The sequence below is a fragment of the Oncorhynchus keta genome, chromosome 28 (assembly GCF_023373465.1).
Source record: "Oncorhynchus keta strain PuntledgeMale-10-30-2019 chromosome 28, Oket_V2, whole genome shotgun sequence".
NCBI classification, from domain to species: Eukaryota; Metazoa; Chordata; class Actinopteri; order Salmoniformes; family Salmonidae; genus Oncorhynchus; species Oncorhynchus keta.
In genome coordinates, this window is record NC_068448.1 from 61,740,381 (window position 1) to 61,812,469 (window position 72,089).

The 72,089-nt window shown below is 43.1% G+C and overlaps 1 long non-coding RNA gene across 1 annotated transcript; it reads right to left on the reverse strand.

Annotated features, from left to right (window-relative positions):
* Positions 1 to 13,466: 13,466 nt before the first annotated feature.
* Positions 13,467 to 31,398, reverse strand: LOC127912846 (uncharacterized). The gene is made up of 2 exons (XR_008083683.1): positions 31,128 to 31,398; positions 13,467 to 15,006 (listed from the first exon to the last, which is right to left on the reverse strand). It is a non-coding gene; the product is annotated as an uncharacterized LOC127912846 (long non-coding RNA).
* Between the last annotated feature and the right edge of the window lie 40,691 nt (positions 31,399 to 72,089).

Sequence of the window (72,089 nt, forward strand, 5' to 3'; positions counted from 1 at the left end):
GTCTCTGTCTCGTTTTATCTTTCCTCTGTCCCTGTCTCTGTCTCGTTTTGTCTTTCCTCTGTCCCTGTCTCTGTCCCTGTCTCTGTCTTGTTTTGTCTTTCCTCTGTCCCTGTCTCTGTCTCTGTCTTGTTTTATCTTTCCTCTGTCTCTGTCTCGTTTTGTCTTCCCTCTGTCCCTGTCTCTGTCTCGTTTTATCTTTCCTCTGTCTCTGTCTCGTTTTATCTTTCCTCTGTCTCTGTCTCATTTTGTCTTTCCTCTGTCCCTGTCTCTGTCTCGTTTTGTCTTTCCTCTGTCCCTGTCTTTGTCCCTGTCTCTGTCTCGTTTTATCTTTCCTCTGTCCCTGTCTCTGTCTTGTTTTGTCTTTCCTCTGTCCCTGTCTCTGTCTCGTTTTGTCTTTCCTCTGTCCCTGTCTCTGTCTTGTTTTATCTTTCCCCTGTCTCTGTCTCGTTTTGTCTTTCCTCTGTCCCTGTCTCTGTCTCGTTTTATCTTTCCTCTGTCTCTGTCTCTGTCTCGTTTTATCTTTCCTCTGTCCCTGTCTCTGTCTCGTTTTATCTTTCCTCTGTCTCTGTCTCGTTTTATCTTTCCTCTGTCCCTGTCTCTGTCTCGTTTTGTCTTTCCTCTGTCCCTGTCTCTGTCTCGTTTTATCTTTCCTCTGTCCCTGTCTCTGTCTTGTTTTGTCTTTCCCCTGTCCCTGTCTCTGTCTCGTTTTATCTTTCCTCTGTCCCTGTCTCTGTCTCGTTTTATCTTTCCTCTGTCCCTGTCTCTGTCTCGTTTTGTCTTTCCTCTGTCCCTGTCTCTGTCCCTGTCTCTGTCTTGTTTTGTCTTTCCTCTGTCCCTGTCTCTGTCTCTGTCTTGTTTTATATTTCCTCTGTCTCGTTTTGTCTTCCCTCTGTCCCTGTCTCTGTCTCGTTTTATCTTTCCTCTGTCCCTGTCTCTGTCTCGTTTTATCTTTCCTCTGTCCCTGTCTCTGTCTCGTTCTATCTTTCCTCTGTCCCTGTCTCTGTCTCTGTCTCGTTTTATCTTTCCTCTGTCTCTGTCTCGTTTTATCTTTCCTCTGTCTCTGTCTCGTTTTGTCTTCCCTCTGTCCCTGTCTCTGTCTCGTTTTATCTTTCCTCTGTCTCTGTCCCTGTCTCTGTCTTGTTTTGTATTTCCTCTGTCCTTGTCTCTGTCTCGTTTTATCTTTCCTCTGTCTCTGTCTCTGTCTTGTTTTGTATTTCCTCTGTCCCTGTCTCTGTCTCGTTTTATCTTTCCTCTGTCTCTGTCTCTGTCTTGTTTTGTCTTTCCCCTGTCCCTGTCTCTGTCTCGTTTTATCTTTCCTCTGTCCCTGTCTCTGTCTCGTTTTATCTTTCCTCTGTCCCTGTCTCTGTCTCGTTTTGTCTTTCCTCTGTCCCTGTCTCTGTCTTGTTTTGTCTTTCCTCTGTCCCTGTCTCTGTCTCTGTCTTGTTTTATCTTTCCTCTGTCTCTGTCTCGTTTTGTCTTCCCTCTGTCCCTGTCTCTGTCTCGTTTTATCTTTCCTCTGTCCCTGTCTCTGTCTCGTTTTATCTTTCCTCTGTCCCTGTCTCTGTCTCGTTTTATCTTTCCTCTGTCCCTGTCTCTGTCTCGTTTTATCTTTCCTCTGTCCCTGTCTCTGTCTCGTTTTATCTTTCCTCTGTCTCTGTCTCGTTTTATCTTTCCTCTGTCTCTGTCTCGTTTTGTCTTTCCTCTGTCCCTGTCTCTGTCTCGTTTTGTCTTTCCTCTGTCCCTGTCTCTGTCCCTGTCTCTGTCTCGTTTTGTCTTTCCTCTGTCCCTGTCTCTGTCTCGTTTTATCTTTCCTCTGTCCCTGTCTCTGTCTCGTTTTATCTTTCCTCTGTCTCTGTCTCGTTTTATCTTTCCTCTGTCTCTGTCTCGTTTTATCTTTCCTCTGTCTCTGTCTCATTTTGTCTTTCCTCTGTCCCTGTCTCTGTCTCGTTTTGTCTTTCCTCTGTCCCTGTCTCTGTCCCTGTCTCTGTCTCGTTTTATCTTTCCTCTGTCCCTGTCTCTGTCTTGTTTTATCTTTCCTCTGTCTCTGTCTCGTTTTGTCTTCCCTCTGTCCCTGTCTCTGTCTCGTTTTATCTTCCCTCTGTCCCTGTCTCTGTCTCGTTTTATCTTTCCTCTGTCCCTGTCTCTGTCTCGTTTTATCTGTCCTCTGTCCCTGTCTCTGTCTCGTTTTATCTTTCCTCTGTCTCTGTCTCGTTTTGTCTTTCCTCTGTCCCTGTCTCTGTCTCGTTTTGTCTTTCCTCTGTCCCTGTCTCTGTCTCGTTTTGTCTTTCCTCTGTCCCTGTCTCTGTCCCTGTCTCTGTCTCGTTTTATCTTCCCTCTGTCCCTGTCTCTGTCTCGTTTTATCTTTCCTCTGTCCCTGTCTCTGTCTCGTTTTATCTTTCCTCTGTCCCTGTCTCTGTCTCGTTTTATCTTTCCTCTGTCTCTGTCTCGTTTTATCTTTCCTCTGTCTCTGTCTCGTTTTATCTTTCCTCTGTCCCTGTCTCTGTCCCTGTCTCTGTCTCGTTTTGTCTTCCCTCTGTCCCTGTCTCTGTCTCGTTTTATCTTTCCTCTGTCCCTGTCTCTGTCTCGTTTTATCTTTCCTCTGTCCCTGTCTCTGTCTCGTTTTATCTTTCCTCTGTCCCTGTCTCTGTCTCGTTTTATCTTTCCTCTGTCCCTGTCTCTGTCCCTGTCTCTGTCTCGTTTTGTCTTCCCTCTGTCCCTGTCTCTGTCTCGTTTTATCTTTCCTCTGTCCCTGTCTCTGTCTCGTTTTATCTTTCCTCTGTCCCTGTCTCTGTCTCGTTTTATCTTTCCTCTGTCCCTGTCTCTGTCTCGTTTTATCTTTCCTCTGTCTCTGTCTCTGTCTCGTTTTATCTTTCCTCTGTTCCTGTCTCTGTCTCATTTTATCTTTCCTCTGTCTCTGTCTCTGTCTAGTTTTATCTTTCCTCTGTCCCTGTCTCTGTCTCGTTTTATCTTTCCTCTGTCTCTGTCCCTGTCTCTGTCTTGTTTGGTCTTTCCTCTGTCCCTGTCTCTGTCTCGTTTTATCTTTCCTCTGTCTCTGTCTCTGTCTCGTTTTATCTTTCCTCTGTCCCTGTCTCTGTCTCTGTCTCGTTTTATCTTTCCTCTGTCTCTGTCTCGTTTTATCTTTCCTCTGTCCCTGTCTCTGTCTCTGTCTCTGTCTCGTTTGATCTTTCCTCTGTCTCTGTCTCGTTTTATCTTTCCTCTGTCCCTGTCTCTGTCCCTGTCTCTGTCTCGTTTTATCTTTCCTCTGTCTCTGTCTCGTTTTATCTTTCCTCTGTCCCTGTCTCTGTCTCATTTTATCTTTCCTCTGTCTCTGTCTCGTTTTATCTTTCCTCTGTCCCTGTCTCTGTCTCATTTTATCTTTCCTCTGTCTCTGTCTCGTTTTATCTTTCCTCTGTCCCTGTCTACGTCTTGTTTTGTCTTTCCTCTGTCCTTGTCTCTGTCTCGTTTTATATTTCCTCTGTCCCTGTCTCTGTCTCGTTTTGTCTTTCCTCTGTCCCTGTCTCTGTCTCGTTTTATCTTTCCTCTGTCCCTGTCTCTGTCTCATTTTATCTTTCCTCTGTCTCTGTCTCGTTTTATCTTTCCTCTGTCCCTGTCTACGTCTTGTTTTGTCTTTCCTCTGTCCTTGTCTCTGTCTCGTTTTATATTTCCTCTGTCCCTGTCTCTGTCTCGTTTTGTCTTTCCTCTGTCCCTGTCTCTGTCTCGTTTTATCTTTCCTCTGTCCCTGTCTCTGTCTTGTTTTGTCTTTCCTCTTTCTCTGTTTTCATTCCCCGTCTCCTTCTCTGTCTTGTTTTGTCTTTCCTCTGTGTCTGCCCTTGTCTCTATCTCTGTCTCTGTCCCTGTCCCTGTCTCTGTCTCATTTAGTCTTTCCTCTGTCTCTGTCCCTGTCTCTGTCTCGTTTAGTCTTTCCTTTGTCTCTGTCTTTGTCCGTCTCTGTCTCGTTTTGCCTTTCCTCTGTCTCTGTCTAATTTTGTATTTTCTCTGTCTCTGTCTCTGTGTGTTTTGTCTTTCCTCTGTCTAAAGCTTAATTTATACCCACTCCTATTCTCTCTCTCTCCTTTTTCTTTTGTGCCTCTTTCTCTCCACCCCCTCTCTTTCTACATATCATGCTACCTCTGGGCTCCAGCTCATCTCTCCTTTTCTCTCACTCTTTCTGTCATCTCTCCCTCACTCACTCACTTCCTTTCCACCCCTCCCTAATTTCAAGGTGAAAACTAAAATATGCAAATATAAAACCAGCTGTTACATAACCAGCTGTTGAATCAAAATATTAGTAAATTAACAATTTCATGACAACAGTATTCCATCCAAACATTAACTATTGAAGTGTTCACATTTCACTAAAAACAGGCCACCCTTGGGTCATGGTACTTTGCGCCACATATTTACCTACATTCTGCCTGAAGTCATCTTTGATAGGTGTTGATCTCTCCATCATAATGCCTTCGTTGGAAGAATAGGGTTTGGAAGAGTGTGAATGAATTATACATTATTCATGTTCTACCAAAAGAGTGATTTGAATATGTAGCCAGCCGCAATATTGGGAAACATTACCTGTGACTACTGCACAGCGAGACAAAGCACTCACACACAATTTAACATTGTTTCATTGATTTTATGGCAAAAGGATTAGAACAAAACGTTCTGTTAACTCTATCTATTTTTCCATATCTTAAATAAATTGTAGGTACAAATGTAGGATCTTAATTTGACCAGTATTGTCGTAGCAAAAATAATCCTGCAGAAACAGGACTAGAACATTTAGTCCATGCTGTTGCTTAACTGTGGTTATGTTATTAACTGGGCAAAAGTACACTACACGAAGAGTGAAATGCTGTTAATATGTGTGTTTGTGCAATTTATGTAAATCACAAAGCTCATCAACAGTTCTCAGCAACGAAAGAAGGATTCAATTCAGATCCTACGCCTGTAACAAGTCAATGGCGTCCTTATGTAAGGAGTATGTCGTGGAGTTCACAATGTAGCAGACTGAGGATTCAAATGTGTGAGATTGTGGATGATGATGGTGCAGGGAAGGAGAAAGACAAAGAAAGGCAGAGAAAAAAGCTCATTCTCTTGCCTCCATCCCAAAATGATTTATAAGTCAGCGAGAGGATTGCATGTAATGATCCAGCATGTTGATTAAGCTTTTGTATGGTGGCGCATGTTGGAGAAAGATTGTAGGGAGACCCGAAATAGACAGCAATGCAGATCAATTAGTTTCCTAACTTCTGCCTTATGCAGTCAGTCACCCGTTCTACCAGCCCCCCCACCACCACCTCTGCGCTATCTTCCAATTTATATCACAACTAACACCCCTTTATGCAGAACACGCTGTACAATGCCACAAAAATATTTTATCTCCAGAAACATGCCAAAATAAACATCAAATGCATATTTTTGATACTTTAAAAACTTGTCAAACTTCTTTAACACAGTGGTGCGTTTTGAAAGATACGAAGACACCACTCATAAGAGAGAATGAGAGAAAGAAAGAGTGTTTAAGAAAGCGGTAGCGAGAAAGACAGACAGAGAGAGAGAACGAGGAACAAGAGCGAAGGGAGATGTGTGTTTTGACACACCCTCCATCAGATTTCAATATAACTCAGATGTGACGGCCAGCCGGTGGGTCAGCCAGGGAGAGAGAATATCAATATTTAAGTGGGTACTTGGTCAGGAGGTGGTGTAGCTACAAAATGAGCAATTACTTTTCTCCTCATGGGATGTGGCTCTGTTTATGACGAGGAGGTCAGAGGTCACCGGATCTCTTCAGGGCAGCCAGCTGCCATGTGATATCCTTCTTTATTGATTTACACACTTACTCACCTCTATGATATTTGAAGAAAATCATACATACAGGATATAGCTAGGTATTCTCCTGTACAATATCCACATAACCAGAGCCATTGACATTACATGAACTGTATATGGCTATAGATGGATAGTAAAACTGCACAATTGAATAGTTAGTATATTTATATTCACAGGTCCACATTACCTTGTTGATGGAAGGAAGATGTCCCATAACCTACAAAGCTGTCCCATAACCTAACCACCCCATCTCTCCTCCATCCCCTCCTTCCCATCAAACCCATGATACCCCCGCCCCCCACCAATAACTTCAGGTGTTCTATACCTAGAAGAGGTATAGAAGAGGGCACGGAGCCCTAAGCTTTCCCTATCAGTCCCAAAGTTAGTTGCCATCGTGTTTTCCTGTACGTCAACGTGTGTTTTCTGCCCGGCATTGATCCATCCACTCATTTAATCAGAAGAAAATCTTGTTTTCAATAATTAGCAGACAGACAAAAAGGGGAGGAAGCTCATTTCCTTCCGAGACCTCGAACGGCATCCACAGATCAATGTAATGTAATGCAATCAATGTGTAATGCCATGGCTTGATTTTAAAGCATTCTGTAGAATTAAAAACACACATCAAATCAAACACTCATGTTGTCTCTCTCTCTAAATCAATATGTAGATTGCTATCTTATCATGTAGTGCACAAAGAGACGCAATGACCATTATATTGTAATTATGAGTGATGGACTGCTAACATTTACAGAATGGCCCTTTTTCATTGAACTTCCTGCCTCTCAAGATTTAATACGCCTTAAACCTACATTTAGGAATTCTAATCATGTTCTAATGAGACCTCAGACGAAGTCTAAATAATAACAATTAGTCCATAAATAACGGCACTTCCTCATACAATGCATGTATACTGTACGTTTTACGGGAGTAACTGCATGATCACCATAATGAGTAGTAAATTATGAGTCTTTTACATGATGAGGAGGTGAGCCATGGCCCAGTGGTGGGTAACTCGGTATCAGGATCATTGGTATGAACTGAACTGAAATTTCTCACCTCTATCAGACACTAGTCATACGGAAGGCGCAATCCATTCTGAGGACTCCCAGCACCCCTTGTTTGATGAATTTCTGTAAGAAGAAGTCAAACTCTCCTTCTTACCAGCTGCTATCAGCTTTCTCAATAAGCTCCAGTAGTACTGTTAGCTGTGTACATATTGCTGTAAATATTGTTTGGGTTTGTGTATATTTATTGTCATCTGTTCAATGTGTTTTTACTATGTGCTGCCAAATGAATTTCCTGCCGGGGATAATAAAGGGAAAGGGAGATACCTAGTCAGTTGTGCAACTGAATGCATTCAACTGAAATGTAACTTCGACATTTAACCCAACCCCTCTGAATCAGAGAGGTGCCTTAATCGACATCCACATCTTCGGCTCCTGGGGAATAGTGGGTTAACTGCCTTGCTCAGGGGCAGAACGACAGATTTGTACCTTGTCAGCTCAGTGGTTCGATCCAGTAACCTTTCAGTTACTGGCCCAACACTTTAAACACTAGGACACCCATCACCCCTAATAAAGACTCTACTCTACTCACGTTGCCTGAGACACGAGGACTAGTTTTGACTCCCATAACTGTTACATATTGTAGGCTTTAGCTCAATGGGCTAATACAGTCTCGACTCACACTGATGACCCAGTGTCGATACCCGGTCAGGACAATGACATACTGTAACAGCACAGCAGTTGATACTTCCATTTCAGTAATCCCCTTCCATTTAATAGTGGATTTGGTTTAACAATGTCTCTAAAAACAGAATCATTGGAAATGAACACAGCCAATGCTGCCAAATGCTTAGAAAACCCTTGGACTCTGACATATCCTGAGTACTAATACATCTTTAGAATGTGGGAGAGTAAATATCTAGCTCTAGTACTCCTAAAACCCCAGGACTCTGACATATCCTGAGTAATAATACATCTTTAGAATGTGGGAGAGTAAATATCTAGCTCTGGTACTCCTAAAACCCCAGGACTCTGACATATCCTGAGTACTAATACATCTTTAGAATGTGGGAGAGTAAATATCTAGCTCTGGTACTCCTAAAACCCCAGGACTCTGACATATCCTGAGTACTAATACATCTTTAGAATGTGGGAGAGTAAATATCTAGCTCTGGTACTCCTAAAACCCCAGGACTCTGACATATCCTGAGTACTAATACATATTTAGAATGTGGGAGAGTAAATATCTAGCTCTGGTACTCCTAAAACCCCAGGACTCTGACATATCCTGAGTACTAATACATCTTTAGAATGTGGGAGAGTAAATATCTAGCTCTGGTACTCCTAAAACCCCAGGACTCTGACATATCCTGAGTACTAATACATCTTTAGAATGTGGGAGAGTAAATATCTAGCTCCAGTAGTCCTAAAACCCCAGGACTCTGACATATCCTGAGTACTAATACATCTTTAGAATGTGGGAGAGTAAATATCTAGCTCTGGTACTCCTAAAACCCCAGGACTCTGACATATCCTGAGTACTAATACATCTTTAGAATGTGGGAGAGTAAATATCTAGCTCTAGTACTCCTAAAACCCCAGGACTCTGACATATCCTGAGTACTAATACATCTTTAGAATGTGGGAGAGTAAATATCTAGCTCCAGTAGTCCTAAAACCCCAGGACTCTGACATATCCTGAGTACTAATACATCTTTAGAATGTGGGAGAGTAAATATCTAGCTCTGGTACTCCTAAAACCCCAGGACTCTGACATATTCTGAGTACTAATACATCTTTAGAATGTGGGAGAGTAAATATCTAGCTCTGGTACTCCTAAAACCCCAGGACTCTGACATATCCTGAGTACTAATACATCTTTAGAATGTGGGAGAGTAAATATCTAGCTCTGGTACTCCTAAAACCCCAGGACTCTGACATATCCTGAGTACTAATACATCTTTAGAATGTGGGAGAGTAAATATCTAGCTCCAGTAGTCCTAAAACCCCAGGACTCTGACATATCCTGAGTACTAATACATCTTTAGAATGTGGGAGAGTAAATATCTAGCTCTGGTACTCCTAAAACCCCAGGACTCTGACATATCCTGAGTACTAATACATCTTTAGAATGTGGGAGAGTAAATATCTAGCTCTGGTACTCCTAAAACCCCAGGACTCTGACATATCCTGAGTACTAATACATCTTTAGAATGTGGGAGAGTAAATATCTAGCTCTGGTACTCCTAAAACCCCAGGACTCTGACATATCCTGAGTACTAATACATCTTTAGAATGTGGGAGAGTAAATATCTAGCTCTGGTACTCCTAAAACCCCAGGACTCTGACATATCCTGAGTACTAATACATCTTTAGAATGTGGGAGAGTAAATATCTAGCTCTGGTACTCCTAAAACCCCAGGACTCTGACATATCCTGAGTACTAATACATCTTTAGAATGTGGGAGAGTAAATATCTAGCTCTGGTACTCCTAAAACCCCAGGACTCTGACATATCCTGAGTACTAATACATCTTTAGAATGTGGGAGAGTAAATATCTAGCTCTGGTACTCCTAAAACCCCAGGACTCTGACATATCCTGAGTACTAATACATATTTAGAATGTGGGAGAGTAAATATCCAGCTCCAGTACTCCTAAAACCCCAGGACTCTGACATATCCTGAGTACTAATACATCTTTAGAATGTGGGAGAGTAAATATCTAGCTCTGGTACTCCTAAAACCCCAGGACTCTGACATATCCTGAGTACTAATACATCTTTAGAATGTGGGAGAGTAAATATCTAGCTCCAGTACTCCTAAAACCCCAGGACTCTGACATATCCTGAGTACTAATACATCTTTAGAATGTGGGAGAGTAAATATTTAGCTCTGGTACTCCTAAAACCCCAGGACTCTGACATATCCTGAGTACTAATACATCTTTAGAATGTGGGAGAGTAAATATCTAGCTCTGGTACTCCTAAAACCCCAGGACTCTGACATATCCTGAGTACTAATACATCTTTAGAATGTGGGAGAGTAAATATCTAGCTCTGGTACTCCTAAAACCCCAGGACTCTGACATATCCTGAGTACTAATACATCTTTAGAATGTGGGAGAGTAAATATCTAGCTCTGGTACTCCTAAAACCCCAGGACTCTGACATATCCTGAGTACTAATACATCTTTAGAATGTGGGAGAGTAAATATCTAGCTCTGGTACTCCTAAAACCCCAGGACTCTGACATATCCTGAGTACTAATACATCTTTAGAATGTGGGAGAGTAAATATCTAGCTCTGGTACTCCTAAAACCCCAGGACTCTGACATATCCTGAGTACTAATACATATTTAGAATGTGGGAGAGTAAATATCCAGCTCCAGTACTCCTAAAACCCCAGGACTCTGACATATCCTGAGTACTAATACATCTTTAGAATGTGGGAGAGTAAATATCTAGCTCTGGTACTCCTAAAACCCCAGGACTCTGACATATCCTGAGTACTAATACATCTTTAGAATGTGGGAGAGTAAATATCTAGCTCCAGTACTCCTAAAACCCCAGGACTCTGACATATCCTGAGTACTAATACATCTTTAGAATGTGGGAGAGTAAATATTTAGCTCTGGTACTCCTAAAACCCCAGGACTCTGACATATCCTGAGTACTAATACATCTTTAGAATGTGGGAGAGTAAATATCTAGCTCTGGTACTCCTAAAACCCCAGGACTCTGACATATCCTGAGTACTAATACATCTTTAGAATGTGGGAGAGTAAATATCTAGCTCTGGTACTCCTAAAACCCCAGGACTCTGACATATCCTGAGTACTAATACATCTTTAGAATGTGGGAGAGTAAATATCTAGCTCTGGTACTCCTAAAACCCCAGGACTCTGACATATCCTGAGTACTGATACATATTTAGAATGTGGGAGAGTAAATATCTAGCTCCAGTACTCCTAAAACCCCAGGACTCTGACATATCCTGAGTACTAATACATCTTTAGAATGTGGGAGAGTAAATATCTAGCTCTGGTACTCCTAAAACCCCAGGACTCTGACATATCCTGAGTACTAATACATCTTTAGAATGTGGGAGAGTAAATATCTAGCTCTGGTACTCCTAAAACCCCAGGACTCTGACATATCCTGAGTACTAATACATCTTTAGAATGTGGGAGAGTAAATATCTAGCTCTGGTACTCCTAAAACCCCAGGACTCTGACATATCCTGAGTCCTAATACATATTTAGAATGTGGGAGAGTAAATATCTAGCTCCAGTACTCCTAAAACCCCAGGACTCTGACATATCCTGAGTACTAATACATCTTTAGAATGTGGGAGAGTAAATATTTAGCTCTGGTACTCCTAAAACCCCAGGACTCTGACATATCCTGAGTACTAATACATCTTTAGAATGTGGGAGAGTAAATATCTAGCTCTGGTACTCCTAAAACCCCAGGACTCTGACATATCCTGAGTACTAATACATCTTTAGAATGTGGGAGAGTAAATATCTAGCTCTGGTACTCCTAAAACCCCAGGACTCTGACAGGCTTGGCACACCAGTAAGGACAACCAGCGGTGATATGATAACTAATTAAAAGCAGAAAAGGTGAATATGATTTTGGGGGATCTGTCAGTAATTGGACACATGAAAGACGCCGGAGGGGTGCACCGAGACACTGCCGCCCCTCTTTATTAGGATCTAATGTGTGTGTGTGTGTGTGTGTGTGCGTGCGTGCGCGCGTGTGTGTTGTTCTTCTCCTTTGGTTGAATTCAGAAGAACAACTCACACAGAGATAGAGCAAGTTTCATAGAGGTTGAACTCACTGTGAGAGAGACTGTATTATGACTAGAGCTGGAGAGACAAGACATGAGAGACAGAAAAGGGGAAATAGTCTGAAACCAAAGAAGAAAGGGAGAAGAGAAAAGTACCATGTCATTTTTCCTGAGTGGCTAGTCTGTCATTAGTAACTTTTTTAGTCCTGGAAGTTGGACTACTTTGGAACCTTTGACGGTGGTTTTCTGTTCTTCTTGATCAATGTGAACACAAACTTCTTGTTGGAGCTAAGTCTATTCTTGTCTTATAATAGCATTCCCTTGCCGGCTTTCTTGCCAGGTCTCTCTCGAAAAGGAGCTTTTCAACCTCAACATATGCTTTTTTTGGAACTCTGCCCATGCAGTATTTACAAGAAATACTAAACAAACAGATTAACCGGATGTTTAAAAACAGACAAGTAGGCCGGTTAAGCAGTTTACGGTTAAGAAGGAATAGCACAGTCAGGAAGAAAGTATTTTCCCTTTTATTTCTTAAAGCCACAATTATTAGCCAGATAATGGTCAGGTGTGACTTGTTTCAGGAAACTAGGTGTATGTCGCACATCATTACTTCACAGGAGAGGGATTTTAAAAAATCTAAATGCATTTTTTTGGCAGAAATGCCTTCTGGAACATGTGAACTTTCATGTGCCTTAATAATAAACTTGTATTCCATCTGTAAATACTAATACATTTGTTAATTTACGAGCATTTTTGGTTTAGCCACACAAAAAGACAGGAACCTTCCTGCAAGCATGACTGGCTGAGATAATGTATTGACTGGACATGTCGAGAGATTAGATCAGATTGGTCTGCCATGTAGCATGATTCTGTTGTCACGACTTCTGCCGAAGTCGTTGCCTCTCCTTGTTCGGGCGGTGCTCGGCGTTCGACGTCACCGGTCTTCTAGTCATCATTGATCCATTTTTCATTTTCCATTGGATTTGTCTTGTCTTCCCACACACCTGTTTTCAATCCCATTCATTACCTGTTGTGTATTTAACCCTCTATTTCCCCTCATGTCTTTGTCAGAGATTGTTTATTGTCAGTGTAGTGTTGTTTGTTGTATAGGTGCGCGACGGGTCTTCGTACCCATATTTTGTTTATGTTCTTTTCCTGTTTAGTGTTATGGAGCATGTTACTAGGACATTATTAAAGACTCCATTTTTTACACTCCGTTTGACTCTCCTGCGCCTGACTTCCCTGCCACCTATACACATATGCCTGACATCCGTCTGTAACATGAGCTGCACAGTATGTGTAAAGAGAACACCTGTTTCTGGATTACATCATCAAACTAAGGGCAACCAGAGAAGGAAAAGCGTTCATCCATGTATGTGGGTAAGAGTCTAGCTAGTAAAATGTTCAGTTATTATACGTTTCTAATTTTGTCAAAGTCATTTTCATTGCAAGTTAAAGCATACTGTTAGCTAGCTAGCTAACATGATATGTATGATCTGTGTTGTAATATTATTTGTATCTCAGAAAGCGATTTGCATTGCTAGTTATAGCGTAATGTTAGCTTGCTAACAAGCATTGAACCAAGTTGGTTAAATTGAGTTACCTGCCAATTCATGCATGGTAGTAATGTTATGAGTTGGTATTATGGTTCATTGTTTGGCTAGCTAGTAGTACCAGTCAAATGTTTGTACCCACCTACTCATTGTCACGTTCTGACCTTTATTTCTGTTTTTGTCATTATTTAGTATGGTCAGGGCGTGAGTTGGGGTGGGCAGTCTATGTTAGTTTTTCTTGTTACGGTAAATGAGTGATGAGGTGTGGAGTCAGGCGCAGAGAGCAAAAGATGTGGGAAAAAAACACGCTTTAATGTCCCGGAAACATAACATGAACAAAAGTGGAAACACAAATGAACAGAAATATAAACGGACAGCGTGAAACCCAAATGCAAACAAAAATACACTCAAACAACAAAACAGACGAACAAGCCCGCACGAAACAGAAGCGGGCTGAACAGACTATATAAAACCCTACCCTAACAACCAAACAAGAAACAGGTGCTACCAATTAGACAGAACTAAAGGAACACAGAACAACGGATCGGCGATAGCTAGTAGACCGGCGACGACGACCGCCGAGCGTTCGGTAGTATTCGTGACATTTCTATGATTTTGGGATTTCTATGTTTCGGCCTAGTATGGTTCTCAATCAGAGGCAGGTGTCATTAGTTGTCTCTGATTGAGAATCATACTTAGGTAGCCTGGGTTTCACTGTTTGTTTGTGGGTGATTGTCTATGTTAGTTGCTTGTGTCAGCACAGGTCTCATTTATAGCTTCACGGTCGTTATTTATTGTTTTTGTATAGTTTGTATTCAGTGTTCAGTGCTTTATTTTATTAAATACTCATCATGGACACATACCACGCTGCATTTTGGTCCTCCGATCCTTCTCGCCTCTCCACTTCAGATGAAGAGGAGGACGACCGTGACACTCATTCAAGTTTTTTTTTACTATTTTCTACATTGTAGAGTAATAGTGAAGACATCACAACATTGAAATAACACATATGGAATCATGTAGTAACCAAGAAAGTGTTAAAGAAATCAAAATAGATTTTAGATTCTTCAATGAAGCCACCCTTTGCCTTGATGACAGCTTTGCACACTCTTGGCATTCTCTCAACCAGCTTGGCATTCTCTCAACTACTACCAGGTAGTCACATGGTAACAGGTGTGTCTTGTTAAAAGTTAATTTGTGGAATTTATTTTCTTCTTATTGCGTTTGAGCCAATCCATTGTGTTGTGACAAGTTAGGGGTTGTATACAGACGATAGTACTATTTGGTAAAATACCAAATCCATATTATGGCAAGAATCAATCACATTTATTTATAAAGCCCTTCTTACATCATCTGACGTCACAAAGTGCTGTACAGAAACCCAGCTTAAAACCCCAAACAGAAAGCAATGCAGGTGTAGAAACACGGTGGCTAGGATAAAACTCCCTAGAAAGGCCAGAACCTAGGACAAAACCTAGAGAAGAACCAGGCTATGAGGGGTGGCCAGTCCTCTTCTGGCTGTGCTGGGTGGAGATTATAATAGAACATGGCCACGATGTTCAAATGTTCATAGTTGACCAGCAGGGTCAAATAATAATATTCACAGTGGTTGACGAGGGTGCAAAAGGTCAGCACCTCAGGAGTAAATGTCAGTTGGCTTTTCATAGCCGATCATTCAGAGTATCTCTACCGCTCCTGCTGTCTCTAGAGAGTTGAAAACAGCAGGTCTGGGACAGGTAGCACGTCCGGTGAACAGGTCAGGGTTTCATAGCAGCAGGCAGAACAGTTGAAACTGGAGCAGCAGCACGGCCAGGTGGACTGGGGCATGGTCCTAGAGTTCAGGTCCTCAGAGAGAAAGAAAGAGAAAGAAAGGGAGAAAAATAGAGCGAGAGAGAGAATTAGAGAGAGCACACTTAAATTCACACAGGACACCGGATAAGACAGGAGAAATACTCCAGATATAATAGACTGACCCTAGCCCACCGACACAGCTCGACTAAGGAAGTACAGCTCGAATAAGCAAAGATAAATGACAGTCCATCGTTACTTTAAGACTTGAAGGTCAGTCAATCCAGAAAATGTCAAGAACTTTGAAAGTCACAAAAACCATCAAATCAAATCAAAGTTTATTTGTCACGTGTGCCGAATACAACAGGTGTAGAAATGCTTAAATCATGCGCCATGATGAAACTGGCTCTGGTGAGGACCACCACAGGAAAGGAAGACCCAGTGTTACCTCTGCTGCAGAGGACAAGTTCATTACAGTTACCAGCCTCAGAAATTTCAGCCCAAATAAATGCTTCACAGAGTTCAAGTAACAGACACATCTCAACATCAACTGTTCAGAGGAGACTGCATGAATCAGACCTTCATGGTCAAATTTCTGCAAAGAGACACTACTAAAGGACACCAATAACAAGAAGATACTTGCTTGGGCCAAGAAACACAAGCAATGGACATTAGACCGGTGGAGTTCAAATTGGAGATTTTTGGTTCCAACCGCCGTGTCTTTGTGAGACGCAGAGTATGGAGGAGTGGGTGTGATGGTGTGGGGGTGCTTTGATGGTGACACTGTCGGTGAATGATTTCGAATTCAAGGCACACGTAACCAGCATGGCTACCACAGCATTCTGCAGCGATACGCCATCCCATCTAATTTGCGCTTAGTGGGACTACCATTTGTTTTTCAACAAATTATATACCATTTTGTAGCTCTGAGTCTCTACTTTTATCCAATGTAAAAAACACAATTTCAAATGTTGTTACATAGGACCGAATCCAGGTGGTCGGTCACATTTGACACAAAATACCCAAGTGAAACAGGCCCACTGGGCTTAAAATGGACCTTCCCATCTGACATTTGCCCAAAATGCAGATGGCCAGTCCGCCCCTGCCTGTATAGACATCTGTCTAGCTGCAGTAGTTTGAAGTCTTGTGACACTGCAGGGAATGAGGGCATTGGATAAAGCTCTTACTGTGTACAGGGATAGGGCTTAAAGACAAGTGCCCTGACAGAAAGGCTTTGTCTCACAGGGAGATCGTGCATTAAAAGTTGTCTTTGTTCGATTTTTTAAGGCACACCTATAGGGATATGATAAATGAAATCATCTACCTCACTCTGTTATTGTATTCACAGTAGCGGCATACTCCTCAGATATACTGCACATGTAACTCCATATATCATCCATAGATTGTCAGTTTACAGTGGCACGACCTCTCAACTCTGTAACACTTTTTGTGCATGTGGAGAAGGAAAAGAAAAAAGTTGAACAGTTGACATAAAACATCAGCCTCATAGCAGATGTTTCCTACAACGTGTTGCCATGTAGCGCCGTCGTCTTGTCATGGCAGCTTAGAATTACGTGTGTGACGTGTGTATGTGTGTGTCATGCCCGTGCCCTTATTATATGCCTTCCGTACAGTCATCTCACATGTGGCAGTGTTTCCCTATCCAGGATGTCATGATGCTCACTATTGCCTGTCATGATAGATATCCCTGTTGACACAAGCTGTTATGTCTGCTCTAACAGGAGCACGTATGTTCATGACAACATGGCTCTTGAGACGAGAGAGCTTGTCAAATCTGCTCTTCTCCTTGCTTCAGTGGGTTAGGTGTGTGTGTGTGTGTGTGTGTGTGTGTGTGTGTGTGTGTGTGTGTGTGTGTGTGTGTGTGTGTGTGTGTGTGTGTGTGTGTGTGTGTGTGTGTGTGTGTGTGTGTGTGTGTGTGTGAGAGAGAGAGTGCATTGGGCAAATGCATAGAATTCATGGAAGGTTATCTTTGAGATTATCAAGGTTATGCGTCTCAGAGTGCGTCCATTATACACAGTGAGCGTGTAACCTCCAGCTTGCTAATTATATCAAAACAACCGCATTGTAACTTTGATTAACATTCAACAGTGCTAGTGGAAGATTTGTGTGTTGCGGAGCTGCGAAGAGTCTGTAGTATAAAAACTCTGCCGGCCTAATTAGATGTTGTGCTTGAAATAATTAAGTGAGGAGAGAGCAGTATTTAAAGAGGCATGGCAGTTATTGGAGGGTTGAAAAGGCCATATTTACCCTGCTCCTCCCCCTGCTTATGTGACTGGCATCACTGATGATGTTTTGTCAACACTGGTCTAGACAGCTGTCAATCAAAATACAGAAAAACAAATACAAACCCAGAAAGCTCCACAGAGAGATTATTTGAGGAACTGACATAGGGTGGGCTCCTCACCCCCAAATAAAACTAATGTGAAACTCATTTAAAATGAATTTAAATGTCTTATCTGTGATCTGTTGTGAGTTATGACTAAGATCACGCCGCGTTAGCATGAAAACAATGTTGCCTAGAACCAAGCAAGGCCAAACTCTAAATAAATCTTGCCTCTTTCAACCAAACAAGATCATTTTTGCTTTAATTGTTCGCTCAACCCATTAAGGCTAATTGTTCTCTAGCTTTAATGATTTCTAGAAAAATGCCCTAAAGTCAAATTAGGGCATCACATTTTTTGTCTGGTCTTTTATGTTCTTTTCTTTTGTCACCGAGCCACAGAGAGCAAGTTTACAAACTTGTTGAGGATTCATTTAGGCCCTAATTGCCCCCGCAGGAGACTGGTGTCAGCTTGGATCTAGTCAACCTCCTGCATAATGAGTAAAAATGATGGATCCTGCAAAGGTCACACTATAATCCTCCCTTACAGAAACAAATGGAATTAATGAAAGCACTCTGTCTCTCTCTCTGTCTCTCTCTCTCTCTCTCTCTCTCTCTGTCTCTGTCTCTGTCTCTGTCTCTGTCTCTGTCTCTGTCTCTGTCTCTGTCTCTGTCTCTGCTCTCTGTCTCTCTGTCTCTCTGTCTCTCTGTCTCTCTGTCTCTCTGTCTCTCTGTCTCTCTGTCTCTCTGTCTGTCTGTCTGTCTGTCTCTCTGTCTCTCTGTCTCTCTGTCTCTCTGTCTCTCTGTCTCTCTGTCTCTCTGTCTCTCTCTCTCTCTCTCTCTCTCTCTCTCTCTGCCTCTCAATTCAATTCAAAGTGGCTTTTTGGCATGGGAAATGTGTTTACTCTCTCCCTCTGTCCATCTCTCTCTTCCTCTTTCTCTCTCTCAATTCAAAGGGCTTTATTGGCATGGGAAACGTATGTTTACATTGCCAATACAAGTGAAATAGATAAAGAAAAGTGAAAAACCTTCAGAAAGGAACAGTGAACATTAAACTCTGATGGCTATGTACAGTGTTGTAACAATGTGCAAATAGTTAAAGTACAAAAGGTCAAATAAATAAACAGATAAATATAGGCTGTATTTCTTCTTCACTGGTTGACCTTGTGGCAACAGGTCACAAAACTTGCTGTGGTATTTCACCAAATAGATATGAGAGTTTATCAAAATTGGATTTGTTTTAAAAGTATTTATGGGTCTGTGTAATCTGAGAGAAATACTGAATGTGTCTCAAATATGGTCATACATTTGGCAGGTTAGGAAGTGCCTCTCTCTCTCCCTCTCTTTTTCCCCTTTCTCTCTATACATCCACTGGTGTGTATCTCATCACGGACTCCCAGTAAAGTAGTTGGGTATCACAGATGACTTGCCACATTTATTAGTAATTCCAGCAGTGTTGCCATTTTAGTCCCCCATCTGTGAGTTTCATAAATTCCTTAATAAACCAAGACTTTGCAGTGGAGGCAAAATGGAAATGAATGGTATTTTACATGCAGGGAAGCAAAAGAGAACAATAACAGTGTACTATTAAATTGAATATATAATCAAACTAGTTTATGGAGAAATATAATATGTCTCTGTGTGTGTAGTTTAACATAAGCACACCAATACCACAGAGTTATCACAGCATGACTATGGGAGACGAAACTCATGTCATGTTCTTTTTTGAAAGTCTTTATTAAAAATCAAATCAAATGTTATTTGTCACATGCGCTGAATACAGCAGGTGTAGAACTTACAGTGAAATGCTGACTTACAAGCCCTTAACCAACAATGCAGTTTTAAGAAAATACCTAAAAAAAAAGTAACAAATTAAAGTAACAAATAATGACAGAGCAGCAGCAAGATAGAAATAGAGAGGCGTTATACCGGAGGTACAGGTACAGAGTCAATGTGGAGGCTTTATACCGGAGGCACAGGTACAGAGTCAATGTGGAGGCTTTATACAGGAGGCACAGGTACAGAGTCAATGTGGAGGCTTTATACAGGAGGTACAGGTACAGAGTCAATGTGGAGGCTTTATACCGGAGGTACAGGTACAGAGTCAATGTGGAGGCTTTATACCGGAGGTACAGGTACAGAGTCAATGTGGAGGCTTTATACAGGAGGTACAGGTACAGAGTCAATGTGGAGGCTTTATACAGGAGGTACAGGTACAGAGTCAATGTGGAGGCTTTATACAGGAGGTGCACGTACAGAGTCAATGTGGAGGCTTTATACAGGAGGTACAGGTACAGAGTCAATGTGGAGGCTTTATACAGGAGGTACAGGTACAGAGTCAATGTGGAGGCTTTATACAGGAGGTACAGGTACAGAGTCAATGTGGAGGCTTTATACAGGAGGTACAGGTACAGAGTCAATGTGCACCGGTTAGTCGGGGTAATTAAGGTAATATGTACATGTAGGTAGATTTATTAAAGTGACTATGAATAGATAATATCAGAGAGTTGCAGCAGCAAGAGGGGGCGGGGGCACTTATATCGTGTGAAAAACAAAACTTCAAAGAAAGTGACATGGGCACACCAAGGGTTGAGGTAGTATCCTGTGCTTATTGAATTTTCCACACCCCAGTAAGATGGAAATCAACACTGGGTTAACCCTTGTTTTTCATAGCATGGGGTACCTCTCTCCCCACTGACTGGAATATTGTCTCCCCACTGATCGAAATACTATCTCCACACCAAGAAAGAGAGAGGAAGGCAACCTTAGGGCCCTGTCACCATCCCACACTGCTCTCTGGCTGACAGCCAGATACTGGGAAGATTTCTCAATGGACTTCCTTTTGTCGTACATACACAGCAATTATTTTATTGTAGGAGAGGATTATAGAAACCATGAAACAAACAACAAAACAACATGTAGGTTTCCCATTCAGCGTCTGTTGATTTCTGTTGGGAGGAAAAAATAGAAAAACTCCAACCAAAGATTTGAATCATGAGGGAGATATTTAAGGATTTAACCTGGGGGCTTAGGGTGTTGTGTTCTACATTACTGAGTTGCTGTGTGTGTCTATGGAACCATGCTAACATTATCCCTGTGAGTGATTCTCCATAGCACCTCTATATTGTTATTGGCAGATGCTACATTTTTTTTTTTACTTGTATGTGTGTGTGTGTGTGTGTGTGTGTGTGTGTGTGTGTGTGTGTGTGTGTGTGTGTGTGTGTGTGTGTGCCCATGTGTGTGTGCCTGTGTATGTGTGTACCAGTGCGCCTGTGTGTGTGTGTCTGCTCATCCGTGTTCGTATGTATGTATGTATGTATGCATGCATGCATGCGTGCATGCGTGTGTGTGCATGTGCGTATGTATGTATCTATGAATGTGTGTTTGTATGTGGGTGTATGCTGTTGGCTTGGTTCCTGGTCCTTTCCCAGTATGGTACCAAGAAGACATAAGTCACTTACATCTGCCTAGAGTTCTGTGTCTCTGTGTATCTAACGAAAGATAAACACACAAGATGTTTAGTTTAAATCAACATTATATCAATGCTCCCATCCCTTATTACAGTACTGTACGACAGTAGAGAGAAGAGCGACCAGGCAGATTGCTGGTATTACAGGAGAGGCTATACAGAAACGCCTGGTGCACAAAATTGATGACGTATGCTACACAGCCAGAGTTGAGTGGGGAGGAACGGATTCGGTTCATTCAGTTCAGTCAATTGTCCTGATGAGCCCTTCCCAGCTAGGACTTGGGAGAGTGTTCAGAATCATTCAGTTTTCATCGGTGTAAGTGTTCCAAAAAAAACAAGTACTACTCGGTGAAGCAACTGCTGCCCAGTGGGAAGCAACCAATGATGTATATAAATCCTGGATTGCTGATGCTATGTGATGGCCAATGAGAGGCTTTGAAGCCACCTGTCGGCCATATTGGCACTCTCCAGAATAAGCAAGAATACCATAGGAAGTATTTAAATTCAATGTTTCAGGGACAAAATAACATGTATTTAAGTATTTGTTGTTGTTGTAGTGGGAACAGTAACAATACTACTTTCAAAAAATTATACTTTAAGGAAAATAGTTTTACATATTTGTTATTTTTTATGTTTAGCTCACATAATATAATACAGAAATATGCATTAAGGTGTCTGTAATAGAATAGATGGTGACATCCAGATGGTGACCAATACTGCAAGTTATTTCTCCTTCTCCCATCTAAATAAACATCACTTAATTTAAAAAAGTTGAACTACTCCATGCTGCTGTTATTGCCAGATAGCCAGCACAAACTAGAGCATGCTCATCAGGACGACTGACTGGAATGGAATGGAATCAATGGAACGATATCAAACACATCAAGCATATGGAAATCATGTGTTTGACTCCGTTCCATTGATTCCATTCCAGCCATTACAATGAGCCTGTCCTCCTACTGCTCCTCCCACCAGCCTCACCTGCTCTGTGCTCTAATAGTAGCTCCTACACACAGACAGGCAACCTGCCATAACAGGACTTATGGGACAAGTATTAGTGTGGAAGGAGACATGAACAAATGTAAAGTAAAGTGTGATGAACACTTCAGATTGAGGTTTTAAAGGTGTGCTTTGTTAGTGATTTTCCACTGAGGCTTTGTTGACGTACAGTATGAACAATCAATATCACCAATGATTTTTTTTTAAAACAGGAATTACTCATTATAGCAAAAAAAAAAGAAAGATTCTTAGATATTCAGCAAATTGACAGGGACAAAGACCCCAACTCACTTATGAACTCATTCAACTAATTTATTGAAGATGCATTGGAATTTGGGAACCTGTCAAAACTCAGTGTTGGAACTCATGTTTTCTCTCTGAGAGGTGTAAAGCCAGAACAAAAGTCAATATAACAGCTTACCCAACATTACATTTTACACTTTGACACACACGGACAAGAATCCTGACACTTTGAGATAAAAAAAAATACAAAAACAAGAGCCTGACTGTCTTGTGTTTATATATTTAACAATGGTGCTAAGTGGTTTAGCTGTACCTGTAGAACAACCATGGCTGCTTATGTTCTAACGAGGCCACATGTTTATCCCTGCCTGCCGGCAAGTGTGAATATGAAGCACCTCTAAAAAGAACAGCCCCGCTCTCCACGTTGACGACACCACAACGTGATAGAAACTTCTATTTGCACATTTCAAATCATGGGTGTATGGGAAAATGAAATAGACATGGCAAGTCTTGTGATGAGACCCAGAGTGTGCTGTATGTGTGATTATTCAATGAGATCCACCATCTCAACCCAACAATACACACTCTGCGTTGACAATGAGAGTCAATGCAACAGTGTTGCTTCCGTCCCTCTCCTTGCCCCAACCTGGGCTCGAACCATTGTCCTTCTGAACATATCAACAACTGCCTCCCATGAAGCGTTGTTACCTATCACTCCACAAAAGCCACGGCCCTTGCAGTGAAATGTTTACAGTGAAATGCTTACAGTGAAATGTTTACAGTGAAATGTTTACAGTGAAATGTTTACAGTGAAATGTTTACAGTGAAATGCTTACAGTGAAATGTTTACAGTGAAATGTTTACAGTGAAATGTTTACAGTGCCTTGCCAAAGTCTTCACCCCCCTTGCCGTTTTCCCTATTTTGTTGCATTACAACCTATTATTTGCATTTCAGGGAAAGTACATACACAAGATAGTCCAAATTGGTGAAGTGAACTGAAAATAATGAATAGTAACTGAATAGTTATGCACGCTCAAGTTTTCAGTTTTCTTGTTCTATTTCTTATTCGTTTCACAATAAAAAATATTTTATATCTTCAAAGTAGTGGCATGCTATGTAAATCAAATGATACAAAGCCCCCCCCCCCCCAAAAAAAACTATTTTAATTCCAGGTTGTAAGGCAGCAAACTAGGAGAAATGCCAAGGGGGTGAATACTTACGCAAGCCACTGTACTGACAAGCCCTTAACCAACAATGCAGATTTAAGAAAAATAAGTAAAAAATAAGAAATGAAATGAAATAGCTATATGGCTATATACAGGGGGTACCGGTACAGAGTCAATATAACGGGGGCACTGTTTAGTCAAGGTAATTGAGGTAATATGTACATGTAGGTAGAGTTGAACAACTAGTTCAAGGTCTCAGAGCGAGTGAAGTCACCGATTGAAAATTCACTGCAATCAACAGAAAATATTGTAGGATCCAGGATCCTCTCATTCTCTCATTCTTACATGCATTGATATATTATATTATGGGTATATTATGATATCAAAAGTGTTTGCCAACAATTTCATAACTTTTGTTTTGGCACTAATATATGTTTAGCTAACTAAATTCATAATCTTTTTCTGAGTTGACAAAAGCCATCTCTCACTAATTAGTCGTATTATCCCTAAACGTGACATATTGGTTCTGGTAATATGCACGTTTCCCATCACAGTGTTGTCTCATTGTAGCCACATTTCCTACATGTGTTGCAGCAGATAATTACGGATAGTCCATGTAACCTTTGCTAAACTCCAATGTGTCGAGTAATGATGATGTTGAGGCATTAACCTCTGCTGATAGGCAGTCCAGATGGCTTGGCTGGCCTGCCCTTTGAAAGCCTTGCTACTCTCAGCAAGGTATGTGTGTGTGTGTGTGTGTGTGTGTGTGTGTGTGTGTGTGTCTGAAATGTCTAAATATTATATGTACTGTATAATTAAACGTACCATATACAGTTGAAGTCGGAAGGTACATACACTTATGTTGGAGTCATTAAAACTAGTTTTTCAACCACTCCACAAATGTCTTGTTAACAAACTATAGTTTTGGCATCTACTTTGTGCATGACACAAGTAATTCTTCCAACAATTGTTTTCAGACAGATTACTTATAATTCACTGTATCACAATTCCAGTGGGTCAGAAGTTTACACACACTAAGTTGACTGTGCCATGAAACAACTTGGAAAATTCCAGAAAATGATGTCATGGCTTTAGAAGCTTCTGATAGGCTAATGGACATCATTTGAGTCAATAGGATGTGTACCTGTAGATGTATGTCAAAGCCTACCTTCAAATGCAGTGCCTCTTTGCTTGACATCATGGGAAAATCAAAAGAAATCAGCCAAGACATCAGAAAAAAATGTAGACCTCCACAAGTCTGGTTCATCCTTTCCAAATGCCTGAAGGTACCACGTTCATCTGTATAAACAATAGTATGCAAGTATAAACACCATGGGACCACGCAGCCGTCATACCACTCAGGAAGGAGACGCATTCTGTCTCCTAGAGAGGAACGTACTTTGGTGCGAAAAGTGAAAATCAATCCCAGAACAACAGCGAAGGACCTTGTGAAGATGCTGGAGGAAACAGGTACAAAAGTATCTATATCCACAGTAAAACAAGTCCTATATCAACTTAACCTGAAAGGCCGCTCAGCAAGGATGAAGCCACTGCTCCAAAACCGCCATAAAAAAGCCAGACTACGGTTTGCAACTGCACATGGGGACAAAGATTGTACTTTTTGGAGAAATGTCCTCTGGTCTGATGTCACAAAAATAGAACTGTTTGGCCATAATGACCATCGTTATGTTTGGAGGAAAAAGGGGGATGCTTGCAAGCCAAAGAACACCATCCCAACCGTGAAGCACGAGGGTGGTAGCATCATGTTGTGGGGGTGCTTTTGCTGCAGGAGAGACTCATGCACTTCACAAAATAGATGGCATCATGAGGGAGGACAATTATGTGGATATATTGAAGCAACATCTCAAGACATCAGTCAGGAAGTTAAAGAATGGTCGCAAATGGGTCTTCCAAGTGGACAATGACCCCAAGCATAATTCCAAAGTTGTGGCAAAATGGCTTAAGGACAATAAAGTCAAAGTATTGGAGTGGCCATCACAAAGCCCTGACCTCAATCCCATAGAAAATGTGTTGGCAGAACTGAAAAAGCGTGTGCGAGCAAGGAGGCCTACAAACCTAACTCAGTTACACCAACTCTGTCAGGAGGAATGGGCCGAAATTCACCCAACTTATTGTTGGAAGCTTGTGGAAGGCTACCCGAAACGTTTGACCAAAGTTAAACAATTTAATTTCAATGCTACCAAATACTAATTGAGTGTATGTAAACTTCTGACCCACTGGGAATGTGATGAAAGAAATCAAAGCTGAAATAATAAATTATTCTCTGCTTTTATTCTGACATTTCACATTCTCAAATAAAGTGATCCTAACTGACATAAGACAGGGTTTTTTTCTAGGATTACATTTCAGGAATTGTGAAAAACTGAGTTCAAATGTCTTTGGCTAAGGTGTATGTAATCTTCCAACTTCAACTGTACATATACTGCCCAAAAAAGGAAATTATAGAAGGAATAGCGACAGTCATTTGGGATAGCGCTCCAGTAATTTACCTTGATAGAACTCAATGCTTTAAAGTCACAGTCAAACATAAATGATTTATACAACTGATGCTACTGAGGTGCAAAGAGCCAGAACACTTTTGTCTTTTAATAATTCAAGTGTAGAAGAGAAAATCTGCCAGCAGTTTGTTAACATTCAACTAGCACAGTGCTGGTGAATCCATTTTTTTCAGCCCCTGCTAGAAGACTATGGGCACAACATTCTTTAGGGCTGCTGAATGTATCATTACTATTTTCATGAATGTGGTTTGTATTTGTATGCTGGATCCCCATTAGCTGGGGTCCAGCAAAATTAAGGCAGCTGTATACCATTTTAAATACTTTAAATACCATCACAACAGGCCACTACTCTATTACTGTCACGCCCTGACCGTAGATATCTATGTTTTTCTATATATTTTGGTTAGGTAAGGGTGTGACTAGGGTGGGTACTCTAGTTTTTGTATGTCTAAGGTTTTTTGTATGTCTATGTTGGCCTGATATGGTTCCCAATCAGAGACAGCTGTTTATCGTTGTCTCTGATTGGGGATCATATTTAGGTAGCCATTTTCCTCATTTGTGTTGTGGGAACTTGACTATGTTTAGTTGCCTGTCTGCACTAAGTTGTATAGCTTCATGTGTAGTTTGTTGTTTTTGTTAAGTGTTTCGTTCATTATAAGAGAATGTACGCATACCACGCTACGCCTTGGTCTCACTCATACGCCGATCGTGACAACTACCACATACACTACCATTCAAAAGTTTGGGGTCACTGAGAAATGTCCTTGTTTTTGAAAGAAAAGCAATTTTTTCCCCCATTAAAATAACATTAAATTGATCAGAAATACAGTGTAGACATTTTTAATGCTGTAAATTACTATTGTAGCTGGAAATGGCTGATTTTTCATGGAATATCTACGTAGGCCCATTATCAGCAACCATTACTCCTGTGTTCCAATGGCACGTTGTGTTAGCTAATCCAAGTTTATCATTTTAAAAGGCTAATTGATCATTAGAAAACCCTTTTGCAATTATGTTAGCACACCAGAAAACTGTTGTTCTGATTAAAGAAGCAATATAACTGGCCTTCTTTAGACTAGTTGAGTATCTGGAGCATCAACATTTGTGGGTTCGATTAGAAGCTCAAAATGGCCAGAAACAAAGCCATTTCTTCTGAAACTCGTCGGTCTATTCTTGTTATTGGAAAATAAGGCTATTCCATGCGAGAAATTGCCAAGAAACTGAAGATCTCGTACAACGCTGTGTACTACCCCCTTCACAGAACAGTGCAAACTGTCCCTAACCAGAATAGAAAGAGGAGTGGGTGGTCCCTGTACAGAACTAAGCAAGAGAACAAGTACATTAGAATGTCTAGTTTGAGAAACAGACTTCTCACAAGTCCTCAAATGGCAGCTTCATTAAATAGTACCCGCAAAACACCAGTCTCAACGTCAACAGTGAAGAGGCGACTCCAGGATGCTGGCCTTCTAGGCAGAGTTCCTCTGTCCAGTGTCTGTGTTCTTTTCCCCATATTAATATTTTATTTTTATTGGCCAGTCTGAGATATGGCTTTTTCTTTGCAGCTCTGCCTAGAAGGCCAGCAGGGGTCTAGTGGCGATCCGCCTGTCTCAGATACCTGGAGGTGGTCTTGAGAATAGTGGACCGGGCTCTCTTCCAGGTTGTGCTGGCCTATTCCTTTTGCTCAGGCAAGAGCAGGGGCTGATATCCCATGGAACACTCGAAAGGCGAGAGACCAGAGGCCAAACAGGGAAGGGTGTTGCGGGCATATTCCACCCACACAAGTTGCTGGTTCCTGGTTGGCGGAGACGAGGCAACGAGTCACCATCTCCAGGTCCTGATTGCTGATTGGCTCGCTCTGACTGGCCGTTGGACTGGGGGTGAAAACCGGAAGACAGGCTGGCACGATGACCCAATGAGGGTTCAGAACACCTTCCAGAACCGGGATGAGAATGGAGGGCCGTGATTGGAGACCATGTCCACCTGAAATCCATGGATCCAGAAGAAGTGCTGCACCATGATCTGGGCCGTCACCTTGGCTGAAGTTAACTTGGAAAACCTATCCACCACCATAAGGATAGTGATGCTGCCATCAGATGGAGGGAGACCAGTGACGAAGTCCAGGGATATATGAGACCAGGGGCGGTGAGGAACAAGGAATTGAGGTTGAAGGAGGCCAGCCGAGCTTGCCACTGTGTCTTATTCCACACAGTGCAGGCGGAGATGAACGCGAAGGTGGTCTCCTGACATGGTGGTCCTGACATCCTTTTGGTCCTGGGCAGAATGCTGGAACAGGATGGCCCCAACTCTGACGTCCGAGGTGACGACCTCCACCACAAACTGACAGGACGGGTCCGGATGGACTAAGATGGGAGCTGTGGTTAACCGATGCATGAGGTTCGAGAACGCCTGATCAGCTGCTGGAGACCACGTGAACAGAACCTTGGGAGAGGTGAGTGCTGAGAGGGGGGAAGCCAGGGTGCTGTAACACCAGATGAAGCGATGGTAGAAATGAGCAAACCCCAGGAAACGGTTCAACTGCACTCTGGATGTGGGTTGAGGCCAATCCACCACAGGTCTCATCTTGTCAGAGTCAATCTCATTATTCCCAGCAGCAATGACGTACCCTAGGAAGAAGATGGTGGAGTGATGGAATTTACATTCACATGCTCTGGCGGGGGAGGCAGATGAACTATACACCCTGCAGCAAGAGAAATGTAGTGTGGGGGACTCTGCCAATAAATCACCCATCCAGCACTCAGACGTCCATGGGAATGGAGAGGGGTTGTGTGGGGATTCCCAGTTCCAACACCAGGGTAGCCGCCATAAATCTCTCGTCAGCCCCAAAGTTAATGAGCACCCAGAGAGATTTGGATTGGTCACCCCAACAACAGGATAGCATCGAGGGGGGTACGAGAAATGGAAGATAGGAAACTTCCCGTACGGCTCACCAGCGTACTCGAACCTACTTGATGAGCCTGGTATTTTAATGGGCAGGTAGATAAGAAATGTCTCGTAGCCCCACAATACAGACAGCTCTTGGTGTTAAGTCTGCGTAAGCGCTCAGCAGGAGGCAATCTAGCCCTGCCCAGTTGCATGGGCTCCAAAGGAAACAATTCAACAGCCCTTTGTGATTTCTGATAGAACTCGGGTGACATCAGATCCACTCGGAAATGTGGTCTTCGGGGATTTCCCCGGATACCGCGGAGGCGAGGTGGAAATTGAGGATGAGCGAGGGTAACAGGGAACAGACTCCTTCTCCATCCTACGTTCCCGTTCCCGCACATCGATCCGGATGGTCAAGGCTATGAGGGAGTTGAGGTCCATAGACAGCTCCCGGGCTGTGAGCTTGACCTGCAAAGTGCAGGTCATTGACAGGCAGGGGTTTGTGATTAGGTCAGAGTCAGGCAGGTACAGGACATCAGGCAGACTGGGGGTCAGGGCAGGCAGAATAGTCAGACAGGGAATAGTCAGACAGGGAAAACTAGGAACCAGAACTTGAGAAAAAGGAAGACGGGAAAGCACGCTGGTAAGACCTGACAAGAGAAGACAAACTGGCAACAGACAAACAGAGAGACAAAGGACTGTGAGACATACGTTTAATTCTGGACAAAGTGGGATGTATATGGAGGGTACAGGGGCAACAGTAGACGAACAGCAGAGGGGCTAAGGACTTTAGAGATGGGGAAAGGACCAATAAAACGTGGGGAAAGTTTGCTGGACTCCACTCGGAGGGGCAGATCCCGAGTGGACAGCCATACCCACTGCCCAAGACGGTAGCGGGGAGCTTGTCATCTGTATCTGAAGGTGTTCTTGAGAAGAGTGGCCTGGGGCTCGTCCTAGTATGGCGACAGCAACGGACGAACACCTGGACAGAAAGTGTGCTGACCTGATTGGCTCGCTCCTACTGGACGTTGGACTGGGGATGAAATCCAGAGGATAGACTGGCCGACGACCCAATGAGGGTGCAGAATGCCGTCCAGAGCTGGGACTGGGGACCGTGATCAGAGACCATGTCGACCGGCAGTCAATGGATCCGGAAGATGTGCTTCACCATGAGCTTGGCCGTCTCTCAGCATGTCCAGCCCACTCATTATCTCAGCTAATCATGGCTAGCGGGAAGATTGCTGTCTTTTTCTGTTTGCTACACTGACTTGGCTCGTAATTTAACAATTGTATTTGTATTTACAGATGGCATACAAGTTTGTTATTAAGGCACATAAAAGTTGACATGTTCGAGAAGGCTTTTCTGACAAAAATGCATTTTGATAAATAAAAACAAGTTTACTTTCAAACGGATCTCTTGTGAAGTAATGAACCGTGACATACAGTGTGCCTAGTTTCCTGAAACGGGTGACAAATGTGATATAACATTTTTAATTTGTTTAAAAAATATATATTTTAGAATAACGCTGTAACGTAACAAAATATGGAAAAAGTGAAGGGATCTCAATATTTTCCGAATGCAATGTGAATTAGGTTACTTGCAATATGACTGCCTGAATAAAATAAAACAGAATAGAACAGAATAAAATAGAATGTTCTATTTTATTCTGTTCTATACTCTATCTAGTACAGTATGGTGTCTAGACAGATGGACAGAGATAATCTTCACAGACTTATAACCTTTGTATCATTCAGGGATATATCAAACATGTTCCCACAGAACAGCATAAATGGAGAGAAATCTGGTGAGCTCATTGGGGTTTTAACTTGTCAGACGATTCCTGGTCCAACCCCAACAGGGGAACTGGCTACTGGCATTTTCCCTGCAATTTGTTATAAGAGAGTGAGTTTACATTTTGATTTAATAAGGCCCATAGGCATGGCCCCAAACAAGAATCAATCATCAGCAAGGAGCAAATGATGTGCTGGCCAGGGGAGAAGAGAGAGCCAGAGGACTGGCTCTGGATTAGTAAAGCTAGAATATACACACAAAACACACACACACACACGCACGCACGCACGCACGCGCGCCACTTGTCTGAAGGAGTACACGCTCATCTAGCCCAGAACCAAAGCACGTTCCCACCTGCAGGATTCCTAAAATAACATAGAGCAAGACATTCCAGCTAAATAAAATATGGCACAGGACTTTTATTGAACTGAATGAATTCAAATGTGTTTAAACTGCTGGATGGAATGCAGGATCTGACTGCGGAAAACTTCAGGTACCAGTCTGGGGCCCATTGTTTTTACCAGCCAAGTGATATGGTTGGCTGAAATCAACTGGCCTTGTAAAACTGCCCCCTGAATGTACTGATGTGATGAATATTCATAATTTATTATTTCCATACACAATGTAGTAATACGTGTTGTTTTAATGTTGAAACTTAGAAGGATATTCCTTTGAAAATATAAGCAATAGAGGAGTTTCCCCCTTTCCCTCTATAAAAATGTACACTGGTAAATATTAAAACACAACATACCTGTGTATCCAAGGCTCCTATCGGTTATGCATCTCAGACAAAACACAGAAGTAGCAGTACTACCAGCACACCGCATTCTGCAGATGGAGGCAAAACGGTAATGATATCCAAGGTACGTCGGTGACATTTACAGGGTGAGATATTTTCTCAAGACCATCCCCGTCTGGTAACACAGCACATCAAGAAGACATAATAAGGTACTTTTCCAATACGTAGCATGTCATGTTTTTTTCCTGAGTGTGAAAGGATCAAGGTAGAACACATCCTCTTCAGCAGCAAGAGAGAGAGAGAGAAGAACCCTCTTGGAAATAAATTGTTATATTTTCTTTTTCAGGTGAAGGGGCCAGGGACATGGGCGGTTCACAGAGAACACCACACACGCGTAACACACACACATACACACATGGCCGTGCTGAGATAATGTGGCCCTGACCCTGACCTTGTCTAATGCTACTCCGTCATATTTACCCAATGATGTTTTGAGTGGCTCGGCCGCTCGCGATAGAGGAGATTAAATAGATTGGCAACAACAAAGCCGTCAGGCCTCAAGGGAGTGATCCTGCTCTAGCTTATCCCTACTGTAGCACAGCCTGCCTGAAACATAACACAGGGCAGACAAGCGGAAGATTTCATAAATGACATAAGAGTTTTCACTCGTAGCACAGAAAAGGGCAGAGTTTCATTTACAGGGCTGGTGTCATTCTACACTATCAAGTCTAATATTGAATTTTTATATTTACACGGTGGTTGTGCCCTCTTCCTCCCTGCCCCCTTTTCCTCCCTCTCTGCCATCCCTCTCTCCCTCCCTGCCCATCCCTCCCTCCCTCCCTGCCCACCGACCCTGATTTCTTGGGGTTCTGCAAAAAATGCAGGAATGTATGAATGTGAATGAAGTATCTCAAAATATTTTCGTCTCCATCTTTGACATTCCCCCTATTTCTGAGATAAGGAGGCGGAGGAGTAAAGGAGGGATGGACGGAAAGGAGCCTGTCAAGATTCAGACCCAGTCCTTCACAGGCCTCTTGTGGTCTGTACTCCTCTGTCAGTACGGTCGTCGAGGGACTGGATGAAAATGACTCTTTGTCTTGTCAGGGCTGGTAATACAGTGCTAGACAGGCCTGGGATAAATACCTGGGTGACAAATAAATGTGTTGTAAAGGAGGCATTAATCGCAGGCTTTGTGAGACGTGTGCTCTTATGACAAAGGAGGGAGTCATTTGTCAGTCTGTTCCCCAGATGGCCCCACGAAACTCTTGATGAATTACTCCCACCTCGCTTTAACCGGCTTTCGGAGGCATCGCCTGCACATGCTCCCTTTATCTACAAGCCGCTTGGCACCCAATCCACATGAGTGGTCTCACTGCACACATATGCAGGAATGCTTATACACACATGAATGTATGCAACACACACGCACACACACACGTTCCGCAGCAGACTGCAGCACAGCGTTTGCTATTAATGACCTTCAAAATGTTGTCCATAATTCATAGAGCCAATGCCCTGGCAAGTGTTCTGGCACTAATAAGTAATTAAGGGTTAAGTGACAGGCCCTGTGATTGGCCGGCCACGCTGAGGTGTAAATGTTTCATGTTCCACTCATGTCCAGCGCGTTACATTGTTTAAAGCCGTGACTACCTGCATCTGCTATGTGCCATGATTTCATTACCAGCGGGCCACACTGGGAACTTGCTATTCAGGCCCTCACTCCTGCTCTCTCTGTCTCTCTACTGAAGCCGAACTGCGCTTATACGTTCCTCACACAAATATACCCAAATTACCCCATGCATTTTGTGTAAAGCACGTGTCAAACTCATTCCACAGAGGGCCGAGTGGCTGCAGGTTTTCAATCCCCCCTTGTAATTGATTGTTGAATTAAGGTCAATAATTAGTAAGGAACTCCCCTCACCTGGTTGTCTAGGTCTTAATTGAAAGGAAAAAACTAAAACCCGCAGACAATCAGCCCTCCACCCCTGGTGCAAAGGACATCATGCTGTTTGCTTAGCAAGTACCACTTCCTCCTGACTCAACTTACACTGAGGCTCAAACTCAGAACTTCTGCCTTGCTAGCACAAGTGTCGGCCCTCCGAGACCGCTCTCCGTGACTGCCCTCCTAAAGTGTCTAACCAGTCGGCACCACAGGAAAAGCCAGCACGTTGCTGGCACAAGTGGGGATACTACATAAGCATGCATTATACTTATATGATGACAATAAAGTGGTACACCAATAGGTTTATATAGTATAGCCAGGTAGTAGGAATTACTGACAGAGAAACACACACACACACACACACACACACACACACACACACACACACACACACACACACACACACACACACACACACACACACACACACACACACACACACACACACACACACACACACACACACACAGAGAGCAGAGAGTTGCCACTTTATATGTTATTTAATACTTATATTCTGCATGTGGCCTAAGGCAAAGGATTCCCCTGAAAGCTAAAAAGTATTATTAAAATGTTAATTAATTATGCATGGTATTCAATATGTATCGCAGGCTTTGTTTATTCGATTAGAGTAGACTTATATATATTTCTCTTTCCAAATGATTTAAGATCTAAATTAAAGTATTCCCCGACTGCTATGTAGAGGTGCCTGATTCCATTTTCCCAGACCCTGGCGCACACACATCCTGTGACCTCATCACCTCTAACAGTGAAACAATTAATTCCCTTGATTTCCTCCCGGCACCGTTAGTCCCTCCCCATCACATCGAACCACAATCCTGTTTTACAGTGAAGCTCTATGACTGTTCTTCTCACAGTGTGACTGATGATCCTGTATCACACCTATACCTGACAGAAAAAACACGATAGCCAATACATTGTTTTATACAAACAAAAAATTCTCCATCAGACAGAGCGATAAGCCCTTTAAATGCTGGCTTGGGATAGCAGCCTAGTCTGCTCAAAGACATGGTGCGTCTGTGCTCTTGGTTGGCAGGGATTAAAGAGCATAATAGATGTCTGTGTAAGGGCACTGCGAAGGCGTTGCTTCTACTCAGCGTTGCCTCTTCCAAACCCAGTACGGCCTGGGGCCTGGAAACGTCCTTAGCACAGATTGCAGCAGAAAATAATAGTAGTTTTAGCTGGTGGGGGGGGGGGGTTAATAGCCTCTTAAAGCTGAATAGCTTCTATACATTTCAGTGGAGGATAGCCTCCATAAATTTCAGTGGTAGGGCTGCACTGGGACATGTACATTCCATCTTTACTCATTATCTCATCTAGAATAACTATTGTCCTTGAAACTGGACCCAGCTAGCACATTTGGTTCCTTGGAAGATGTGGGAACATACAGTACCAGTCAAAAGTTTGGACACACCTACTCATTCATGTAACGCCGTTCTTCGTTTGTAGAAAGAGAGTCGGACCGAAATGCAGCGTGGTTGTCACTCATGTTCTTTAATGAAGAGAATGACGATACATGAAATAACTATAGAAATACAAAAACAACAAACGGAACGTGAAACCTAATTACAGCCTATCTGGTGAACAAACACAGAGACAGGAACAATCACCCACGAAATACAAAGTGAAACCCAGGCTACCTAAATACGGTTCCCCATCAGAGACAACAAGAATCACCTGACTCTGATTGAGAACCGCCTCAGGCAGCCAAGCCTATACTAGACACACCCCTAATTAACCACAATCCCAATGCCTACAAAAACCCCAATACGACAATACAATAACCCCATGTCACACCCTGGCCTGAACAAATAATTAAAGAAAACACAAAATACTAAGACCAAGGCATGACAGAACCCCCCCCCCCCCTCAAAACCATAGGGAGGGTCCGGGTGGGCGTTTGTCCAAGGTGGCGGTTCCGGCTCGGGACGTGGACCCCACTCCATTAATGTCCTAGTTCCTCCCCTTCGCGTCCTGGGATAATCCACCCTCGCCGCCGACCATGGCCTAATAGTCCTCACCCAGAACCCCACTGAACTGAGGAGCAGCTCGTGACTGAGGGGCAGCTCGGGAATGAGGCAGCTCGGGACTGAGGGGCAGCTCGGGACTGAGGGGCAGCTCGGGACTGAGGGGCAGCTCGGGACTGAGGGAAGCCCAGTACTGAGAGAAAGCCCAGTACTGAGAGGAAGCCCAGTACTGAGAGGAAGCCCAGTACTGAGATGAAGCTCAGGCAGGTAGTAGGCTCCGGTAGATCCTGGCTGGCTGGCGGATCTGGAAGATTCTGGTTGACTAGCAGATCTGGAAGATTCTGGTTGACTGGCAGATCTAGCTGCTCTATGCAGACTGGCAGATCTGGAAGAATCTGGTTGACTGGCAGATCTAGAAGATCATGGCTGACTGGCAGATCTAGCTGCTCTATGCAGACTGACAGCTCCTTGCAGACTGACAGCTCCTTGCAGACTGACAGCTCCTTGCAGACTGACAGCTCTAGCTGCTCCATGCAGGCTGACAGCTCCTTGCAGACTGACAGCTCCTTGCAGACTGACAGCTCTTTGCAGACTGACAGTTCTGGCTGCTTCTTGCAGACTGACAGCTCTGGCTGCTTCATACAGACTGACAGCTCTGGCTGCTTCATGCAGACTGACAGCTCTGACTGCTCCATGCAGGCTGACAGCACCCTGCAGACTGGCAGCTCCTTGCAGACTGACAGCTCCTTGCAGACTGACAGCTCCTTGCAGACTGGCAGCTCTTTGCAGACTGACATCTCTGGCTGCTTCATGCAGACTGACAGCTCTGGCTGCTTCATGCAGACTGACAGCTCAGGCTGCTCCGAACAGGCAGGAGGCACCGGCAGCGCTGTAGAGGAGGAAGGCTCTGATAGCGCTGAACAGGCGGGAGACTCCGACAGCACAGGAGAGGCGCACTGTAGGCCTGATGCATGGTGCTGGCACTGGTGATACTGGAGCGAGGACACGCACAGGAAGCCTGGTGCGGGAAGCTGCTACCGGAGGACTGGTGTGTGGAGGTGGCTCTGGATAGACCGGACCGTGCAGGCGCACTGGAGCTCTTGAGCACCGCACCGAGCCTGCCCAACCTTACCTGGCTCGATGCCCACTCTAGCCCGGCCAATACAAAGGGCTGGTATGAACCGCACCGGGCTATGCACCCGCACTGGAAACACAGTGCGCATAACACGGTGCCTGCCCGGTCTCTCTAGCCCCCCGGTAAGCACAGGGAGTTTGCGCAGGTCTCCTACCTGGCATAGCCATACTCCCTGTAAGCCCCCCCCCAATAATTTTTTTGGGCTGACTCTCAGGCTTCCATCCGCGTCGCCGTGCTGCCTCCTCACACCAGCGCCTCTCCGCTTTTTCCGCCTCCAGTTCTTCCTTGGGACGGCGATATTCTCCAGGCTGAGCCCAGGGTCCTTTTCCGTCTAATATCTCCTCCCAAGTCCAGAAGTCCTCTGATCGCTGCTCCTCACGATTAACAGGGAGAGTTGGCTCAGGTCTGACACCTGACTCTTTCACTCTCACCCTGAGCCCTCCCCCAATACATTTTTGGGGGTGACTTTCGGGTTTCTTTCTGCGCCGCCGTGTCTTTCTCTTCGACTCCATTCTCCTATAGCCCTCTTCGCACTACACCAGCGAATCCCAGGCGGGCTCCGGCACTCTCTCTGGGTCGACCACCCACCTGTCTATTTCTTCCCACGTAGAATACTCCATACCTCTGCTGTCCATAATGTCTCCCCATGTCCATTCTCCGAATAATTCATCCTCCTTTCGCTGCTCTCGCTGTCGCTGCCTGTTACCACGCCACTCGGTCCGTGTGTGGTGGGTGATTCTGTAATGGCGTTCTTCGTTTGTAGAAAGAGAGTCAGACCGAAATGCAGCGTGGTTGTTACTCATGTTCTTTAATGAAGAGAATGACGATACATGAAATAACTATAGAAATACAAAAATAACAAACGGAACGTGAAACCTAATTACAGCCTATCTGGTGAACACACACAGAGATAGGAACAATCACCCATGAAATACAAAGTGAAACCCAGGCTACCTAAATACGGTTCCCCATCAGAGACAACAAGAATCACCTGACTCTGATTGAGAACCGCCTCAGGCAGCCAAGCCTATACTAGACACACCCCTAATCAACCACAATCCCAATGCCTACAAAAACCCCAATACGACAATACAATAACCCCATGTCACACCCTGGCCTGGACAAATAATTAAATTAAACACAAAATACTAAGACCAAGGCGTGACAATTCAAGGGTTTTTATTTATTTTTTTACTATTTTCTAAATTGTAGAATAATAGTAAAGACATCAAAACTATGAAATAGCACATATGGAATAATGTAGTAACCAACAAAGTGTTAAACAAATGTAAAAATATGTTATATTGGAGATTCTTCAAAGCAGCCACCCTTTGCCTTGATCACAGCTTTGCACACTCTTGGCATTCTCTCAACCAGCTTCACCTGGAGTGCTTTTCCAACAGTCTTGAATGAATTCCCACATATGCTGAGCACTTGTTGGCTGCCTTTCCTTCACTCTGCGGTCCAACTCATCCCAAACCATTTCAACTGGGTTGAGGTTGGGTGATTGTGGAGACCAGGTCATCTGATGCAGCACTTCATAACTCTTCTTCTTGGTAAAATAGCCCTTACACAGCCTGGAGGTGTGGTGGGTCATTGTCCTGTTGGAAAACAAATGATAGTCCCACAAAGTGCAAACCAGATGGGATGGCGTATCGCTGCAGAATGCTGTGGTAGCCATGTTGGTTTAGTGTGCCTTGAATTGTAAATAAATCACTGACAGTGTCACCAGCAAAGCACCACCACACCGTCTCACCTCCTCCATTTTTCACGTTGAGAACCACACATGCGGAGATCATCCGTTCACCTACTCTGCATCTCACAAATACACGGTGGTTGGAACCAAAAATCAAAGTGCCTTGATATATGTTTTACAGGTTCTTGAAATACTTTGCAAATGCAACTTTTTTCCATGTGAAAATTGAAATGGTCTATTCATTCATTTTTAGTAGACACTTATTCAGATCAACTTTCCGTAGGGAGTGCATACATTTTCATACTTTCTCATACTGGTCCCCCTGTGGGAATCAAACCCACAACCCTAGCATTGCAAGTGCCTTGCTCTAGCCACTGAGCCACATTAGCACAGCCTCACAACCACTTGATGTCTCAATGTACTCAAATACTATATTGTGCATTGTTTTTCTTCATGGTGATGGAACATCCACAGGTACAAACCTAGATGACCAGCCCATGTACAATTCAGTAATGTACATTTACTTTAAGGATGGTAAATAAATACTGCACAAAAAGTGGTTGTTTTCCATGTTATTTGATCAAGAAACATATTTAATTTGAAGTGGATGTTTCGTGTCTTTGCCAATAACTTTGCAGCTTTTGATGTAAACATTTGAGGAAAGAGTTTTGTTCTTCGTGGATTCCATTAAAATGACCAACACAGAGAAAGGGACAGGGCAACGACTCTTAGACTTTCAACTTCTGAATCCTGCAAGATACTGTTCTTAACTATACAACTACATTTCTTGCCAAAGCAGAGATGCTGAAAAAAGCATTTAATTTTTGCCCTCATTACAGATGTGTATATCGGTCAGCTATAGCAAGGCCCAGTGCGATTTTGGGACAAGGAGTGAATGGGAGTCTATTGAGCACTAGCTCAAAAACCCAACATCGGAAACAAGAAGTACAACACTACAAATCTTTAACGAGATGTGAGATAATTAACTTACAATCTGTAATATTGTATAGCTTTGGAAAAGTGACATTACGTACTTTCGAGGAAAATAGGCAAGTTTCTCGACCTATACACGGACTTTGAGAAGGGATTGCACGATTGACTATTAGCTTAGCAACCACGTGACGCAGCTTGACAACGGGAACGCGATTGGTCGACAGTATGCTGGGTGGGGCGTTATATGCTTCTTCATTTATTGTATTCCTGTCTCATAATATCTCTGGCAACTGCACCATATGCAATGCAACCTGGACTAAAGAGGCAGACAAATAGGAAAAATGTGCTCGACCCTCCATTAAATTACACATTTCTCAAGGTAGGAATATCGCAAAAATATGATCAATGGCTCATTGGAGAGAAGACATCCTCCCGAGTTATGACATCAGCCAGTATTGAAATCTGACATGTATAATATATGTTTTCACCATCTAAAAGTCCTATTCTAATGTAACTACATCAGTGTAGTGCGAGACTTTATGATGGTGCTACATCATACTGGCTGGATTTCTGCCTGCTTAAATGCCAATAACTCAGATACACATGAAAACATGAAATGACCGAGGGAATTAATAGAACATCATTCAGAGATGCACAAAAACAATATCACATTCAAAATGGATGAACCTTTCCTTTAACATGTTTGACTACAAAAGATGGTCGGAAGTCATTGTCTATTTATTTTGTTTCCCTGTCTTAAAAAAAGCTAATTCCAAAAGGCAACAGTTTTTCAGAGGGAATAAGGGAAGGCTTTATTGATTTTGCTTTGTCTTATTAGTGAACTAATTAGCAATGTGACATATTGTTGTTCATGCTGTTGACACATCGTTACCTAAGAGCCCTTTTGTTTACCATGTAGTTGCTACTGTATGATAACTATGGGGGGTTGTATTTACTGTGGTATTAGCTGTTAGTGTGTAGGGTAGGCCCTGGTCAGTGACCCTAAACAGCACTAAACCACATTGAGACAGATGGGCCTATTAAAACACTTCAAAGTGACACCAATTAGATTTAAATGTGCTGGATAAATATTCACCACCAGGTCTCTTCTTCCTTCCTTTAACTGGTCTGGACATGGAGGGAGAGGAGGGAGAGGAATGTAGGAGAAAGGAACACAAACAGGACGAAGAAGAGGATTAAAATAATAATATAATTATGGTTCTCACTGATTCTGTTCCTTCTGTAGTACCAGACGGGGCCTAAAATTAACACCCACCACCTGCCAAATGTGGGTAGATTTTGGCGTTTGCGGGTAAGATGTTTATTTCACTAGCCACGTATGTGGGTGGTCAGAGTTCCACAGTGCGAGCATTTCACTAGCCACGTATGTGGGTGGTCAGAGTTCCACAGTGCGAGCATTTCACTAGCCACGTATGTGGGTGGTCAGAGTTCCACAGTGCGAGCATTTCACTAGCCACGTATGTGGGTGGTCAGAGTTCCACAGTGCGAGCATTTCACTAGCCACGTATGTGGGTGGTCAGAGTTCCACAGTGCGAGCATTTCAATAGCCACGTATGTGGGTGGTCAGAGTTCCACAGTGCGAGCATTTCACTAGCCACGTATGTGGGTGGTCAGAGTTCCACAGTGCGAGCATTTCACTCGCATTTGTGAATGAAAATAGTGAAGCATGATCACATTGAGAGTCAAATAAATCCTGTAGTAGCTGTTTAATAGCTGGTCAATTAATCGCAAGTCAAAGAGCTATGAATCCTATATAGCTTAGAAGGTTGGTGGCACCTTAATTGGGAGGAAAAGGCTTGTGGTAATGGCTGGAGCGGAATAGGTGGAATGGTATCAAATACATCAAACACATGGTTTCAAGGTGTTTGATGTTATTCCGTTTGCTTCGTTCCAGGCATTATTATGAGTCATCCTCCACTCAGTAGCCTCCGCTGCATAGCCTATCCCACCTTGCACTGCAACACTGCCTGGCTGGGGGCTGTGGCATGTGAAGAGCTGAGTGAAAGATTCATTTTTAGAAGTGCTGTGCACGGGCATAAAAGTTGCTCTAATTGACTTCTAATGAAAGTCTACTGAAGTGAGACTTTGTCCTTGTGTTTCTTGGCTATTTACATAGTTTTGTTCACAAGCTAGGTTGTTTTTCTATGTTGGAGTTTCAACTGTTTGGGAAGAGAAGACAACACTTCTACTAGTCAGACTCAATCTCACCGGCACAAACATGACTGGAGTTGCGTTACCAGGGTAACCCCCTGTCCTCCCTTAAAGGGGCAGGTGAAAATGTTTGTCTTATCTGTGATATTTTGGTTAAAAGTCTAATTTGACAAAACATGTAATTAAACATTACTTCTTACTAGTAAGACATTTATTGTTTTAAAAACATTACAAAACATACTCATCCGTTTTTTTGTGTTTGTTGGTGTAATTTTAGTGGAAAAATAAATTATTTGTCTGGTAAACAATCAGATTTTTAAAAAATCTACATGCCACAGAGGCTGGTAGACCAAAAAGTACATTTTAGTCCCTGGAACTAGAGGAACGGTCCTGGGCAGACACACACACAAACAAACACACCTCCAACCAACCACCTACCTTCTCATCATCAAATAAACAGCAAGTAAGAAATGAGTCCTTTTTTGACCGCCTGTGTCGCGCACTTGTTTGCGTGTGTGTTTGTTGTGTTGCGTCATCTGTGTTAATATTTAATCCCAAAGAACATCTAGAACATGGAAGTTATGTGGACTACAGCAGCGCCCCTTGAATAATTAACACGCTTAAAATCTCAACCCATTCTGCATCATCCCCCCACCTTTATTAAAGTGACTGGTTTGGCCTGTGGAGCGTGTCGTCCCCCCTGATCTACTTAGACAAGGTACAACCATTAGACTTCTCTTGGATCGCTCCATTCTATCCAATAGAATGTTTGTTTTTTACGCTGTTGAATGTGAGAAAATGAACCAGTACCCATTGGAAGTGCATTCACCCTTGGCTAAGTTCCAATATGTCTTCAATGTAGACGGAGTAAGTGTTCCACAGAGATGCTGGCTCATGTTGACTCCAAAGCTTCCAACAGTTGTGTCAAGTTGTCTGGATGTCCTTTGGGTGTTGGACCATTCTTGATACACACAGAAAACTGTTGAGCGTGAAAAACCCAGCAGCGTTGCAGTTCTTGAAACGCCTGGCACCTACTACCATACCCTGTTCAAAGTCCCTTCAATATTTCTGTCTTTCCCATTCACCCTCTGAATGGCACACATACACAATCAATGTCTCAATTGTCTCGAAGCTGAAAAATCCTTATTTAACCTCTCTCTCCTCCCCTTCAACTACACTGATTGAAGTGAATTTAACAAGTTACATCAATAAGGAAACATAGCTTTCACCTGGTTTCACCTGGTCAGTCTATGTCATGGAAACAGCAGGTATTCTTAATTGTATGTATACTCATTGTATATACAGAGCCTTCAGAATGTATTCAGACCCATTGACTTGTTAAGTTATAGCCTTATTCCAAAATTGATTTTTTTTAAATCATCCTCATCAATCGACACACGATACCCCATAATGACAAAGCGAAAACAGGTTTTTGGAAATTGTTGCTAATTTCAAAAAAAAAAATTAAAACAATATCTTATTTACTTACAGTACGTATTCAGACCCTTTGCTATGAGACTCGAAATTGAGCTCAGGTGCATCCTGTTTCCAATGATCATGCTTGAGATGTTTCAACAACTTGATTGGAGTCCACCTGTTGTGAATGAAATTGATTGGACATGATTTGGAAAGGCACACACCTGTCTATATTAGGTCCCACAGTTGAAAGTGCATGTTAGAGCAAAAACCAAGCCATAAGGTTAAAGGAATTGTCCCAGAGCCCAGACTTGAACCCAAATGAACATCTCTGGAGAGACCTGAAAATAGCTGTGCAACAACGCTCCCATCCAACCTGACAGATCTTGAGAGGATCTGCAGAGAAGCTCCCCAAGTACAGGTGTGCCAAGCTTGTAGCGTCATACCCAAGAAGACTTGAGGCTGTAATCGCTGCCAAAGGTGCTGAGTAAAGTACTGAGTAAAGGGTCTAAATAATTATGGAAAAGTTTTTTTCCTTTCTTTTTTTCTTCTTTTCTTTGGAAACATTTCTAAAAACCTGTTTTGGATTTGTCATAATTGGTTATCGTGTGTAGATTCATGAGGGGGAAAAAACTATTTAATCAAATTTACAATAAGGTTGTAACGTAACAACATTTTGAAAAAGTCAAGGGGTCTGAATACTTTCCGAATGCACTGTATATTGAAGCTACCTGCCTACTTGAATGCTTTATACTAAGTTACCAGACAAGCCATATAAAACTGAATGACAGCAGAACAAGTGGATATAGATTATACATTTTGAGGGAGACAATATACAGTGCTTTCAAAAGGTATTCAGACCCCATGACTTTTTCCACATTTTGTTACGTTACAGCCTTATTCTAAAATATATATATTTTTAAATAATCCTCCTAAATCTACACACAATACATCATACTGACAAAACAAAAAGTGATTTGTAGAAATTTCAGCGAAGGTATTCAAAATAAAAAACAGAAATATTTATTTTTTATTTTTTTATTTTATTTCACCTTTATTTAACCAGGTAGGCTAGTTGAGAACAAGTTCTCATTTGCAACTGCGACCTGGCCAAGATAAAGCATAGCAGTGTGAACAGACAACACAGAGTTACACATGGAGTAAACAATTTAGCAAGTCAATAACACAGTAGAAAAAAATGGGCAGTCTATATACAATGTGTGCAAAAGGCATGAGGAGGTAGGCGAATAATACAATTTTGCAGATTAACACTGGTGATAAATGATCAGATGGGCATGTACAGGTAGAGATGTTGGTGTGCAAAAGAGCAGAAAAGTAAATAAATAAAAACAGTATAAAAACAGTATGGGAATGAGGTAGGTGAAAAGGGTGAGCTATTTACCAATAGACTATGTACAGCTGCAGCGATCGGTTAGCTGCTCGGATAGCTGATGTTTGAAGTTGGTGAGGGAGATAAAAGTCTCCAACTTCAGCGATTTTTGCAATTCGTTCCAGTCACAGGCAGCAGAGTACTGGAACGAAAGGCGGCCAAATGAGGTGTTGGCTTTAGGGATGATCAGTGAGATACACCTGCTGGAGCGCGTGCTACGGATGGGTGTTGCCATCGTGACCAGTGAACTGAGATAAGGCGGAGCTTTACCTAGCATGGACTTGTAGATGACCTGGAGCCAGTGGGTCTGGCGACGAATATGTAGTGAGGGCCAGCCGACTAGAGCATACAAGTCGCAGTGGTGGGTGGTATAAGGTGCTTTAGTGACAAAACGGATGGCACTGTGATAGACTGCATCCAGTTTGCTGAGTAGAGTGTTGGAAGCCATTTTGTAGATGACATCGCCGAAGTCGAGGATCGGTAGGATAGTCAGTTTTACTAGGTAAGCTTGGCAGCGTGAGTGAAGGAGGCTTTGTTGCGGAATAGAAAGCCGACTCTGGATTTGATTTTTGATTGGAGATGTTTGATGTGAGTCTGGAAGGAGAGTTTGCAGTCTAGCCAGACACCTAGGTACTTATAGATGTCCACATATTCAAGGTTGGAACCATCCAGGGTGGTGATGCTAGTCGGGCATGCGGGTGCAGGCAGCGATCGGTTGAAAAGCATGCATTTGGTTTTACTCGCGTTTAGGAGCAGTTGGAGGCCACGGAAGGAGTGCTGTATGGCATTGAAGCTCGTTTGGAGGTTGGATAGCACAGTGTCCAATGACGGGCCGAAAGTATATAGAATGGTGTCGTCTGCGTAGAGGTGGATCAGGGAATCGCCCGCAGCAAGAGCAACATCATTGATATATACAGAGAAAAGAGTCGGCCCGAGAATTGAACCCTGTGGCACCCCCATAGAGACTGCCAGAGGACCGGACAGCATGCCCTCCGATTTGACACACTGAACTCTGTCTGCAAAGTAATTGGTGAACCAGGCAAGGCAGTCATCCGAAAAACCGAGGCTGTTGAGTCTGCCGATAAGAATTTGGTGATTGACAGAGTCGAAAGCCTTGGCGAGGTCGATGAAGACGGCTGCACAGTACTGTCTTTTATCGATGGCGGTTATGATATCATTTAGTACCTTGAGTGTGGCTGAGGTGCACCCGTGACCGGCTCGGAAACCAGATTGCACAGCGGAGAAGGTACGGTGGGATTCGAGATGGTCAGTGACCTGTTTGTTGACTTGGCTTTCAAAGACCTTAGATAGGCAGGGCAGGATGGATATAGGTCTATAGCAGTTTGGGTCCAGGGTGTCTCCCCTTTGAAGAGGGGGATGACTGCGGCAGCTTTCAATCCTTGGGGATCTCAGACGATATGAAAGAGAGGTTGAACAGGCTGGTAATAGGGGTTGCGACAATGGCGGCAGATAGTTTCAGAAATAGCGGGTCCAGATTATCAAGCCCAGCTGATTTGTACGGGTCCAGGTTTTGCAGCTCTTTCAGAACATCTGCTATCTGGATTTGGGTAAAGGAGAACCTGGAGAGGCTTGGGTGAGGAACTACGGGGGGCGGAGCTGTTGGCCGAGGTTGGAGTAGCCAGGCGGAAGGCATGGCCAGCCGTTGAGAAGTGCTTATTGAAGTTTTCGATAATCATGGATTTATCGGTGGAGACCGTGTTTCCTAGCCTCAGTGCAGTGGGCAGCTGGGAGGAGGTGCTCTTGTTCTCCATGGACTTCACAGTGTCCCAGAACTTTTTGGAGTTGGAGTTACAGGATGCAAACTTCTGCCTGAAGAAGCTGGCCTTAGCTTTCCTGACTGACTGCGTGTATTGGTTCCTGACTTCCTGAACAGTTGCATATCACGGGGGCTATTCGATGCTATTGCAGTCCGCCACAGGATGTTTTTGTGCTGGTCGAGGGCAGTCAGGTCTGGAGTGAACCAAGGGCTGTATCTGTTCTTGGTTCTGCATTTTTTGAACGGAGCATGCTTATCTAAAATGGTGAGGAAGTTACTTTTAAAGAATGACCAGGCATCCTCAACTGACGGGATGAGGTCAATGTCCTTCCAGGATACACGGGCCAGGTCGATTAGAAAGGCCTGCTCACAGAAGTGTTTTAGGGAGCGTTTGACAGTGATGAGGGGTGGTCGTTTGACTGCGGCTCCGTGGCGGATACAGGCGATGAGGCAGTGATCGCTGAGATCCTGGTTGAAGACAGCGGAGGTATATTTGGAGGGCCAGTTGGTCAGGATGACGTCTATGAGGGTGCCCTTGTTTACAGAGTTAGGGTTGTACCTGGTGGGTTCCTTGATGATTTGAGTGAGATTGAGGGCATCTAGCTTAGATTGTAGGACTGCCGGGGTGTTAAGCATATCCCAGTTTAGGTCACCTAACAGAACAAACTCTGAAGCTAGATGAGGGGCGATCAATTCACAAATGGTGTCCAGGGCGCAGCTGGGAGCTGACGGGGGTCGGTAGCAGGCGGCAACAGTGATAGACTTGTTTCTGGAGAGAGTAATTTTCAAAATTAGTAGTTCAAACTGTTTGGGTATGGACCTGGAAAGTATGACATTACTTTGCAGGCTATCTCTGCAGTAGACTGCGACTCCGCCCCCTTTGGCAGTTCTATCTTGACGGAAGATGTTATAGTTGGGTATGGAAATCTCTGAATTTTTGGTGGCCTTCCTGAGCCAGGATTCAGACACGGCAAGGACATCAGGGTTAGCAGAGTGTGCTAAAGCAGTGAGTAAAACAAACTTAGGGAGGAGGCTTCTGATGTTGACATGCATAAAACCAAGACTTTTCGATCACAGAAGTCAACAAATGAGGGTACCTGGGGGCATGCAGGGCCTGGGTTTACCTCCACATCACCCGCGGAACAGAGAAGGAGTAGTATGAGGGTGCGGCTAAAGGCTATCAAAACTGGTCGCCTAGAGCGTTGGGGGCAGAGGATAAGAGGAGCAGGTTTCTGGGCATGGTAGAATATATTCAGGGCATAATGCGCAGACAGGGGTATGGTGGGGTGCGGGTACAGCGGAGGTAAGCCCAGGCACTGGGTGATGATGAGAGAGGTTGTATCTCTGGACATGCTGGTTGTAATGGGTGAGGTCACCGCATGTGTGGGGGTGGGACAAAGGAGGTAACAGGGGTATGCAGAGTGGATCTAGGGGCTCCATTGTGAACTAAAACAATGATAACTAACCTGAACAACAGTATACAAGGCATATTGACATTTGGGAGAGACATACAGCGAGGCATACAGTAATCACAGGTGTTGAATTGGGAAAGCTAGCTAAAAACAGTAGGCGAGGCTAATCAGCTAGCACAACAAACAGCAGGTAAAATGGCGTTGACTAGGCAACTGGGCCGACAGATAAACAAACAAGCAGAATGGGGTACCGTGATTAATGGACAGTCCAGCGTGCGTCAGCTATGTAGCCAAGAAATCAGTGTCCAGGGGGCAGCGGTGGATGGGCAGGGAAGCTGGGCTGGCGAGTGTTATCCAGGTTTTTTTTTATATATATATATATTTTTTTTTTTTTTTTTTTTTTTAAACTAACAATGACTAAATAGCTTGTAGCTAGTTAGCTGGTTAGCGTCTGGAGGTTCTTGAGTGTGTCATAAAAATAAATCAAAATTAAAAGTGATAGCGAATCCGTATCACAGTGGGTGAGGCAGGTTTCCGGAAGGTATAAACAAATAAAAATCAAAGAGAGAGAAAGTAAATGGGTTCAGAAGTGTTTGGGATGAGGTGAGTCAGATGGTTAGCAGGCCTGTGCTAACAAGCTAACAGTTCGTAGGCCCGGGCTAGACAAGCTAGCCGTTAGCAGGCCGAATAGCAAGTAGGAGATAGCGAGGGCTAGAGAGCTAACCTTTGGGGGACACATTTACATAAGTATTCAGACCCTTTACTCTGTATTTTCTTGAAGCACCTTTGGCAGCAATTACAGGTAAGACACAACCAGCTTGGCACACCTGTATTTGGGGAGTTTCTCCTATTCTTATCTGCAGATCCTCTCAAGCTCTGTCAGGTTGGATGGGTAGCGTCGCTTTACAGCTGTTTTCAGGTCTCTCCAGTGATGTTCGATTGGGTTCAAGTCCGAGCTCTGGCTGGGCCACTCAAGGACATTCAGAGACTTGTCCCGAAGCCACTCCTGTGTTGTCTTGGCTGTGTGTTTAGGGTCGTTGTCCTCTTCAAATGTAAACCTTTGCCCCAGTCTGAGGTCCTGAGCACTATGGAGCAGGTTTTCATCTGTACTTTGCTCCGTACATCTCTCCCTTGATCATGACTAGTCTCTAAGTCCCTGCCTCTGAAAAACATCCCCACAGCATGATGCTGCTACCACCATCCTCCACCGTTGGGCTGGTGCCAGGTCTCCTTCAGACATGATGCTTGGCATTCAGGCTAAAGAGTTCAATCTTGGTTTCATCAGACTTGAGAATCATGTTTCTCCTGGTCTGAGAGTATTTAGGTGCCTTTTGGAAAACCCCATGTGGGCTTTCATGAGCCTTTTACTGAGGAGTGGCTTCTGTCTGGCCACTCATCAGTAAAGGTCAGATTAGTGGAGTGCTGCAGAGATGGTTGTCTTTCTGGAATGTTCTCAAATCTCCACAGAGGAACTCCAAAGCTCTGTCAGAGTGACCATCGGGTTCTTGGTCACCTCCCTAACCATGGGCCTTCTCCCCCGATTGCTCAGTTTGGCCAGGCTGCCAGCTCTAGGAAGAGTCTTGGTGATTCCAAACTTCTTCCATTTAAGAATTATTGAGGCCACTATGTTCTTGGGGACCTTTAATGCTGCAGAATTCGTTGGTTTCCTCAGATCTGTGCCTCGACACAATCCTGTCTCGGAGGTCTACGGCCAATTGCTTCGACCTCATGGCTTGGTTTTGGCTCTGACATGCACTGTCAACTGTGGGACCTTATATAGACAGGTGTGCCTTTCCAAATCATGTCCTATCAATTGAATTTACCACAGGTGGACTCCAATCAAGTTGTAGAAACATCTCAATGATGATCAATGGAAACAGGATGCATCGGAGCTCAATTTCAAGTCTCATAGCAAAGGGTCTGAATACTTATGTAAATAAGGTATCTGTTTTTTATTTTTAATAAATGCGAGAAAAAAAATGTTAAAACCTGTTTTCGCTTTGTCATTATGGAGTATTTTGTGTAGATTGAGGTATTGTTTTTAGTTAATCCATTTTAGAATAAGGCTTTAATGTAACAAAATGTATAAAGTAAAGGGGTCTGAATACTTTCCAAATGCACTGTATATACCTCTGAAATGACATGGTTTGTAAAGATACAGGAACAGTTCTATGACATTGCTATGGATGGACAAAATCCAGAGGAAAGAGGCACCTTTCCATTCCAAAATGCTTAACAGTACGTTAACAGGGGGCAGTGACACTCCCTCCGCCCTGACCTATACTAATCCTCTCTACTGATTCCAATCACCCTTCATTCTCAATGTATTCTGTCCTTTAACAAATCCCCTCTCGGAATCTTTACCAATCAATCAACCGGGTACTTTTCAAAATGTCTTAAGATAGAACACCGATTTGATTGGCATGTATGATTTGGATTTGATGGACATGTCATGTTCATGTAGGAGGCAAAGTGGAGAAACGGTTCACCTATGAACAAGACCACTTTTGGCTTCTGTTCTCTGAAATACAAAAACAATGTTCTACTTTTACATTCAATCACTCAGACAAAGTGGCCCTACCATTAAGAACTCCTTCTTTCATTCTATTGTTTTTTTTCTGGAGTCTCCCTCGATCTCTCTCTCTCTCTCTCTTTTACAGTTTATTTCTTTCTTTCTCTCCCACTCCCTCTAGATTGCCAGTGCCTCTCCTACGCCAGTATGGGGGATAAGGACGGCAGTGGGTTTTTAGGCGCCCAGGCATCATGCTAATCATGGCTGGGAAAGATGGCGGGCGGATAGGGAGGGGGAGAAATGTGATTCAGACCTAATCTGGTGACTTCCTGTGGAAGCTAAGCGGTGAGTTATTGTGCCCTGAGGGCAGATTTGGCTTCCAGTTCTCTCCTTCTCCTTTGTCTTCATCACAGTCTGCTGGGACCTCTCTTTCTCTCAGGGTGTGTGTGTGTGTGTGTGTGTGTGTGTATGTGTGTGTGTGTGTGTGTGAGAGAGAGAGAGCGAGAGAGAGAGAGAATGCGAATGAGAAAGGGAGTGTATGTGTGTCCAATCCTCTCTCTCTTCTTTTTCTTGTCCTTCCCAACAGCTACTTTTTGAAGACATATTTCTTTGAAATGGCTGCATGCACAAGTGGACATGAGGTCAGTTGAAGAACACACGACTGGGGACAAACTGACACGAGGCAGCGCCCTACTGTCAGCTAAGATCTGCCAAATTGTCCACCCCTGGGATTTCAGTTGGTCCGTTAAGCGACATATTTGAATCACACTTTAACTGTTGTTTTCTAGGAATAACTCAAAAGAAAAACTAAATTATTATTTTCCCAGATTGAGAGCCAGATTTCAATAAAGGATCATCACATCCTCTTAATACTGAAACACATTATGGACAACTGATGGGTCTCCAAGGGACCATGCTTCATGACAACAGCACTTGAAGAACCCTGATTCAGATTTGGTATTGCTTATTTCTATATCTCACAATTTGTCAGATAACCTCTGCTGTGTCTGGTTTGATTTTAAACAACCCTTCACAGCTTGATTTTGGCAAAAGTGACTAGATTCCTTGAGGCAGTTATCATGTTAAAACTTCCTGTAATCATGTTAGTGTCCTACAATCAGCTGGAAAGTGTCTTCCCTGACATTTTCAAACTCTCCCTGACACAGTCTGTAGTACCTACATGTTTCAAGCAGACCCCCATATTCCCTGTGCCCAAGAACACCAAGGTAACCTGCCTAAATGACTATTGCCGCGTAATGGAGCACTCACATCTGTAGCCATGAAATGCTTTGAAAAGCGTCGCACATCAACACCATCATTCCGGACACCCTGTATCCACTCCAATTCGCATACCGCCCCAACAGATCCACAGATGATGCAATCTCTATTGCACTCCACACTCCCTTTTCCCACCTGGACAAAAGGAACACCTACGTGAGAATGCTGTTCATAGACTACAGCCCAGCGTTCAACACTATAGTGCCCTCCAAGCTCATCACCAAGCTACGGACCCTGGGACTGAACACCTCCCTCTGCAACTGGATCCTGGACTTCCTGACGGGCCTCCCCCAGGTGGTGAGGGTAGGCAACACATCTGCTAGACTGACCCTTAACACGGGGCCCCCTCAGGGCCAGGGGTGTGTGCTTAGTCCCCTCCGGTAAGATTTAGCATGGGCCCTCATATCCTCAAAAAGTTATACAGCTGCACCATTGAGAGCATCTTGACTGGCTGCATCACCGCTTGGTATTGTAACTGCTTGGCATCCGACAGCAAGGCGCTACAGAGGGTAGTGCGTACGACCCAGTACATCACTGGGGCCAAGCTCCCTGCCATCCAGGACCTCTATACCACGCGGTGTCAGAGGAAGGCCCTTTTTATTTATTTTTTAAGACACCAGCCCCCAAAGTCATAGACTGTTTTCTCTGCTACCGCATGACAAGCAGTACCGATGCATGTTTTACTTTTCTCTTGTTTCTCTATTATCTTTCTCTCTGCATTGTTGGGAATTGCCCAAAAGTAAGCATTTCACTGCTCGTCTTTTGTTTACGAAGCATGTGACAAATAACCATTAATACACATTTATTTGATAGGCATCACAGACCTGATTGGGTTGAGAACACTGGGTATGGAATGAGATTGGTTTAGCTTTACTGTGGAGAAATGTTTAGGACCATTTATCCTGGTTCTAATGTAGAAAAATAATACTTTCTACACAAACAATTGTCTTTCGACACAATGCTCTTTTGGTTCACAAACAACCAACTTATTCCAAGTTTCATGCATAATGTCCCTATTCCCAGGCTAAGAAATCTTGGGCCTTCAAACTGCATCCAAACTCAAGGAGCCACAATCAAAAGGATCTTTTCATTCTATAACCTCTCTGTTTGTCCTGACTTTATCTCCAGACACCAGCCTTCAATATAGACCGGGACCTTCTCTGCCAATAGTCTCCCAATCCAAGCCAAAACATCAACAGAAGGTAAAATTGGGTGGAAATGTATTACGGTGAAGTGGCTCCTAGGACACCAAAAAAAATGATCCATCTCATTTTCCTCTGGAGGCCCTCTATATGAATGTCCTCAATGATGCAGAGAGCAGATTCCCTCCTCTCAATCCCCTTCTGTGAATACACTGTGGAGCTACCATAATAGGAGGGTAGGGAACGCAGCCCATCAAATCCTCTGGTAGTGAATTGATAAGGAAGGAAGGTGTGTGTGTGTGTGTGTGTGTGTGTGTGTGTGTGTGTGTGTGTGTGTGTGTGTGTGTGTGTGTGTGTGTGTGTGTGTGTGTGTGTGTGTGTGTGTGTGTGTGTGTGTGTGGAGGGGGGTAGGGGTGTGTGTGTGTGTCGAGAGAGGAGGGCTTCAGCCTGTGTTTTTTAGGGTAGATTCATCTGATGTGTCTGAGACATGGATGGGGAAATGAAGGAAGAAGGGATGAGGAAAAGATACTCGTCCTATCTTTGAGAAATGATCACAATATGAAAAGTGCAAAAATGTCTCTGCTTCGCCCTCTGCCTCCCCCACTCTCACTCTCCCCCCCTCTCCCCCTCTCTGTCTCTCTCTCTCTCCCATCTCTCTCCTTCTTAGTTCATTAATTCTATTTAACCAGGATGGATCACTCTTTAAGAGAAAACATCACTATACTGTGAGTTCTGTTGGATCAATAAAACACTTGACATTGTCAAATCCCAACTCACCAATCCCACACATACACATCATTGATTTGACAAAAGATATGTTATGTGTTGGATGGAGAAAATGGACTGCTACAAATGACTCAGAACTACATAAGTGTTTCTGTTGCTGAAAAATATTAACCTTCATTTTACTCAGACGTAATGGGTCATTCAGTGAGGTAGTCACAGTTTAATCTCTCGACTAGAACAAAATTACCAGGGCTTGAGGGCTGAAGTACCATTGGTTTTCCATTCTACCTGGTAATTGATCAATTTAGCATAATTGATTGGCCAGAGAGGTAATTGATTACCCACTTAGTGACCCAGGTCTGAATCAGCCTCTGAGGAGAGAATGATGGAAGTGTTGAATTGTCCAGCTGTAGAGGTCCTACTGGACAAATCAGGAAATATTGTTACCATTTAGAAAATGCATTTTGTGTTGAAATAGTAGGGATCCTGTTCCATTCAGAGGCTTTAAAACGGAATTGCGCTTTATCTCTTTGCCCCAGAATTCATAGTAGTTTTTGTATATACTGAAATCTATCAGTGATAATCTGGCATTTAACTTTCACTTATTTCAAACAGAACTGCTGTATTTTTTAATAATAATAATATATAAACTCCAGACTAAAGAATTGTTAGTACAAAAGTGTGATTCCTCTGTCCATAAAGTGGTGCTTGAGATATGGGGCACGAGCTCAGGCTCAACATTTCAATTTCACTCACTTCTTGCCCTTTAAATGGAGACCTTAAGATAACTTCGCTAGCTCGCATTCTTTTTTCTCTTTTTATTGAACCTTAATTGAACTAGGCAAGTCAGTTAAGAACAAATTCTTATTTACAATGACGGCCTACCTCAGCCAAACCCTGACCCAGACGACACTGGGCAAATTGTGCACCGCCTTATGGGATTTCCAATCACGGCCGGTTGTGATACAGCGTGGAATCAAACCAGGGTCTGTAGTGAAGCCTCTAGCACTGAGATGCAGTGCATTAGACCGCTGCGCCACTCGGGAGCAGTTCAGTAAGGTTCAAAACATCAAATATAGGTCAGTGTATAATCCCTCTGTGAATATATTCATCCGTAATAATTCACGTTATGAGTATTATGGGCTTGGATTGGGACAATTTGGAATAAGTTGTTCAAAAATGTTGCTGTTGAAAATAATGTGTTTTTACCTTTATAGTGGAAGTTATTCTCATTTTGTTCCTCTGAAAACATTCCCAGACATTACTATGTGTCTGGTATAATTAATGGTTTTTAATAAAGAAGAAGAGATTCCTCACAATGAGGTGAAGGGAGAGAAGGAGAGAGAGAAGGGGAGAAGGGAAGGAGAGAACGAAGGAGAGAGAGAGAGTGGCGTTGTGGAACATGCATATTAAAACTGCAATGCTGCAATGCTTAGGAAGGGGAAAACAACCATTCATCAAACCCCAAGCAATGTTCATGACTCAGTCTCCACCAATGAACTGCTCGTGTGTGTGTGATTTCTGTTAGTTTGTGTGTGCTTGTGCATGAATATTATCAAAGAGGGAAAAAACTTTCGATAAAGATGTGTGTGTGTGTGCGTGTGCGTGCATCTGTGTGTGTGCACGTGTTACATGTTTCTGTGGGGCAGGCAACAATCAACTTACGGTGCTATCTGAGCTCCTCGCTGCTTGTGTGTGGTTATCTGTGATGTAGATCCTCATTAGGGGGAAATCATCCAGTGATAACACCCTGTCCCCCTGAACACTCTGAGGAGGGTGGTCACACTGCCCAGTAATGCTGTTAACTCCGATGAGAGGGCCACTACGTCATCCAGAAATACACCTATCAAATGACCCAGAGACAGTCCAGGGGATAAGTAACTATAGAACTGAGCACAGGTCCAGGTCGGCAGTTTCCTTTTGATAATGTGGAGGAACTGGCATGTTTCAGTGACAATATGATGGAGGATCTTCTGATCTTGTCTATAAAATGTGTCAGCTTGTTAAAATCCTAGAGGGGAAATAGATGCTTGCTCAAACCCATCTGTCATCTCTGCTTTTATTATCTGAGGTAAGTTAATTGTAAACACATTTAAAGTAATTATAATCACTTACAGCCGAGATGTTTGGCACACATTAGTAAAGAATACCATCCTCATATTGTAGAGATCAGGACCTGGCCCCAGAGAAGGACCTGGCCCCAGAGAATCACTACACAGAGACCATCCCCTCTCTCTGTTAGACAGGACCTTGCCCCAGAGAATCACTACACACAGACCATCCCCTCTCTCTGTTATACAGGACCTGGCCCCAGAGAATCATTACACAGAGACCATCCCCTCTCTCTGTTAGACAGGGCAAGGCCCCAGAGAATCACTACACAGAGGCCATCCCATCTCTCTGTTATACAGGACCTGGCCCCAGAGAATCACTACACAGAGACCATCCCCTCTCTCTGTTAGACAGGGCAAGGCCCCAGAGAATCACTACACAGAGGCCATCCCCTCTCTCTGTTAGACAGGACCTGGCCCCTGAGAATCACTACACAGAGACCATCTCCTCTCTCTGTTATACAGGGCCTGGCCCCAGAGAATCACTACACAGAGACCATCCCCTCTCTCTGTTAGACAGGGCAAGGCCCCAGAGAATCACTACACAGACAATAACAAACGGGACCGTGTCTCTCAAACCATCTCCTGCCCTTCCTCATCCCTCAATAGCCCTCAGCCCCCTCTTGAAAGAGACTTCCTGGTCTGCAGCAGGAGCCATCCTAATGACGCTTTGATGCCATATGTCAAATTTCATCGCTTGCTGAGTCGTCTGACATTTCTGTTGATCGCTCCTAGCAACAGCTTTACAAATGCTAGACCAGCGCCATTGAGGCTCACCTTGGCAGAAAGAGGGAAGTAAAATGCACAACAACAATATGGGTTGTTGCAGGGAAAAATTAGCAATTGGTAGTTGTACAGTATACACTTTGTAGGCCTCGGTAACTGGCAATTACTCCCCCCTGATGTGGCATGCATTATCTAGCCGGTCCCATCACTTTGAAGTAGTGAAATGATTGCTCCAATCATGTCAAATAAAGAGGAGGACTGACAAAAATGTTTTGTCTTTAAACCAAAAATATAAACCTTAGTTAGTCCATAATTTATTACATGATGCAAGCATGGGACAGCACACACAGACACACACGCGCACACGCGTGCGCACACACACACACACACACACACACACACACACACACACACACACACACACACACACACACACACACACACACACACACACACACACACACACACACACACACACACACACACACACACACACACACACACACACACACACCTCGTCACCAGGTCCTGCCTGCCCTCTGTGGTAGGTTTGCCACATGCTACATCTAGCAATCAGAGTGCCTGGGGCATAGCCAGGAGAGAGACGCGAGCGTAACTCCCTCACTGTCTTCTCTCTTTCACCTCAGTGGCTTCTGACCAAGGACAGGGACTGCTGGAACGGAGAAGAACACCACCTGTTGTCACCTTGTTGGGAAACATTATGGTAAATATTAATGGAGGAATACACACTCTGTTGCATGACCAAGATCATTAAATCAGCCATGAGGAGGAGCTAAGAAAAGGTACTTTTAACGTGTCTCTGTGTTTATAGTAGATTATTTGTTATTGGTCGGAAGGGAACACATCACGGTACAGCTCATATGAAATGTTAAATTACATTAAAATGGCCATAATATAAGTGATTATAATACATTTATAAATGCAATTCACATGTGAGGTGTAAACATGTTATTCTCCTCACATGTGAAATGGTGTGGATAACATGTGAACTCTATACTGAATACATGTGAACACGTGGTCTCACATGTGAAATGGTGTGGTTAACATGTGAACTCTATACTGAATACATGTGAACACGTGGTCTCACATGTGAAATGGTGTGGTTAACATGTGAACTCTATACTGAATACATGTGAACACGTGGTCTCACATGTGAAATGGTGTGGTTAACATGTGAACTCTATACTGAATACATGTGAACACGTGGTCTCATGTGAAATGGTGTGGATAACATGTGAACTCTATACTGAATACATGTGAACACGTGGTCTCACATGTGAAATGGTGTGGTTAACATGTGAACTCTATACTGAATACATGTGAACACGTGGTCTCACATGTGAAATGGTGTGGATAACATGTGAACTCTATACTGAATACATGTGAACACGTGGTCTCACATGTGAAATGGTGTGGTTAACATGTGAACTCTATACTGAATACATGTGAACACGTGGTCTCATGTGAAATGGTGTGGATAACATGTGAACTCTATACTGAATACATGTGAACACGTGGTCTCATGTGAAATGGTGTGGTTAACATGTGAACTCTATACTGAATACATGTGAACACGTGGTCTCATGTGAAATGGTGTGGTTAACATGTGAACTCTATACTGAATACATGTGAACACGTGGTCTCACATGTGAAATGGTGTGGTTAACATGTGAACTCTATACTGAATACATGTGAACACGTGGTCTCACATGTGAAATGGTGTGGTTAACATGTGAACTCTATACTGAATACATGTGAACACGTGGTCTCACATGTGAAATGGTGTGGTTAACATGTGAACTCTATACTGAATACATGTGAACACGTGGTCTCACATGTGAAATGGTGTGGTTAACATGTGAACTCTATACTGAATACATGTGAACACGTGGTCTCACATGTGAAATGGTGTGGTTAACATGTGAACTCTATACTGAATACATGTGAACACGTGGTCTCACATGTGAAATGGTGTGGTTAACATGTGAACTCTATACTGAATACATGTGAACACGTGGTCTCACATGTGAAATGGTGTGGTTAACATGTGAACTCTATACTGAATACATGTGAACACGTGGTCTCATGTGAAATGGTGTGGTTAACATGTGAACTCTATACTGAATACATGTGAACACGTGGTCTCATGTGAAATGGTGTGGTTAACATGTGAACTCTATACTGAATACATGTGAACACGTGGTCTCATGTGAAATGGTGTGGTTAACATGTGACTCTATACTGAATACATGTACTGATAATGAACTCTATACTGAATACATGTGAACACGTGGTCTCATGTGAAATGGTGTGGTTAACATGTGAACTCTATACTGAATACATGTGAACACGTGGTCTCATGTGAAATGGTGTGGATAACATGTGAACTCTATACTGAATACATGTGAACACGTGGTCTCATGTGAAATGGTGTGGTTAACATGTGAACTCTATACTGAATACATGTGAACACGTGGTCTCATGTGAAATGGTGTGGATAACATGTGAACTCTATACTGAATACATGTGAACACGTGGTCTCATGTGAAATGGTGTGGTTAACATGTGAACTCTATACTGAATACATGTGAACACGTGGTCTCATGTGAAATGGTGTGGTTAACATGTGAACTCTATACTGAATACATGTGAACACGTGGTCTCATGTGAAATGGTGTGGTTAACATGTGAACTCTATACTGAATACATGTGAACACGTGGTCTCACATGTGAAATGGTGTGGTTAACATGTGAACTCTATACTGAATACATGTGAACACGTGGTCTCACATGTGAAATGGTGTGGTTAACATGTGAACTCTATACTGAATACATGTGGACACGTGGTCTCACATGTGAACAACAGAACTTACATCTAATCTCTTTAGTTTTTGGAAATGCAAGTTCACTATTCATTTTTAATGCAAGGAAAGTAATGAAATGGTATTGGGGTTTTACGGTAAGATAGTGTACAAATCTTTAAACAATGACGACATCATTACATTTGACATGATCTCTTAGTACTGACTTTTCAACATGCCCGCACCTGGGTTTTGTACTCACAATCTCTAGATTTGGGGTACTTTGATCTTTCTGCTGCGCCACAAAGTCTGAAGCATGCTCAGAGGTCTGCTACACATTCATTGCCTGTAATACGTCACTGCACTTAGCAAAAGAGTGACATCTGCACTTCTATTTTAGTTATCAGTTAATCTGACTAATCTCTCATCATTGATTTCATTTACTTATTTCTGCAATTTGAGGGTTTTCTGTATAGTTGTCTAATGTTGGTGGGGAATATTATTCAGTTTTAATGTTACTCCTGAATAACTATGATGAGTATAACAGTTTGTCTTGAGTGTATTTTACAAAGCTGAGAGGAATATGGGTGAAATCAGTCATTGACACGGACATGGTGGCGTAGCAAGTACATTGAAATGCAGTTCAAATCTCAGGACATTGAATAAAAGTACTGAATAAATATACATACACAATGTAATCATGTGTGTCAAATATGCTCTGTAAGTTGAAAACACTGCAACTATTTTGTGATGTTCTGGGGACATCCTAAAGACTAGTTTTTCTTTGCATGGATCAATGTAACATTTTTAATCAAAACCACATGGTTTCACATGATTTCAGATGTGAAATGTGACGTGATCACTTGTGAAAATCCACATGTGAAGTGATAATTAAAATATATATATATATATGCAGTTGAAGTTGGAAGTTTACATACACTTAGGTTGGAGTCATTAAAACTTTTTTTAAACCACACCACACATTTCTTGTTAACAAACTATAGTTTTGGCAAGTCGGTTAGGGCCTCTACTGTGTGTGTCACGCCTTGGTCATTGTATTTTGTGTTTTCGTTATATATTTGGTCAGGCCAGGGTGTGACATGGGTTTATGTTATTGTATTTTCGTATTGGGGTTTGTAGTATTTGGGATCGCGGCTGATTAGGGGTGTTGTATAGGCTTGGCTGCCTGAGGCGGTTCTCAATCAGAGACAGGTGATTCTCGTTGTCTCTGATTGGGAACCGTATTTAGGTAGCCTGGTTTCGCTGTGTATTTCGTGGGTGATTGTTCCTGTCTCTGTGTAGTTTCACCAGATAGGCTGTATTTAGGTTTCACGTTCCGTTTGTTGTTTTTGTATTTGTTTCGTTATTTCATGTATCATCATTCTCTTCATTAAAGAACATGAGTAACAACTACGCTGCATTTCGGTCCGACTCTCTTTCCACAAACGAAGAACGCCGTTACAGTGTGCATGACACAAGTAATTGTTTTCAACAATTGTTTACAGACAGATTATTTCACTTATAATTCACTCTATCACAATTCCAGTGGGTCAGAATTTTACATACACTAAGTTGACTGTGCCTCTAAACAGCTTGGAAAATGACAGAAAATTATGTCATGGCTTTAGAAGCTTCTGATAGGCTAATTGACATCATTTGAGTGAATTGGGGGGCTGCCTGTGGATGTATTTCAAAGCCTACCTTCAAACTCAGTGCCTCTTTGCTTGAAATCATAGGAAAATCATAAGAAATCAGCCAAGGCCTCAGTCTGGTTCATCCTTGGGAGCAATTTCCAAATGCCTGAGGTACCACATTCATCTGTACAAACAAAAGTACGCAAGTATAAACACCATGGGACCACACAGCCATCATACCGCTCAGGAAGGAGACGCGTTCTGTCTCCTAGAGATGAACGTTCTTTGGTGCGAAAAGTGCAAATCAATCCCAGAACAGCAGCAAAGGACCTTGTGAAGATGCTGGAGGAAACAGGCACAACAGATGCTATATCCAAAGTAAAATGAGTCCTATATCGACATAACCTGAAAGGCAGCTCAGCAAGGAAGAAGTCACTGCTCCAAAACCGCCATAAAAAAGCCAGACTACGGTTTGCAAATGCACACATGGGGACAAAGATCGTAACCTTTGGAGAAATGTTCTCTGGTCTGATGAAACAAAAATAGAACTGTTTGGCCATAATGACCATCATTATGTTTGGAGGAAAAAGGGGGAGCCTTCCAAGCCGAAGAACACCATCCCAACCGTGAAGCACAAAGGTGGCAGCATCATGTTGTGGGGGTGCCTTGCTCCAGGAGGGACTGGTGCACTTCACAAAATAGATGGCATCATGAGGAAGGAAAATTATGTGGATATATTGAAGCAACATCTCAAGACATCAGGAAGTTAAAGCTTGGTCACAAATGGGTCTTCCAAATGACAATGACAACAAACATACTTCCAAAGTTGTGGCAAAATGGCTTAAGGACAACAAAGTCAAGGTATTGAGGTGGCCATCACAAAGCCCTGACCTCAGACCTATAGAAAATTTGTGGGCAGAACTGAAAAAGCGTCTGCGAGCAAGGAGGAATACAGACCTGACTCATTTATATCAGCTCTGTCAGGAGGAACAGATTGTTTGTACAGATGAACGTGGTACCCTCAGGCATTTGGAAATTGCTCCCAAGGATGAACCAGACTTGTGGAGATCTACAATTATTTTCTGAGGTCTTGGCTGATTTCTTTCGTTTTTTCCCATGATGTCAAGCAAAGAGGCACTGAGTTTGAAGGTAGTCCTTGAAATACACCTCCAATTGACTCAAATTATGCCAATTAGCCTATCAGAAGCTGTTAGAGCCATTACATTTTCTGAAATTTTCCAAGCTGTTTAAAGGCACAGTCAACTTAGTGAATGTAAACTTCTGATCCACTGGAATTGTGATACAGTGAATTATAAGTGAAATAAGCTGTCTGTAAACAATTGTTGGAAAAATGACTTGTGTCATGCACAAAGTAGATGTCCTCACCGGCTTGCCAAAACTATAGTTTTTTTAACAAGAAATGTATGGAGTGTTTGAAAAACAAGTTTTAATGACTCCAACCTAAGTGTATGTAAACTAACGACTTCAACTGTATATGCAAAACTAATGGAAGTCATGTGATTTTCCACATCTAAAATCATGTGTTTTTTCCATAAGGGTTCTCTCCATCGACACTACCATGCGGCCTAGCTCCTCACCTGGAGAACTGCCTACTGATTTTCTGTCAGTACTAAGGTTTGTTGTAATTATACTGCAATTTTAAATTCAAGCCCCCTCCTTTGCTACAGAAAAAGGTCCATGCATCTCATTAAGATGTACGCTGAATACTGGGGGGATATAGAGCAGGCCAAAGCTTGTTTTTTTAATTAAAGGGAGGTGGCCTTGGTGGATTTGCTTTGACACAGGAAATGATCAGGGCACTTATAGGGCCAGAGTGCACATAAATATGCCTTATAGTCCCAGGGGCAACTGAGTGTGGGGGTGGAATGGGTGTATGACTTGGCATCTTCCGTGAACCTCAGAGTTTAGAGGACATTTTGACAGTCTGAGGGTAGTTTATAAATGACAGCTATATTGTCTCTAAATAGATTTGCATCTTTCAATGTCACAAAACACAAACGCATGTATAAAGTTAATGATGCAGATTTATATGTCACTAAATTCAAACCAAATAAACTTCAAATTGATCACTTTCATTAAAAAAATATATATATTTTCATGTCTAGAACAAAAATATTCACTACTCACTGGGTTGAAGTAATGTGGAAACAACGTCAACCAGTTTTTGCCCAGTGGGTAGGTATTGAAAATGATTGTAATACTAAAAGTATGTTTATCATTGATAAAACATTGTGGCAGCAATACTACTGTACAAAAACATACATATTTCAGAACTTCAAAAACACTACAATTCAGTTCCTGTTAACTGGCCTCCAAACAGCGTAAACAAATCCCAAACAAAACCCCTCTGCACTTCATATATCATTTAGAATTTCAAAGCCGCTCTGACTGTGGAATAATAGATACTTATTCATCGTGAATCTCTCATTAATCTGCAGTAGTTTTTATGATAAAACACAAAGCAGGACCTTGTCACACACACACACACACCACACACACCACACACACACACACCACACACACACACCACACACACAGACTGAGTGACTGGGGAGAGACGACGACGAGGTGGGGATAAGTAATTCTAGGGAAGATAACGTCATATGACTTTGACATTTTCACTTCTGTTGAATGCCAGGTGATTATTCAGTTAACTAACGAGAGAGAGAGAGAGAGAGAGAGAGAGAGAGAGAGAGAGAGAGAGAGAGAGAGAGAGAGAGAGAGAGAGAGAGAGAGAGAGAGAGAGAGAGAGAGAGAGAGAGAGAGAGAGAGAGAGAGAGAGAGAGAGAGAGAGAGAGAGAGATATGACAAAACACTCATTTGAAATCTTCATGAAATCCCAAAACTGGGGTATATCATTTCCCTGACAAGACTGATTGAACTCTGAAAGTCAGTCAATGTGAAAATACTACATTTTCTTGTTTAGTTGTCTCTATGGGCTAATTCTTCTTGCTACTCTTAAATGTTCAGGACAAAAACCATAAAGTGACATGACTGTATATAATGCGATCGGACAGCTCTTGAGTTAGGATGGATGTGTTTATGTGTGTGTGAATGTTTCTGAGTATGTGTGTGTATGGGTGTGTTTATGTGTGTGTGTGCATGTGTTCTTTTGTGGGCTAAGATAGAAGGAATAGGGGCTGTGGGCATAAGGTTGACTCACCCATTACCCCATCTCGCTCCTCGCTCCGATGACTCACCTCTCACCTGCCCTTTGGCCCTCACCCTGCAGCCAGACACTGTCTCGCCCCCCTCCCTCTCCCTCACTGTCCCTTCTTGACCCTTGTAAACAGGTCACCATGGGCCAAATACACACACAGACAAACACACACACACACACACGCACGCACGCACACACACACACACACACACACACACACACACACACACACACACACACACACACACACACACACACACACACACACACACACACACACGCTGCTGTGTCGTCCCTACTCACCTCAGTGAAATGTGCATCTGCCTCAGCTGTCACTCATCGGGATGCCGTCATGTGTTGTGTGATTGACAGCTGGCTCTGTTGGAGTAGAAGGGGTGTCTCCCGCTGTTCACTGCACCGTATGTGTGAATGGAAAAGGAGGACAGGAAGGATGGAGAAAACAAAGTAGGAAACATTATACAATTATTTGAATGGGAGGGTATTGTTATTGGAAAATTCTTGTGTGTGGGTGTGTGTGTGTGTGTCTGCAGGTTGGGTGGGTGGGTGTGGGAGGGGTGTTTATGTGTGTGTTTGGGGTGTTGGTGTGTGTGTGTGTGTGTGTGTGTGTGTGTGTGTGTGTGTGTGTGTGTGTGTGTGTGTGTGTGTGTGTGTGTGTGTGTGTGTGTGTGTGTGTGTGTGTGTGTGTGTGTGCTTGCGTGTATGTGCGGTTTGGGTGGGTAGGGGAGGGTTGTTTATGTGTGTGTTTGGGGGGTGGGTGTAAGGTGTGTGTGTTTGTGTCTTTTCTCTGATCTAAAATGGGTTCTACTTGATGACGTGCATGTGTAATCGTGTAATGGAGAGATGCTGGGTGCTATTTGACAGGGAGTCTGGGGTTAGCTTAGGTTCACTTACAACACACACACACAGACACACACATATCCTCCCCCGATGATGCAATGCCAACTCAACACCAGATGGGCGATTACAACCAACCTCCAGTTGGGTGTAATCATGTCAGAAAACATGTCAGTCAGGCATGTTAGACAGCTCCGAGAAAAATCGATGCGGTTTCATCCTGGATACGTCCTCCAGACAGACCATCCATGCCTTTTTACACTACATAAATACAGCGTGAGGAGTACATTATTTTCCATTTGTTTCATTCACAAGTACATTTTTAATTTCCACTGTTCTGACCAACATATACATTTTGTTTTTCAAGTACATGTTTATATCGTTCCTTTCTGTTCCTTTTTTAACCTTTGAAATCGACATAGTTGTTTACATTTGGCTCATTAAATTACTCCACAAATCAGTGTGGATAGAGCAGCTTGCAATGGAGCAGGCAAGCTAGTTGTTTAAATGCTTGTAAATGTGAAACGTTAGAACTATAGTTAAGAAGACATTTCTGAGTGAGACGGTAGTTAAGGAGACGTTTCTGAGTGAGACAGTAGTTCAGAAGACGTTTCTGAGTGAGACAGTAGTTAAGAAGACATTTCTGAGTGAGACAGTAGTTCAGAAGACGTTTCTGAGTGAGACGGTAGTTAAGAAGACATTTCTGAGTGAGACAGTAGTTCAGAAGACGTTTCTGAGTGAGACGGTAGTTAAGAAGACATTTCTGAGTGAGACAGTAGTTCAGAAGACGTTTCTGAGTGAGACAGTAGTTAAGAAGACGTTTCTGAGTGAGACAGTAGTTAAGAAGACATTTCTGAGTGAGACAGTAGTTAAGAAGACATTTCTGAGAGAAAAGTTCTTTGCGTTGGCACTTAAAAAAAATGCTTGGAGAGTAAAATAAGGTAATTAAATGCTTTTAAAATAATGGTTCTGTTTCGGAACACTAGAGATCACTTTCTCGGTTTCCTGTTCTCGGTTTTGTTCCCTGAACTGGTTCCAACCCCTGGTGAGGAGGACCCTATCCACTCTCCTCTAATCTAAGCATGTCTTTGATATCCTTCAACCCTCCAGTGTCGGTCACACTTAACACCTCTTTCAAGGGCATCAACACTTACAATGCTTGTCTGATGATGGTCTGACATGAATCAAAGCACAACGTTAACTCTGCTGTTAAGCACAATCTGTCTTCAATGCTACACTGGTGCAGGTGAGACATGAAGGATATATTTATATTTATGGATAAACAATATAAAAGGACAAGTAAGAAAAAAAAAGAAAATACAGAGAGAAAGAGAAATGTGACCCCAGTTTCTTTCAAATATTTCAACATAAATTTGATGACATTGCTTCAACTCCCTCAAGTACTGATGTTCTACAGAAAATGTATGTGATTTATTTCTGATTGCCATTTTTTCAAGTGTTCATCCAATACTGTCATTCAATTGATGCATTTTAGTTCATTGAACCACTGGGAATGAGAACTGTATGGCAACCCAGCAGAAGAATTACAAACCTGATTGCTTGTGTCGTTTTATTTATTCAACAGTCTGCTCTTTGTGCAGTTTTTGAATCTCCAGAGAGAGTCAGTGACTGTGTGTTTTGATGAAAACAGTTCACAAACTGGCTGAATTCGCCGGAAAATTCGCCAGAGGAGATGTCGTGTTGAAAGTGCCTCTTTGACAGTTGGAGAACACACCCCACATGAGATTTTTGAAAAGACTCGAAACCTGACAGTTTTGTGACTGTCTCCTTGGTTACCAGGTCTCATTAGGAACTGGTATCATGTAAACATCTATTCCAGAGGAACAAAATATAAAAAACAGACCAAAAAATAGCCGAGAACAGCATCATTTAGAAAACACTGCACAAACAGAACAAAAACACAAGAACAAAGAACTGATGAAGACGTTTTGAGGGGAAATATATAAACATAGTCTGATAAGGGAAACTGCAATGCAGCTGAACTTATTTCAATGATAGGGGCCATGGACTTAAAATGGACTTTGGAGGACGTGAGTTAAAAGCGAAAGTCCAATTTCGGCTGAACCTGGTGTGCAAAAGACAAATACAGTGATCGTAATCTTAATCTTAAATGTTAATCTTAACGTGACAAGTATGATCTTGTCACTGCAGCCGATGATGCCCGGGTAAAAGGGTATTTTAATGTCTTAATGAAGTAACCTTCTTGCTATTCGTTTCACTGGTATTTCAACTATCCATCATCTCATCACCTCAGTTATTCTTGTTATGGTAATTTTCCCACACCATAAGGTGTCTTTACGCTTTCCCCTACTTTCCCCTACTGTATCACTCACCTGTTATCACAAAGTTATAAAAAGGATATGACACATTTGTTTGTGTATGTTTTTGTGCATATACTGTAGCTGTACAACCTACTCAGAAACACTTTCTAACATGGACTGTTTATGGGGTTTTTCTCCATGTACACTATACTACATGTTGGAATTCTAACATGATCATCTTCATCATAGGCCTACATTATTACAGCACAATTCCCTATTATGGAAAACTATTGTAATGCAGGGACTCAACGTTGCTAAAATATAAACTAATATTCAACTTGCATGGCATATTTTCTTTTTTTTTATCTCGTGGAAAATGCCTCCAGGATACAGCATAATGTAAAATAATGACGGGACTGAGCCTGAGGAACCACAAGGCTACAGCTACACATGACACCACATGCAGGAGGTGCGTTGGCTATGAATGCTTCTTCTGACACATTTTCACCCAAATCTTGTAGATGGGAAGCAGATGGACCTAATTAGTTGACTGAGGTTGTGTATCAGAAGTTGCATATTTTCTGTTATTATTACTTCTTAATAGGCTATTAGTGGTTCCTTGATCAAAGGTATAATGTCTTGTTATGGAGGTGATGTGGACGAAAACAGAGGAACGTCTTCTCTGTTGAGAGCGTGAGACAACTGGAAGTGGAATTGCTTTCTGTCTTCCAGGAAGACATGGTGATAAATAGCGACTAACATGGCAGCTAAGTACATCGCTGAGTTTAAAAGCAAGCCTAACGGTCATTTGCATATCGGGCGTGTGACTTCGTTGAAGACAGAAAGCAATTCCACTTCCCGTTGTCTCACGCTCTCAACAGAGAAGACGTTCCTCTGTTTTCGTCCACATCACCTCCATAACAAGACATTATACGTTTGATCACATCGATGGGACAGTAGTGGAGAGGGTAGTAAGTTTTAAGTTCCTCGGCGTACACATCACGGACAAACTGAATTGGTCCACCCACACAGACAGCATCGTGAAGAAGGTGCAGCAGCGCCTCTTCAACCTCAGGAGGCTGAAGACATTTGGCTTGTCACCAAAAGCACTCAAACTTTTATAGATGCACAATCGAGAGCATCCTGTCGGGCTGTATCACCGCCTGGTACGGCAACTGCTCCACCCACAACCGTAAGGCTCTCCAGAGGGTAGTGAGGTCTGCACAACGCATCACCGGAGGCAAACTACCTGCCCTCCAGGACACATACACCACCCGATGTCACAGGAAGGACATAAAGATCATCAAGGACAACAACCACCCGAGCCACTGCCTGTTCTCCCCGCTATCATCCAGAAGGCAAGGTCAGTACAGGTGCATCAAAGCTGGGACAGAGAGACTGAAAAACAGCTTCTATCTCAAGGCCATCAGACTGTTAAACAGCCACCACTAACATTGAGTGGCTGCTGCCAACATACTGACTCAACTCCAGCCACTTTAATAATGGAAAATTGATGTAAAAAATGTATCACTACCCACTTTAAACAATGCCACATTTATGTTTACATACCCTACATTACTCATCTCATATGTATATACTGTACTCGATACCATCTACTGCATCTTGCCTATGCCGTTCTGTACCATCACTATTTCATATATCTTTATGTACATATTCTTTATCCCTTTACACTTGTATGTATAAGGTAGTTGTGGAATTGTTAGGTTAGATTACTCGTTGGTTATTACTGCAGTGTCGGAACTAGAAGCACAAGCATTTCGCTACACTCGCATTAACATCTGCTAACCATGTGTATGTGACAAATACAATTTGGTTTGATTTGTACTTTAACACCATTACTTGTCATGTTATGTGTGTAACTACAATTAGCGATAGGTTGAAATGTTTGTGTTTTCATTTCCAGGCCAGGCACAGGAAGTGGAACGGCAGAGACAGCGAGGAGGCCGGGACATGCCTGCTGGAAAAGTGGGAATTAGGCGGAAAAAATACAGGAAGAGAATAAACTTTATTAATGGTTGGAGCTGAATGAAGCGAGGCAGCCGGAAAAAGCAAGGGAGGAAATATCTCAGGCATACCTGGGGAATGTGGCAGAGCTGTGTTCAGCTGTGTCTGAATATTCCCAAGATGGGGAAGGTACAAGGAAGTCACGGGAAGAGAGGAGATATATAATGTGGATAATGATGGAGAGCACCAAGAACACCGTACATCCGATAGCGTAGACCATGACAAGAATCAGAGCAAACAACCGACTAGGAAAATGACAGGGGTGCTGACGTTAAAGTTACTATTTACGGTGCGATCTGTCAGATGAGGTTGAACATGTTTCAAGGTATATGTAAGTAGATACGGCAGGCGGCTGGCAGCATATGAGCCTTCGCACCTCTCACCTCATGTCTGATATTAATTACAGAACACACAAAAGCACCATCGCATACATCTCATTATCTACGCGGCACACGCAGAGTCTCGCCTGCCACGAGAGCGCAGGTAACAGAAGGCCATTAGTGTATGTGTGTGTGTGTGTGGCAGATTCCTGCAATTATTCCAAGGAGACCACGTTACAGTATGTGTTTCTGGCAGGTATTCACTCAACAGAGGGTGGAAAGAAAGAGAGAGGGAGAGAGAACGGGGATGGAGGAAGGTAAAGGCTGATGGAGAGTGAGAGAGTGTGGGAGAAATGGACAGAGGAGGGGAGTGGGAGAGAGAGTGAGTGAGAGAGGAACAATATTTCTAATTTGGCACCACTCTCCTGTCAATTCTTCTCATCTGGAGTTGGCCTTCAACTCCTTGAGTTGGCCCTGATGGCCCTGTGTTGGAGGGGGGATAGGCTACCCTTGCTTCAATTCCCCAGCACCCCAGCCCACACCCAGCACCCCAGCTCCCATCCCCCAGGCTCCTGAGAACACATGACAGAGAGCATCAACCAGCCTGCAAAGTATCCTGCCTCCCTCATTCAAATTCCCCTGCCTGCCTGCCTGCCTGCCTGCCTGCCTGCCTGCCTGCATTGCTGCCTGCCTGCCTGCCTGCATTGCTGCATGACTATTAAATAAAATAAAGTTGTATTTGTCTCATGCGCTGAATACCGTGAAATGCTGACTTACAAGCAGTTCAAGACAACAATGCAGTTCAAGAAATAGAGTTAAGAAAATATTTACTAAATTAACTAAAGTAAAAAAATTAAATTTTTTTAAAAAGTAACACAACAAAATAACAATAATGAGGCTCTATACATTGGGTACCGGTACCGAGTCAATGTGCAGGGGTACAGGTTAGTCGAGGTAATTTGTACATGTAGATAGTGGTAAAGTGATAATAAACAGTGATTAGCAGCAGTGTAAAAACAAAGGGGTGGGGGATCAATGTAAATAATCCGGTGGCCATTTGATTAATTGTTCAGCAGTTTTATGGCTTGGGGGTAGAAGCTGTTCATTTTACAATACTACCAGCCAAACCAGTGGAGGCTGGTGAGAGGAGCTATAGGAGGACAGACTCATTGTAATGACTGGAATGGAATAAATGGAACGGTATCAAACCCATCAAACAGATTCAATTTCAGCCATTCGAATGAGCCCGTCTTCCTATAGTTCCTCCCACCAGCCTTCAGTGAGCCAAACCCACCGCATTACTATGCCTTCTGCTGTCTCCTCTGAGCATCATAAACAATGTACAGTAGGTAGGAGACATCAGGGCAATAATAATGAGCCAAAAAAAACAAAGAGAATTAAACAATAATCCTACAGTATTTGAGGTCTGACAGCAAATTAGCGCCCTGGCCTGACACACACGGTAGTAAGTCACAACAAGCCCCCTCTTTTACCCTTTTATTATTATCTACGCTTAAATGATTCTGCTGCAGCCATTAGCATAGAGACATAGCATGGTGACGGTGGCAGATGGGCGGCCATCTTAAATGTAGCCCTCCCTGTGTTTACTGCCTCAACAGCCTCCTGCTCCACAACGTTCCGCTAACGTCCCCGATGAGGGAAAAGGGTGTGTGTGTGTGTGTGTGTGTCTGAAAAGGGAAATGAGCCAGCGACTCATCACCAACTAGAATTAGTGGCGAAGAAGAGGAGAAGAAGGGAGAAATGAGAGAGAGTGAGAGAGTGAGAGAGAGGTGTATTTTTTTTTCATTCTTCAATCAAAAACACAGGGACTGCCTTCTCTGTAATGTTTTTTAATGCTTGACAGAAAACCCACTCTTTCATTTTGATGAGCAAGCAAGACTGGTTCATTCTAATGTCGTTTTGCCATGGAAAACAGAAGCACGTATACGCTTGTACTAGCTATCAGGCCTGAGCTCATTTGTCAATATTAGTTGGGATGTGAGAGAGAAGCTGGAGCTCGTCCTTAAGGGAGGTAATGTGAGACAGGATGAGCAGACAAGAGCCGAGCTGGGATGATATGATGAGAAGAGCAGAGCCTGCCTGATATGATGAAAGCTCTCAGCGTTACTCTCTCCTTATTGAGGCTGAAATTAAAACTCTGTCGCTGGTTAGGGCTGATCTGTATGGGCTACTGTACACTGCCATAGTTAGGGCCATAGTTAGGGCAGTATGGGGTACTGTACACTGCCATAGTTAGGGCTGATCAATTTAACATGGGAAGCCTGGGTGTGATGTGTACATGTACTGTGCTTGAGTGTGTGTGTCTATCAGTGTTTGTACTGTAAAATGACAGTCAGACTCCCAGCTGCACTGTTTGTGTGTATTTATGTGTGTGTTTTTTGAGTGATGTGTGTGTCCATCTTGGGACAGTGTTTTGTGCTGTCCTCTGCCCCACCAGCTGTGACCCCTGACCTTATCTCATCTTTGATCCGCTGTCAGAACTCTCTCTCTCTCTCTCTCTCTCTCTCTCTCTCTCTCTCTCTCTCTCTCTCTCTCTCCCTCTCTCTCTCTCTCTCTCTCTCTCTCTCTCTCTCTCTCTCTCTCTCTCTCTCTCTCTCTCTCTCTCTCTCTCTCTCTCTCTCTCTCTCTCTCTCTCTCTCTCTCTCTCTCTCTCGCTCACGCTCCCTCTCTCCTTCCCAATCTCTCCCTCTCCATCTCCATCTACATCTCGCTCTCTCTCTTCCCAAATGTTGGGCACAGAGCGCTCTCTCTCTTTCTGATTGTATGTCTCAAGTACTGTAGCTCTCAAATGAGTCAAAACGAGAGGCTAGGAGTCAAGTGCAATCAAAAACCAAACTGAGGAATGATTTTTCAGCTTCAGTGCTGCAAATTGCATTTTTTCCAGTAAAAATTATTTAGCATTTTCAGGTTGCCAATTGTTTAATCAGCATCATTACATTCACGCACAAACCTAGGCCCCACGCTCTTCTCAATTTACATCAACAACATAGCTCAGGCAGTAGGATGCTCTCTCATCCATTTATATACAGATGATACAGTCTTATACTCAGCTGGCCCCTCCCCAGTTTTTGTGTTAAATGCTCTACCACAAAGCCTTCTTAGACGAATGCCCCTCTCCCCACAGGTGTTATTACTACCTCTGAGGGTTTAGAGCTTGATGTAGTCACCTCATACAAGTACTTGGGAGTATGGCTAGATGGTACACTGTCCTTCTCTCAACACATATTAAAGCTGCAGGCTAAATTTAAATCTAGACTTGGTTTCCGCTATTGTAATCACTCCTCTTTCACCCCAGCTGCCAAACTAACCCTGATTCAGATGACCATCCTGCCCATGCTAGATTACAGACACATAATTTATAGATGGGCAGGTAAGGGTGCTCTTGAGCGGCCAGATGTTCTTTACCATTCGGCCATCAGATTTGCCACCAATGCACCTTATAGGACACATCACTGCACTTTATACTCCTCTGTAAACTGGT